Source organism: Myotis yumanensis, unplaced genomic scaffold (assembly GCF_028538775.1).
Source record: "Myotis yumanensis isolate MYYU_CA2020_CCGP unplaced genomic scaffold, mMyoYum1.0.hap1 SCAF_2, whole genome shotgun sequence".
NCBI lineage: Eukaryota > Metazoa > Chordata > Mammalia > Chiroptera > Vespertilionidae > Myotis > Myotis yumanensis.
This window is the reverse complement of record NW_027223753.1, coordinates 111,517,458-111,579,010: the sequence shown is the minus strand read 5'-3', so window position 1 is coordinate 111,579,010 and position 61,553 is coordinate 111,517,458. Positions and strand designations below refer to the sequence as shown.

The 61,553-nt window shown below is 39.8% G+C and overlaps 1 protein-coding gene across 1 annotated transcript; it reads right to left on the bottom strand.

The window, feature by feature from the left end:
• Positions 1–2,859: 2,859 nt before the first annotated feature.
• On the bottom strand, positions 2,860–49,204 carry CPB1 (carboxypeptidase B1). The gene is made up of 11 exons (XM_070405935.1): positions 49,134–49,204; positions 48,944–49,019; positions 42,215–42,339; positions 23,462–23,561; positions 23,274–23,375; positions 22,312–22,413; positions 17,963–18,073; positions 17,784–17,874; positions 16,927–17,129; positions 4,911–4,995; positions 2,860–3,217 (listed from the first exon to the last, which is right to left on the bottom strand). The coding sequence occupies exons 1-11, from the start codon at positions 49,202–49,204 to the stop codon at positions 3,030–3,032; spliced, it is 1,254 nt and encodes a 417-aa protein (XP_070262036.1). The 3' UTR covers positions 2,860–3,029.
• Between the last annotated feature and the right edge of the window lie 12,349 nt (positions 49,205–61,553).

Below are 61,553 nucleotides of genomic sequence, written 5' to 3'. Positions count from 1 at the left end.
CATAATTTCTATTTTAAAACACTCAATTAGAGATTTTGGAGGGTTCTTTATAGTTTACTCACATGATTTCTGAACTTTGGGCTATGGCATCCCACAGAGGCAGGGTAAGGGAGCATCTTGGGGAACTATCTGTGATTCAATGACATACCTCCAGCAAGAACACTCCACTCAGGTAACTGAGGTTGAGTTAGCTTTCCAATTCACAACATGGATACGACTTAAATATAGAATGGGGAAAGATAATTTAGCTAATTACATGTGTTTTTAAATTACCATCAGTATTGTTTACTAATTTATGAGAATTTCTTTCTTTTTTTTTGCCCTTAAAAATGTCTCTCTCCCTCTCTCTCTTTCTTTAATCCTCACCAGAGATATGTTTGTGTGTGTGTATGTGTGTGTGTGTGTGTGTGTGTGTGTGTGTGTGTGTGTGTTTTTATTAAATTGACTAGAGGCTTGGTGTATGAAATTGTGCACAGGGGGTTGAGGGTCCCTCAGCCTGGCCTGCACCCTCTCACAATCCGGGACCTCTGGCTCCTAACCGCTGTCCTACCTGCCTGCCTGATCGCCCCTAACCACTCGCCTGCCCGCCTGCTTGCTCCTAACCACCTCTGCCTTGGCCCCACCACTGCGGCTTCATCCGGAATGACATCTGGAAGGTTGTTCAGCTGTCCGGTCTAATTAGCATATTATGCTTTTATTATTATAGACTAGAGGCCCAGTGCACAAAAATTTGTGCACTGGGGCGGGAGGGGGGTGGGGAGGGTTTCCTCAGCCAGGCCTGCCCCCTCTCATAGTCTGGGAGCCCTCAAGTGATGTCCTACTGATGGGGAGCGGGCCTAAGCCACAGTCTGGCCTCACCCTTCGGGAGGCAACTGGGCTGATCAGGGGAAAGCGCCATCCCCATCACCCCACTGCTGCTGCCACTGCTGGCCGTGGCTGCTGCGAGGCCTGAGCCTCAGCCTCGCAGCTGCTGCGTCTCATGGCTGCCTGAGCCCCGGGCCTCACAGCTGCTGTGGCTTTGTCCAGATGGATGTCCGCCCTAATTAGCATATTACCCTTTTATTAGTATAGATTCTTAGAGAGAGAGGAAGGGAGAGAAAGAGAGAGAAACATCAATGTGAGGGAAACATTGATTAGTTGCCTCCTGTATGCTCCTTGACCCAGGACTGAAACCTGCAACCTTTTGGTGCACGGGACAAGGTTCCAACCAACTGAACCACCCAGGGAAAGGATGTCTTTTTTTACCTTCTTCTTATTTTTGTAAAAAATATATTTGTATTGATTTCAGAGCAGAAGGGAGAGGGAGAGAGAGATAGAAACATCAATGATGAGAGCGAATCATTGATTGGCTGCCTCCTGCATGCCCCCTACTGGGGATCGAGTCCACACCCTGAGCATACGCCTTGACCGGAATTGAACCATGATCTCCAGGTTCATAGGTTGATGCTCAACCACTGAGCAATGCTGGCCAGGATATTTTTATCTTCTTATTTAAATAATGTATTACTAAATTATTTTGATGATTGTTTGAGAAATTGTAGCAACTTCACTGCTACCATCTAGTGGACAATGAATGCAATTAATCTTTCTTCAGCTTGACAACTTCTAAAACTGTGACTTCAAAAGATTCTTTTTGTTTTGTTTTCTGTCATATACTATCATTTTTTAAAATTAATTTTTCTATTGAGGTAACATTGGTAAATAACATTATATAAGTTTCAGGTGTACAACATTGTCAATATCTGTATACTCTGTTGTGTGCTCTTGGTGGTGAGCACAAAATAGAATTCTTTTTTTTTGAAAAGTACACTGTCATAGATATTTCAACATATGCTGGATGTGGAATCCTGTTTTCCTTAAATCCACAAAGAAAACAATGAACTAATATTTTGTTCTATGGTTTTAAAATAAGAGATGTTCCCAAACTATTAATAAATACACATTATTTTAAAATTTGTACTTTGCACAATATACTCCACCATTAGCATGTCCAGTTCTAATTCTGGAAAACTTCAAGTCCTAGAGTGATTTTTTGTGCAGCCAGGGTTCCCAGTACCTCTTGTTTTACTTCCAGTCTGCATTCTACAACTTAGCCTGGTGGGTGTTTTAAAAACTGATCACGCCATTTACAACTTAATGCCTTTCATTGCTTTCCATTGTTCCTAGACCAATGTTCCAAATCCTTAAGATGACCTGCCTAATATGGTCCCTACTCCTTCCTCAGCCCATACACAGGCCTTTCTTTCCTCAACTCTCTTAAGTTTCACCCTCTCTGGCTTCTTCTCTCAGGTTCTGAATAGTCACAGTGCCTGGAAGGGGTGTTCTTTTCATCAGCTAATTGTGACTTAATTCTTCAGGTTTCAGTACTTCCTGAGAGAGCCTTCTCCCCACATCAGGTAGGTAGACCTTTTAAGTTTTTTTAATGCAGCTTGTCCACTACTTACTTGCTTAATGTAAATTAATGGATTATTACATAACAAGTTAAATAACTATTTCACGTCTGTCTTTCCACATGGTCTATACAACCATTGAGGGCAGAAATGTTATCTTTCTTTTTCATTGCTCTGTTCTCAATTGCTTAGCAAAGGGCTTGGCACATAGCACACAGCTCATAAAATAACTTGAATGAGTTGAGTGAGATGAAAACTAAATCAAGATAGGGTCTTTTCACCTATACTATCGTTTATGACCCTTGAAAGTCCCCTTCATAACCTGCGCATCTCTGTGCTCTGCCAGTTTTGGCCAACACCCCGAGGGCTTTAACTCCCATGTGCAGTGGACCCACTTCATTACTGTGCACAGATTACTTAGTCATTTGTTCACTTCATTTCCCCCCAAAGAAGTAGGCAATCTGTCAACTTTTCCGATCATAGTGATTCACTTTTATTATTACTTTTTCCAACTAATTTAATAGACCCAAAAGCTTAAAAGAAGAATTGGGATCTGGAAATATCCAAGCAAGCAGAAATGAGAATTCAGGATAGAAAAGAAACAGTGAGCATTTTGGACTAAGGCTCTCAGATGCTCGACTAGTATGGATGCTCCAGGACGTAGTTGGCAATGTGCTTGATCGCCAGCATTGTCTCTTCGCAGGTTGGCCGAATCTTGGATTCAGGAAGGGCAAAGCCGTATCTGCCTTTATCCCGAAGTTCAAAGGTGAAGGAATATTTGATTCCTTGGTCATAAGCCCAGTCGTCAGAGCCTCCAGCAGCAGGATCTGAAATGTGCAAACAGCAGAAAACAAATCTTTACATCTAGGAAGGAAATTTTTAAACATGCCAGCTTTCTTTTATAATTAAAAATGTTTCCTGTGCAAAATAATATAGGCTGCTTGCCTAGTAAATTGGATCATAAAAATATAAAGGCTATTTTAAAAAATTAGACCATTGTTGCCACTAAGCCTCCTTTGTGGGAATGATGTGTTTACTACCCTAGGAAGTATGTAATTATAATGTATAAACTACTCAGTGTGCTTGTATGCTGTGGTAAACTATGCCATATAGTATGGAATTTGTTTACAAAATATATATAATTTCTTGGAAAAGAATATGTATCTTCCAGGAAAATAAGAAAAGCTGCATGGTGACTGGTAAGAGAGGACTCTCAGCCCTGGGGCCACTGTGCTGAGGGATAGAACTGGAGCAGCCAGAGGGCAGGGCTATGCCTTCATTTTTGTTTCCTCAGGGCCTGGCCTATGTCCTGGCATGGATTAAGCAGTCATCCAGTCATTCATTCAATAACAGTTATGGTGTCACTGCCACATGGATTATGAATTCATTTATTGATTCACTTGTTCTTTTGTTAGTTCATTCATTCATTCATTCATTCATTCACTTATTTATTTAATTCAGTCAACGATGTACAGCCCCCACTGAGCAGCAAGCCATGGGCTCAACTCTGGTGATATCAGGACAAAGAAAAGCCATGGCCTCTTCCCTCCAAGACCTTAGAGTAGAATCACAAACCTCACTGGACTAGGCTGAATAAAATATACAAGAAGTTCTCAGTATATGAATAGGTGGGTTATTTCTGCTAGAACCCCTTAAGATAATAGTATATGTTGTCCGACTCAGAGCAGTTTTAAAAAGGACAAGAATACAGAGAACTGTATTCTACATAAAGCTTTTTTTCTTTTTAAAAAATTTTAAAGCCTTAGGATTGGAGCATCTCCCACTGCACGGGGGGCCCCTTGATGATAGGACCTAGTCTTTTTTCTTGTATTTCCAGTCCTTTCAGACCTGGGGCAAAAGAAATTAGCAAAGGCAGAGAAAAATATTGGTAGATTTTGAAAACAGAGCCTGCAGAATGTGCCTTCCTAGTGACTCCAGGGCTCTGGGGTCCAGCCCCCACCTCATTCTCCTGTTGCATGCATGTCTCTTGGAACTCGTTTGCACACCCGAGTGCCTGGCTTGAGCCTGAAGTAGGCCTCCCTCCTATGCTTTCCTCCAGCAACTGTTCTGTACCATCACCTGGGCAGTTACTCTTGACACGAGGCTGGGCTGGTTACTCCTTGGGGTGCTCTCCTTGTGCTCCCTCTGGTCAGCTCTTAGCTCACCCCTGTCCACAGTTCTTCCTTTCCTGCTGTGGGTACTTTGAAGACTGACTGGTCCCTTCCTTCCCTTTCTTCTCTCTTTCCTACTCTCCACCCTTCCTTTCTTCTCCAGCACCCAGTAAGGTCTGGCACATGGTAGATGCTCAATAGGTGTTTATAGAGAGTGAATGTTTACGTGTGTTGAAAGCGATATACTTTTTTCTCTTTTTCTGAACAGAAACTGATGACATATTTTATAAAAAATTCACCCTGAGGCAAAACCACATGGTTTAAATGATCAGAAAGAAAAGGCTCTGGGAGCCATTATCGCTTTCTTAGGCACAGGCTCTCCCTGCACAGTTCAGAAGCTGATACTCACAGATCGTGGTGGCTCCTGGGCCATAAGTGTACTTGGTGCCGTGCAGCGTGGCCAGCTCCTTCACAGTGGCTTTAGCCAGGGCATTCTGCAAAAGAACAAGGAGCGAGGGAGTAAGAAACCAGCGTACACACTGACAGACCAAAACAAACACCCACACATTGTTTTGAGAACAGTCACAGTTCCATTAACATTTTATACTCCTTTAGCACCCATTCCAGTTTTCCAGCAAACTTGGTCATGAGACCCCAATGACTGCCTTGACAGGATGTCTTTCCCCAATGCCCCCAAAAGTCACTCAGTTTCCCTCTGTCCTACAGAGTGGTCATACTCTGTCAACACTATTTGCTGGCCTTTAAGTCCTCTGTGACTTTTTCTGTCTTTAACTCAGTGTCCCCAGGGTCTAGTCCAGGGTTTGTCACTTAGAGGTTGTTCAGTAACTATTTGTTGGAACTCTGAGGATGGTCAGCACTCTTCTTACCCAATTATTTGGAATTAGGTCCTTTATTTATTTTAAATCACTGATACAATAAAGCATGAGTTCTAGGAATAACTTCTGTTTTAAGAAAATCTTTTGCTTAATTTTTTTTTCTGGAATTCTTATTTAGACTTGTTTAAGAAATTTTTAAAAACCTTACTTTAGGCTAGACAAATGAGGCTTATAGAGATCTGTAACTGTCCCAGATATTACATTTATTGACATTATAAAATGTCATTGTGAAGTAAAAATTAGGTCCTCTCTAAGGATTAGTTTGAAAAATTTATCTTATCTTTGGAGCTTGAAAGAGAAAGGAGGCAATAAGGTTTTTATGGCTATTACACACAAACAAACAAAAGTCAAATGCACAGAAAATAACTCCAAACCAAAAACACAAACCACCTGGCAACATAGCAGGTTATAAAGCCAAGATAAAGTCATGACAGGACTGTGGGAGGTGGGGCAGGAGCATCAGAAACTACTCATGTGAATGACTGAGGGTCAATGCTGCGCTCAGTGCCAGCACAGAGATGCTTAGGCATTGGCAGTTCCAAGGATGTGGGGCAGTTCTGGCTTGGAAGAGTTTTAGATTGAGAAATTAGAGAACATTTATTCTATTTCAAAATGCAGAACATTTGAATTCCAGAATAAAAAATTAGGAAATATTAACTTAAGTGTATTCTTTTTTTTTTTAGAAATAGCATCACCCTCTCAAAAGACCTATTGCCCTCCTGCCCCTGCACTCAGTTCCCCAGGGAGAAGGGCTCTGTTTCCAGCTCCTCCCTGCACTATAGAGGCCCTAGCATCCACTAATTCACTGCCTATTTGAATGAATCACTTGGAAAACAAGGCCTACTTAGGCTGTCTGGAGAATACAGGTTTGAAAATCTGACTGTTTACTATAAGAGAATAAGCCACAATTCACTCTGGTTGTGAAACTGGCTATTATTTCACACGTTGGCATCATTATCATGACTTGTACAAATGCTTGGAAAACTGTGCAGTTGATGATGAAATCAGAACAATTCTATTTACAAAGTAGCAACTTTCCTTAGTTCTTTTTCTATTAAAACCAGTTTAATAGAGTCTGATGTAAAACTGCTGAGAGCACGTCCTATAAGACTTCAAGGATTCCAGTTCCCAAAGAGTTAATGCTTCATTAACCAAGTGGTACATTAGAAAATTTAAAAAGAAGTATAAAATTTAAATCATGATTTTCTGGTCTGGTTGACTGAATTGATGCAATCAGCTTTTTGGAATTAACATATTATTCTCAGACTTTTGGACACTAAGTTGAAAATTTCTTTTTTTCCTAAACTGCTAAACTGATATATGCTTTCTCTTACTGCCTGGCCTCGTTACTGATGTGATCTGTCTAGTTCCTGTTCAATCTTATTCTGACCCACACTGGAGTCAGGTCTTCTTACCACCTATTGCCCAATAGAATCGGAATAGTCTACAGACATTGCATCACGTTCCGGATAGATTTCAAACCATCTTTTAGAGATGTGAAACATGGCGAGGTACTCATTCTTTTGGTAGGTAAACAATACGTTTTTTACTGTTCTACAATTTCTCTAACTTGCCATTACCCAAAGACATCTCTAGGTATTTTTTTTGTAAGGCAGAATCTCTGATTCTAAAAACCTTTTATTTCTTCCCTAGTTACCTTTTTCAGGCTTTTCATCTGTTCTATTTTTCTTTCCATAAGCCTTGAATTACTACTTTTATTTAGTAGGAATATGACTCTAAAAAGTTCCAGTGATCTAAGGTACAACAACATGACTATAGTTAGCAATACTGTATTGAACATTTGAAGGTTGCTATGAGAGGAAAGCTTTAATGTTCTGTCCATAACAATAACTGCAACATCGTTCTGTGAGGTAAAGGATGTGTTGTCTAATGTGGTAAATGTTTCACAATATGTACATGTATCAAATCATCATATTGTACACCTTACACTTACACAGTGTTATATGTCGGTTATGTCTCAATAAAGCTGGGAAAAACCCCCCAGATATGACTCTTCAGGGTTAGTTCCAAATGTGAAAAGCTATGAAGACTAGAGAAGATTTAAGACAAGAAGATCATTGTCATCATCTACTGAACTCTTGTGTATTGGTTGACCTTCAAGTCTCTCAATATATTTATTGGTATAACAATATTTGAATTATCCAACAAAACCTAAGGGGCCTACTCGTGATCTGTTACTTCTTTTGACTTAATTAACTTATCAATTTATCCATAACTATTGTTAGAGTCACACAAAAGTTCAGTTTGCCTTTTCTGAAACAGTTGCTGTGCCTTTGATACTGAAGCACTATCTAAGATTGATGTTATCTTAAAACTGCAGTTATTTTGCTCTGTCACTCTGCACATTGCAGGAACATTTAGTTTGGGCCTCAGCATTGGCTCGCCTAGTCTGCATTGCTCTATCATCTGGACATCTACCGCATCATCACATCTGTCAGTGGCTCTCACTTTCCTCCTTTCTGGGTTTAAGAGTTTGGGCTAGTCCCTCCCTTTTCTCTCAGGTTGCATCACTGACTGCCTACCCCTGTCCCTCACTAGCTAGGTTCCCTGAATTCATCCCTGCGCACCCTTCCCTGCCTCTCCTTACCTCCTTGACCTTGGGTATCCTTCTTCCTTTGTTGGACTCTCCTTCCCCTCCTTATTCACATGGTTCACATGCTATTGTTCTTCAAGTTTCATTTTTAGTGTCACCTTCAAAGTTGCCAAAACTCTCTTAGGAAGCACTGAGCCCCCCTCTCTTGTGAGGGCTCATCCTCTATTAGAGTTCCTATCACTCTGTGGATGAAAGGGGCCACATGCTAACCTGACGAGCTCAGGGAAGGCCTGCATGACAATCTTGCAAACTCAAAGATCTAAAGTAACTACAAAGGATGGTCTGAAATTAAACTTTATCTAAAAGCAGTTATGGTGGATAGTCACATCTTAGGCTGTTATCTTCACTGACAAAGTCAACCTTTACCTTAACTAAGCCTATCTGTCTTTTTGCATCTATGATAACATATCCTTGAAATGTCTGGGTAACTTGTAACTTCCCTTTTTCCGGACCCCTTGGGGCACAACCTAATGTGCCTGGGCACCAGGAGAGATACACAAATTCATTCATTGTTATTGTTATCATGTTAATTGTTGACTGTTAACTATCCTGCACCCACCTAAGTATGTGTCTATCATTTTGCTTTTCATCCAATCCCAGAGGTTTCTCTGCTTTGCTTTCTCCCGCCTCTCTAGTCTATTACCAATGGATTTCATGTAACCCACCTAGGTTCCCCTCCTTTGATTGCAATGTATAAAAATAGATGAAAAACCGCCATTCTGTGGACCATTAGCCAAATCCATTGAGATACTGCTTCCCGGCAATTGTCGACAGTTTGGCTCAAATAAACTCACAAAAGTTCTTTACAGGTTTGAATGTTTTTACATTAACAACTCTGCTGTAGTAACTTCTTTTTGGCATTTAATCTCCTTGTGAGGAGGGATTCTTGGCTTTTCATTTTGTATCTTCAGTAGGTTGCATAGCACCTTCCACATGGTTGGTTGATTGAGTCTAATTCTGGGACTTGGGGCATTACAGATGGGCCTGATTTGGAAGGGGCTTAGAGTGCTGAGCTCCGAAAAAAGGCTGAACTGTGACTTCTTAGTGTCAAAGCTAAATATAAACCAGCCTCCTGAGTGGAGATTGGGATGCTTGTGGGGAGGGTGTCAGGCAGTACCAGGTACTGATGGCATTGACCTCTGCTATGGACTTTATTTATTTTTATTAATTTTAAAAAATGAAATCTGTGGACCCTAGCCCCTCAATACCAAGAGACAAAAAAGTTGGAACTGACATTAGTCAACCAAAATATCATCTTTTAAATTCCAATGATCATAACAAAAATCTTTGGAATCAGTGTGGGTCTTTTCTTTTAAAGAGTTCAAATACTTTCACAAATGTTAGTCATTTATCTTCCTAACATTATCTGTCCACATTTCATCGACATGGAATTTTCTAGCAGAATAGAATGCCATGGGGGGCAGTGTGCTTGGTGGGGATGTTTCAACTAAGCTAGTGACTGACCCCTTCCAGGAGTGGGAGTGTGTGTGTGTGGGGGGGGTCCCTGAATTTGCTAAAATGTTAGAGTGGTAACTCCTTTTCCTGTCTGGCTCTGTATAAAGGGATGAGGAAAGCTAATGAAAGACCCACAGAAGCAATAGCTCATCAGAGTGTGGTCTACATCTTGAAAAACTCCAATTAATGACACTTTCTATACAATCTGTTCTTTGAGGGACATGTTACATCTTTGCTCAATAGGTTCAAAATGAGAACTAACATTTACATAAACCTTAGACTCTACAAAGAACTCTTGCTAAGAGGTAGGTATTTTTATCCCCATTTTTCAGACAAAAGAACTGAAACTCAGAGAGGATAAAAGAACTTGCCCAAGGGCATGCATTCCTGGTAAGTGGCTGACTTGAGCTAGGTTCTTCTTGCTTCAAATCTGTGCTCTTTTTCACTTCTCCTTGTGGCTTTCGAATACTTTAAAAGAAGTGTTGCTGGAGCTGGTTTTACCAATTGTAAAGAACAGAAGAAAGCTAAATATAAATCAGCCTCAGAGAGAACTTTGCTTTCAGTCAAGGCCAAACATGGCCAGCCTTTATTAATCCTTATATGAGTTTCCTATCACATCTTATGCATGTTCTCTTTTGTCACCTATTTTCTTAGAAAGAGGCCTTGGTCATACAGCAAAAGACAGTGACAGTCCTGAGTGTCACATCTAACTCAAAGCCCAAGAGACAAAAGACCAATTAGTATAATGGTTCCCCAGGTTCTGAGCTCCAGGGTGAGATGAATAGAGTGAGGGTGTTTCTTCCCACTGACCTGTGTCCCCAGGTGACATGTGATCAGGGACCCCCTGACTTAGGACTGTGCTTGTGGTCCTCATTGCAGCCTCCATGCACGCAGCCAGTGTCATGAAGGGAAGCTGCCTTCTAATCTTCCTCTGGTCCTTTGTTCTGGTACTAGAAAACAGAGGCCCCAAACTGACAAGGGCTTTAAACCAATTCAAAGGACATTTTCTTCAGAACCTTGTTTCTCACTTGAATTTAACCATCCCTCTGGGGGAAGACATGCGATAATGGAAGCATCAAAATGATCTTTAACGGCAGTTTCCTTCCTTCTGTCCTGTGATAATGGGGAACTCACACCAAGGGACCAATGAGGAATTTAACTTTTGTAATTTTGGTGCAAAAGGAGAAAGGAGAAGCCAGTGCTGAGGAGAAGGCCTTTGGGATTTTAAAAAACAAATGTGTTTCTGGGAAAAACGAAGAGGGTAAACAAGCATAGGCTCTGGTTGCAAAGCCCTGAGATTCAAAAAAGGCAAGGAGTTAGGGATAGCTTGGCTTAGGAGAGAGGACCTGTCTATCTCAGCAGAGCCCACGGGGAGTGTGGGAATGTTTTCACTGATGTAAACCAAATTTTTTCTTTGGCTGATCTACAGACATATTTTTAAGCTCTTTAAAATTCAAGGAAAATGTGAAGCATGAGTCAGCTGAAGTTTCAAAGTCCAGAAATTTTTTTTTTGTGTGTGTGTGGAAGTGGTGCTTCTTTTAAATAAATATTAAGAAACAAATGCTACAGAATGAGGATGTACATGGCCTCCTGCACTTCAGATTTGCAGAACACTGTAAACTACGCATGAGAAGGGTGGGAGATGCTGTGAAAGCCAGGAACCTTTGGCTAGAAATGTGACTCCATTCTTATCTCTGTTTAAAGCAGGGTTTCTCAACCTCAGCACTCTGGACACCTGGGCTGGATAACTCTTTGCTGTGGGGTTGTCCTGTGCATTGTGGGATGTTTACCAGCACCCCGGCCTCTACCCACTCTATGCCAAGCACTCCCACAGTTATGACAACCCAAAATGTCCCCCCCTCCCCAACATTACCAAATGTCCCTTCAGGACAGGGAAGGGGGCAAAACTAGTTTACAAGGAAAGTCAAATAAAGGACATGATTATGGCAAAGAGTATATTTTATAGAAAAAAATTAAAAAGGAAGATAACTGGTTTTAATGGTGCTCTGAATCCTTTTTTCCTGTTGACAATGGTATGTGTCTCTTAACTACCACTGCTAGGTCAGTCCTGCTAAAATATCACATTACTAGTAGGGTTGCCAGATTTAGCAAAAAATATGGGATACCTGGATTTTGGGGTATCCAAAATATAAAATTCAGGTAAACAAGTAATTTTCAGTATAAGTCTGTCACATGCAATATTTGGAACATACTTAAATACTAAAAATGATCTGTTGTTTTTCTGAAACTCAGGTGTCACGGAGTCCTGTACTTGACCAGGCGATCCTATGTCTCAGGTGCCAACTCCAGGGCCTGGCTCCCACCCAGCAGTTATCTGACATTTAAGAGCCTCTGCAGCCTGTTTGCCTCCTACCCACTCTTCTCTGGCAGGAACACACAGCACAGGAGAGCCTCCTCTCCCCCATCACCCTCACTACCCATTGCACTGTGGTGCATTCGCTGGCTCTTCTCTCTGCCTCAAGTGCTCCTTTCCTCTGCCACCCCAATTCTGCCCTTCCTTCAAGGCTCAGAACAAATTGTGTTTCCTTTCTGTAACCTGCATTGAATAACTTCATCACATATTGCTATTTCCCCGCCCTGAATGCCTACTATTGTGCCTGGTTGGAAACTGCCATTCTGTCCTCCTCACCATGTCAGTAAGATCTTACACTCTCTATCGCAGGAGCCATGCTCTATGCTGAGCACTCAATAGGGGCTCAATAAAATTTCTGGTCGTTGCCTGATAAGCCATGTACTGACTGGGAATTTTAATAAGCCAAGCAGTCACTGAAAATGTATAGAGGTAAGTTAGCAACTAGTTTTTCTAATCAAAGAAGTTCTGCAGTTGTTATTTGAAAATTTTTTGTCTTTTAAGTGAGATTGCAAATTCTGTGAAAATTCCCGAAGCAGATGTTTTGTGCCTCAAGTCCTGTCTGCCTTAGCTGCTGGTAGCCTGCCTAACAGTGGGGCTATGGCCTCATTGCTCTTGTTACTAGGCAGAGACGTGGTGACAACTGTGATTGGGTATGCTCATGACCCTGCAGCTGTCCACCTCCTAATCACAATATTTATTTCCTTTGATTTTTATGTTTATCTCTAATCAGAGCCTTGTGCTGTGCTCACATGCTTGGATGGAACACTGGATTTCTATCTTGGTGGCTCATTAACTGAAACTTTAATTAAGAAGTAGTGAGGTGCCACAAGACTGGAAGGTATTAGACTTTAGAAAAATATTTCTATCTTTTTGTTTAAGTTTAATAATTTTTCAGTAAGACTGTCATTTTTCTCCAGTTTAATCATAAAGACTGGGCTCTGTGAAGTGAGGCATCTCAGCTGACCAGTGTAAATCCTTAGCAAAGTTAGGGGCAGAGGCATGAAAGACTATTTAATGAATAATAGCTATAGGGGGTACCAACCTAGAACATGGCCACACCAATGTGTGTGTGTGTTTGGAAATTAGGGCAGCCTAAGAAGTTCTTTAGGATCTAATAGTTCCAGGCCCTAGGCTGCCTCTACTACTGCTGTTGACTTTGCCAAGCCTTTATTGTCTCAGCTGGAAAACAAGAAGATCAGAGATATTCCAAGATTTCCAGCTGTAGAATTCTGTGTTTCTAATGCAGAAATGTGGTGTGAGATGCCTGCCCCTTCGTGTACTTTTGTGGAGTGCACATCAGCTTTCCATTTGCTCAAGATACTTAGTTGACCTGTTGTGATGCTGGGTTCCTACTTTTGAACTTAGAAGTGGTGTAATAATAATTACTATTATTAACAGTGCCATGTAGTCCTCTTTGGGAGGAAGGTGTACGAAAGATTGGGAGCTTCTCCATACTCAATAAATGCAAAGATATGAATAAGTTTGGGAGCCTTTTCAATTATGTCTGCCAGTTTTTATTTCCTGTGACAATAAAGAGGTCATACAATTCACTATTTCATTATCCTTTAGAATTTTGAAAATGTAAGTATATTCTTTATCTGGGCCTTAAACCTTCCTTTGAAGATAGTGATAGCTTTATAGCGAGGAAGTCAACACCAAGGAACCAGACAGTTTATTAAACCATTGGAAACTTACAGTGCACTTCCTATGAAAGTGATTTGCAAACTGGGAAGCAATGCATGTAAGATACTTTTATGATTCCTCACACTTTTTTTACTGATCTGTTGAAGATATATTTTTGTAGCCTTCCTTGTCATCCATGCTGTTACTTATGTTCTTCTACCTCATTGGTCTTTTGCATTCCTATCTCTGCCTTTCTTCACTCTGAAAGTTGTCTCATGATATGGGCAACTGTCAGGCAATCTGCATCTAAGATCTTTCAGAAATGAAGCCACATCAATTTTCATCATGACTCAGACATCAAAGGATTGCTACTTATAATATGTCCTAGATTTGGGCTAAGAATGCTAATATAAGTAGAGAATAATTTTCTTCAGCCTGGAGTCTTATTCTCTTTGAATATTTTTTCCCAACAAGTATAATCTTATAAACTTTATAAGTATATAGAGAAATTAGAATTACACACACTCACGCCAAATTTTGTGTAAGACAAAATCTGCTTTGCATTACTTTAAGAAAATTCTGACTTATCTATAATGTGGTATGCCCATAATTTATCTTATTAATTTTTTCTACGTTTTATTTCCTACTATGGTCACATTTTTCTAACTGAGAATTAATCTGGAGGCACTAGAGTTGGATGGAACATTCATCTTTCTAGATCAAGACTTACTTTTTCCTTGATATCCATATTACAAATAAAAACCACAGAAAAGCTAATGTTATTCTTTTTGAGAGACTCAAATTGTCTTTCGGGTACAAATATATCTATAATAACTCTATAGTTATGACCTGTCCTAGCAAAATGTGCCTAGGAAATAAGTAAGTTGAATTTACACAAAATAAGAAAAAAGTTGAAAGTATCTTTATTTATTCAAAAGACTTAAAGTTGCTTTGGAATGCCAACCAAAATCCAGATCCCAAAAGAATCAGATAATCAAATAACATCCACCTCGGATTTCACTAGTGGCATTTAAAAATTTCTTTTAAGATATGAAGCAAAAGTTTAATTATAGAAAACAATTTTAAGAAAATAAAGTAACTTTTAAATGAATGAGTGTGATATAAGTACAATTATATTTTGCATTTTAGTTACCTATCTGATTATGCTCTGAAAAATATAAGAAGTCACATGTACTGTTCCTTGAATTTATTAGTTTTGTGAATGTAAAAATAAACATCCAATGTAAGATTATTTTGTGGTTTGTGCTTTTTTTGAGAATAGACTGTGAATATTTTAGTTTGTTATAATTCTGTTTATTACACTCCTTTGCTAATTAGAATTTAAAAACAATTTTGGAGGGCAGGATTTCTAATATCTTTTTGTACATTACCTCTCTTTTCTTGATTTTAAATGAAGGAGTGATTGTTAGAGAGGAGCATTAGTGGCTCGCTTTCTAGGGATCGGCTTCACACTGCTGGGGGCATGCATGAACTGGCCCACCAAACCCACTAACTCGAGCCTTGAGTCTGTTTCTGGGTGAAACTACCATAGGAAGGAGCAAAAATTATTCAGGAGATTCTATAAGTAGAACTTTATTTTTTTAAAAGGATAATCTGTAGCAGTGGTTCTCAACCTTCTGGCCCTTTAAATACAGTTCCTCATGTTGTGACCCAACCATAAAATTATTTTCGTTGCTACTTCATAACTGTAATGTTACTACTGTTACGAATCGTAATGTAAATATCTGATATGCAGGATGGTCTTAGGCAACCCCTGTGAAAGGGTCGTTCGACCGCAAAAGGGGTCGCGACCCACAGGTTGAGAACTGCTGCTAGACTTTTAGAGTAGCCCAGATAGTATGTTATTACTATATGGAGTGACAAAGTTTTCATCTAAAAGGGTTTACATTTATTCTCAAAATAAGAAAAAGCATTGAAACTTTGTGAAGCAGTTCAATTCAAAAGAATACTTTGTCTTAGTCTTTTAGAATTTATGTTTAAAACTAGTTGCTATTAAGCAAACTGGATATCCTGGTTATTGTTACACTTAATATGGTTTATAATTTTAGTTTTACTATTTTACTTACCAACTTATCAATGCTTAGTTATTATGGCTTTGTCTTTTTTATTTTGATGTGGTACAATTTAAACTTATTCACATTAATTAAGCAAACAATACATGCCACCACCTCTCCACTGGTGACCAGAAATCTAGGACTGAAGTGAAGAGCTGACCACACCCATCTCTGGGACAGAGGGCCTTGAGCACCCACTGGGAACACTGAGTATAATTGGAACAGTGAAATATTTAATGGTTCCAACTAATGATGTTTTCTTTGTTTTTTGGCAACAGATAGGGAAAATGGGAAGCTTTTTGAGAAATAGCATTTTTTTAAAAAGAGCAACCTTGTCAGCTATTAGCTATCATTTTTTTTTCTAAGAGTCTGAGTTATTTTTCTGTTTTGCTCTTCACAAAACATTTACAGCATTACATGTTTTATTTGGTCTTTGAAAGACTGAATCTGAAAGTACAAAGCAATATTTTTCACTTGTTAAAGTTACCGGGTCTTCAAATTTATGTATGTAGGTAAGCCAAATATCTATGTCATTGTCTAAGTAAAATACTTTTTTGGGGGGGGGGGGGGGCATAACTCAAATGCTTTATTTTTTAATTTTTTTTCACATGCTTTAAATCTTTTCTTTTAGATCACTGGTCCCAACTTCTGGCAGCCAGATGTTTCACAAATTTAAAAAAATATATTGTTTGAAGAATTCAAACCTCCTTATTTAAAAATAATATGTATTGATGTGTGATATTTGTTAATTATGTAATTTAGCTTTTCATGTAGGTATATCTTGATTCTCCAACAAGATTGCTAGTTTTTTTTGAGTCAGGGATATTAATTATTTCCTATATCAAATAAGGACCCATTCACATCATTTTTTCATTGACTGATTTACTTTTGTGTCTGACCTCATCAAACAGTGAAATAAGCAATTTTAGGATCTCATCACAATCCAATGTCAACCAAATGTACCACATTCCTAATGACATCTGCCACACTCAGCCTATGTGAAATCCAGCTCAAAGCAACTTTACAAAATTGACTTTCTGATTAAGATTATACATGACATGAGGGAACTTTGTGGATTATCCCAGATGCCTCTGAAATCGTCATGTGAGTGAATACTGTGGTGAAGCAGGAGGAGGTGGAACTATTGTCATTTTGAAGATGAGTGAATAAACCACATGTTGGGACCATTCCCTGAATCAAAACCATATTTCTTTTAGCTAATTTATTTAGCCACTTCTAGATTCTCTGTAAATTTTTTGTAAGTCTTTTGCTTCTATTACCAAAAATTATTAATGGAACTTCTAGAAATTGTTCTTATAATTTTTTCCAATAATAGAATTTAAAAAATTTAACAGTGAAATACCATGTCTACTGTCAAGACTACTTACCAACTCAACATTGTCCTTTGTGAGTTTGTAATCATAGGAGTAAGGGTAAAGCATCATCTGGGAGTATGAGTGGATTGTCAGATATGCTTTGATGGAAGACAGGTTGTTGCGGATGAAATTAGCCAGGGCCTTGGTCTCTTTTTCAGACTCTGCAGCAGGCCCACAGTAAGTTTCATCACAGGGGTTTCGAGATGCTCCAAGTTCTAGAAAACATATATTGTTAATGGTAAAGATCATCTACTAAAGTTCTCACAAGGCATATTTCAAACTTTCAAATCAGAGAGTTAAAGACAAGTGGTTTCCATAGGAGTACAAATAATCATCATCATGTATGTACACATTATAAACTATGTACACATTTAGTCACAAGATTAGGGTAGTGTGTTTTTAAGCTGACAGCATGTGAAACCAGCAATGTTTCCCTGTGTAGTATTATACAGTGAGATCAATATAGTGTATGAAAATTAAAAAGTATGGAGCAAACTAATATCTATGAGAAATTTTCATATTATTGCAATCATTTACTGAGAATTGAATCACGAAATTATAATTCTATCACAATTTTGTTTAGCTATTTAATGATGGTCTCCTCTCGATTATACATTCCATAAGTAGTAGGATTATGTCGGGTTTGTTCAGTCTTATGTTCCAGCATCTAGCACAGCTGGGAACACAATAGAGCACATAACACATTTTTATGGACTGAATCAACTCTATTGTCTATGCTTTCAGAAATTAGAACTCTAAACTATAAAATTTTATATTTTTTCTTGTTTTAGATACTATTATGTTTCCTATCTTATTTTTCCTCCTATGCTTCTCAACAGATACATGCAAATGGTCAGCCAGATACTTACTGCACCAACCAGCATCAAAATTTCTGTTGGGGTCTGTACCAATGCATGTAGTTCCATCATGGGTGGAGCGAGTCTTTCTCCACATTCGGTTCTAAAAGTGGATTATATGGTTAGAACAAGTATAATAGAAAGTGGTTGGTTTTAATTTAATCAGTGTCTCTAAATACTAGTTCATATACCTTGGTCCATGTGTAGACATAGCCATCAATATTGACCACAGGCAAGACATAGAAGTCTAACTTTTCGAGAAATTCTGTCATGTGGATCTCACGTCCATAGGTGCGAACAGCCTGTGATGAATTACAAAGCAGAATTTCATGAAAAAATGGAATGCATGGTGCTGCTAAAATTTACATTGACTAGATGATATTGGCTTTGGTTAGATATTAATGTTTAAAAATCAATTAGCAAAATACTGCTGATAGTTTTGTTTAAAACACTTGTTTCTAATTTTTCTCTGTTTCCAGGATACTCTATTTCATCCCTATGTATTCCACATAATTATTATTTTTATTTTAATTTTTTACTTTAAAGTTTAACAAAGATTTAACAAAACTAAAGACTTTTAAATAACATACATACTCACTTCCTTTGCAATAATAACTGTGATAACTTTTTTCAAAGCTAGTAAGATATGAGGGTAAGACCCATTCTAGTAAGCAAGGAATGTCTATGGGTGGCTATGCCTGTTTCTCACAATATCATCTAGAAATTTATTTAATTTCTATGAAACCTCCCGTAGATGGTCTATCCAGTGTCTATTATAGAAAAAGAATGAGAACTTCTTCCATTATAAATTGAGTTTGCACTAATGGACTTTGGGGAGCATCTCACTGAGGCTCCAAGCTGTACAATGATGGAAGTCTTCTTTGTATGATTGTTTCTTAAGAAGGGACCTCTGTTAAGGGACTGGACTAGTTCTCCATGTTAAGAACACTTATCTGTGAATAAGGACCTCATGCCCATTTATTATGTTCTCTTAGTCACAGTCCCTCAGGCCCAGAATTATTTTAAACTTAAATTTAACTCTCTCCTAAGTTTGCTTGAATAGACTTTATGGCATTTGAGGCTTTTATGTATTAACTAGAGGCCTGGTGCACAAAAATTTGTGCACTCGCGGGGGCGGGGGGGGTCCCTCAGCCCAGCCTGTTCCCTCTCGCAGTCTGGGACCCCTTGGGAGATAACGACTTGCTGGCTTAGGCCTGCTCCCGGGTGGCAGAGGGCAGGCCCAATCCCTAGGTGCAGCCCCTGGTCAGGCTCAGAGCAGGGCCAATTGGGGAGTTGGGGCGCCGCCCCCTGTCATGCACAGAGCAGGGCGGATTGGGAGGTTGTGATGCCACCCCTAGTCATGCTCAGGGTAGGGTTGATTGGGGGGGTTGGGGCACTGCCCCCTGTCACACTCAAGGCAGGGTCGATGGGAGGTTGTGGCGCCACCCCTAGTCATGCTCAGGGTAGGGTCGATTGGGGGGTTGGGGCACTGCCCCCTGTCACACTCAAGGCAGGGTCAATGGGAGGTTGTGGCACCACCCCCTGTCACGCACAGAGCAGGGCCAATCAGGGGGTTGGGGCTCCGTACTCTGTCACACACAGAGCAGGGCTGATCAGGGGGTTGAGGAGCTCCCCACTGTCACTCACAGAGTAGGGCCGATAGGGGAGTTGGGGCACCGCCCCCTGTCACACACAGAGCAGGGCGGATCAGGGGGTTGGGGCGCCGCACCCTGTCACATTAAGGGCAGGACCTATAGGGAGGTTATGGCTCTACCCCGTCACACACAGAGCAGGGCCCGTGGGGGGGGTTGGGGTGCCACACCCTGTCACACACAGAGCAGGGCCGATCAGGGGGTTGGGGAGCTCCTCCCTATCAGGCACAGAGCAGGGCTGATCAGGGGGTTGGGGCACCTTCCCCTGTCAGGAAGAGAGCAGGGCGGATAGGGAGGTTGTGGTCCCACCCCCTGTCACACACAGAGCCGCAGGGCAATCAGGGGGTTTGGGAGCTGCCCCCTGTCACACTGATCCTGGTGCCGGGAGGCCTCGCGGCTCCGCTGATCCTGGTGCTGGGAGGCATATCACCCTTTTACTATATAGGATAGAGGCCTGGTGCACGGGTGGTGGCCGGCTGGTTTGCCCTGAAGGGTGTCCTGGATCAGGGTGGGGGTCCCGCTTGGGTGCCTGGCCAGCCTGGGTGAGGGAGGGGCTGATGGCTGTTTGCAGCTGGTCACACCCCCTTCAGGGTGGGGGTCCCCACTGGGGTGCCTGGCCAGTCTGGGTGAGGGGCTGAGGGCCGTTTTCAGGCTGGCGGGTGACTGAAGCTCCCAACCGCTCCTTTTTTTCTTTTTTTTAAAAATTCTGGGCCAGCTTTAGCTCTGAGGCTTGGCTCCAGCTCTGAGGCCTCGGCTGCTGAAAGCAGGTATCTGGTTTGTTTGGCTTCTATAATCGAAACACTGTTTCAACTCCAGCTCTGAGATCCCGGCTGGCTGAAAGCAGGTTTCTGGGGTTTTGTTTAGCTCCTATATTTGTAACAATGTTTCAAATGCAAGCTCAGAGGCCGGCAGCAGCAGGCAGGGAACGTTGGCTTCCTCCATCACTGAAGCAAGCTAGCCTCATGTTTGCTTCAAGCTGCCTGGCTGCCGGCCGCCATCTTGGTTGGCAGTTAATTTGCATATCGCCCTGATTAGCCAATGGGAAGGGTAGCAGAGGTACGGCTAATTACCATGTTTCTCTTTTATTAGATAGGATAGTTTTTATATACTCTTTGTGACTCTATGCATGTATGTTCATTACAATAACATGATAAAACATGGGCTTTTGAGGTTAGAGAAGCTATAGAACCATGTTTTTTCAATGTTCTACAATTGGAGATAATCACAGTAATGATAAAAGTTCTTTCCCTAGAGGACAGATGGGGAAACATTCACTAAAGTTAAATGGTGGCAATTGGATACATAATATGTCTAGAAACCAAAACCATACAAATAGACACAAAAGTGCTTCACAGAAAAGAAATTATATTGCATATAATAATATTTTATATATTTAAAAACACTTTAATATTTTAAACCTTTAATCTATCTATATAATACCCTAATATGCAAATCGACTGACCAGTGGAATGACCAGGGGAATGACCAGTTGCTATGACCATCAGGGGCAGATGCTCAACACAGGAGCTGCCCCCAGCCTGCAAGCCCCGACCCAGCAGTGGTGGTGGGGGGCGGGGCCAGTGAGTGATCACCCCACCGGTCACCCCACAGATCGGCCCTGATCCCTGGCCAGGCCTAGGGACCCTACTCATGCACGAATTTCGTGCACCAGTCCTCTAGTTTTGTAATAATTTTAGAAGAGTTACAAGTACAGAGAGTTCCCATGTACCCTCCACTCAAGCTTTTCCTAATGTTACCATTTACATAACTATGTTACAGGCATCAAAGTGATACACTTTGGTACAAAAGTTTTACTCATATTTCACCAGCTTTTCTACTAATGTCCTTTTTCTGTTCTAGGACCCCCACACTGCATTTGGCTGTCATGTCTCCATAATCTCCTCTTATCTGAGACACTTCCTCACTCTATCTTTGTCTTTTGTGATTTGGCACTTCTATTGAAGAGTGCTGTCTGGTTATTTTGCAGAAGGTCCCTCAGTTGGGCTTCTCTGATATTTTTAATAATTAGAGAAAGATTATGCATTTTGGGGAAGAATACCACAAAAACCATTACCTTTTCAGTGCATAACATTAGAGAGCACATTGTATTGATTATGTCTCATACTGATGATGTTAACCTTGATCATTGTTAAGGTAGTTCCTGCTAGGCTTCTCCACTGTAAATTTTATAATCTGGTACATATTTTTCAGTAGGTACTTTTAGGATGGCAAATATTTTATTTCTCTTTAAATTTTACCCCCTAATTTTTGTGCATATCCATTGATTTTCCTGAAATTATTATTACTGTAGTGTTCTAATGGTAATTTTCTATTTTGCTCATTATTTGTACATCTGTTAGTTGTAATTCTGTAAGAAAGACTTGTTCCTTCTTTCCTTTTTATTAACTTATTAATAATCTTTATCAATATGGGCTCATGGATATTTAAGTATTTTAGTTTTTAAAGGGCTTTCACATATATCTTATAATTAGAATTATAAGGGTTGAAAACAGTACCATTTATGGTAGGGAGCTATATGTACTATTTTCTTTTATTATAAGGCATGCAGTGATTAGTATCCAGGAGGTAAAGATCAAGTTAGTGTTTATCTACAATCATGAACTTTCATCCACTATACTACCTATTAGCCTTTCCACCAAAGGTGGGTGTGAAATTCAAGTAAATACAATTTGCTAACTGTTTTTATTTTAAAACTTGCTTTATGAAGGTCTTTTGGTGAGAGTTGCAACTAACACCCAAAAATAAGAACTTGAAATTATGATTTTTCTGTTATTATTCTCTTCTATTATAGGTAGGTATTAAGGAATTGATTGAAGTAAAATAATACTTTCTACTTCTCTCTTCCCTAAATCATTTTACATACTGACCTCTCTCACAAACCACTGGCAGAATGCTGGGGAAATCCACTCTCTGGCATGGAAACCGCAGTCCATGAAAATAGCAGGCTTATTGGGTCCAGGTTTACCAACCTATTGCAAGCAAAAGGAAAACTATTATTCATTAAATTTGGAGCTTACCAGTCAATACCCTTCTGAGCCTTAGATTTAACAGGTGAAACTTGACAACAGCAAGAAATATATTCCATGATTAAATTAAAACATCATACTAGCACAGTATGTTCTTGCCACTATAACCCAGTGTTTGAGCTGAAGGCTTATTGAGCCCTATCTGTGGTCTTACATGGTTGTGTATTACTTCTATTAAGCTTGATAAGCACATATTTTCAGAAGGTGCTTAATTACCCTGCTTAATTGTCCTCATGTGAAGCTTATTTTCAGCTGCTATTATTAGGTGACAGGTCCAAGACAACTGGAAGAATAATTAGAAATAATAGTGATTGTTGCTAATCTTGTAAGAATTTTTTCTTCTCTCCCACTTATTCCTTGTCTTTTTATATTATTAGAATTATATGACCTAAATGGTTTTAGAAGATGACAGAAACAAATTGTTGATACGCTTTGTAATGTTGTCTGATAGACATGAAGTTTATGAAACTCTTTAGCAAATGGATTTGCAAACTTCTGGGGGAAAAGAATTTCATCAAGGTAGATGATCATTTACATTGCTTAGACTCGGAGGAAAGTGGTTAAATTTATAGGACATCCATTTTATTGCATTTTTTCTTTTGAATAAAAGTCAACATAATGATTTAAAAATCCATGTATGATAAAAGAAGCTGGGAAATCTGTTTGATTCCCTGGGGGATATAGGCAGTGAAAGAATTTTAAGAATGTTTGGGATGAGTATATCTGGGAATAGATGTTAATGTGTTAGAATTCATCGATTTAAAGCCCTCAGATATGGCAAGGTCATGGTTAAAAACAATTACCTTGAGAAGGTACATAGTGCGTCCTTCAAATGTGGTGCCGATTGCACTGCGAGAGATGAGGTCTGGATTCTCACTGGCAACTTGCTGAGTCCAAGCTTCTATCTACCAAATGGAACCATATGGATTAATGTGGCATTTTTGGTTCAATCCCCAAAGTAATGTCTTACTAAATGATGTGAAAGTCCTACCGTTTCCCAGTTGTTGTACTTCTCATAACTGTGTCCAGTCGCACGGACCTGGCTGTCAAACTGAGCCTCCAGAATAGATCTCAGGTTGCTTATTAATACCCTGCAATGAACCAAAATGTGTGCTTCTGTGAACATAAGTACATTTCTCAGTGAACACAGGAGAAAACCAAGAGCCACTGCATAAATAGACGGTACAATGCGTTCACCATGGAGTCACATTTGTTCTCTGATAGTTCCTAACATCTTTCACATTGAGCTGATTATCCCAAATGGTGAGCAAATCACTGAGAAGGATACTGTAGAGTGTGAGCAAGACTGGCTCTTCCTGGGCCCAAACTTCACATTTTGGGGTGTTTTGGACTCTAAACTTGAAAAATGGTTTACTCTGGTATCTGGAGTATTCTAAGCCAGGGCCTTGGCTGTGCATAAAAGTGTGCACTTGAGCCCTGTCTGCGGTCTCTCTTCCTCAGGACATTCCTGGTATTAGCACTAAAAGTCCCATGTCCCAGGAGCCTAGTCAGTCCCAGGTAAACTGGGACACGTGGTCACTGGAGGTCTTTCTTCATGTTTTTGAGAAAAATATCTTGGGTGGAACTTCAGAAATATTAAGACTAAAGATTTAGTAGACAAAAGAATATTGGGTTTAAAGACCTAGTTTCTGCCTGCCTGTCTTTCGAGTGTTCAAAGAAGTCTAAGAATGATTCTGTAGCAAGGTAATATGAAAATTGGCGATAGAGTATCTGAGGCTTATTTCTATAAATGATTGTTCAGGTGAAAATTCCTGCTGTCAAAGGCAGGCCTGAGGGTGTGTGTATGTATGACTTCATTTCTCTTTGCTGCTTTTGAGTGGAAAGTGTGTTCTGAAGGGACAAAATTTTATGAACATCAATGTCCTTAATCACAGCACTGTGAATGCTATGGACAGAAGCCAGCTTGCAAAACTTCTATTAACCACAGTCAAGCCTTGAAATGTTTTTATCTAACACACTGAAAATTGCAGCCCCACATCAAAAGTCTGCCTCTCCTCCGGCTGCCCCAAGGGCACTCTGATGAGGAAAGGCAGCAACATCCTCTGAACTCCCCCTTGTTGCTCCTTCATTTGGTTAACTTGGGCATGAACTTGTGTCTATTTATGGAAAATGCAATAAATTAATACAAAATGATATTGCTTCCTAGCAAAAGGCAAATACTGTCTTAAGGCAGATATTTTTTTAAAGGAAAAGGAGCAGGTTTTAAAATGTATTCTGTGGAAAAAGAATTTTCTGCCATCAGGACTCTGTCAGTGCATTGGTTTCTATGGCTGCCTTGAATTACCACAAACAACATGGATTTATTATTTTACACTTATGTGGGTCAGAAGTCCTACACAGGTCTCTGGGCTAAAATCAGGAAGTCAGCAGAGCTCAGTTCCTTCTGGAGGCTGAGGAGAGAATCTGATTCCTTGCCCTTACTGGCTGCAAGAGGCACATTCCTTGGCTCTTTGCTGTGCTCCCCCACTTGGAAACCAACAGCTGAGGCTCAAGTCCGTCTCACATCGCAGCATCTGATCTCCTCTTCTGCCTCACTCTTCCGACTTTAAGGATTCTTGCGATTACAGTGGACCTATTTGGACAATTCAGTATAACGTACCTACTTTAAGGCCAGCTGCTTAGCAACCCTAATTCCATCTACACCACTAACTCCTCTTTGTCAGTTAACATAACATGTTCAAATGCTCTTGGGTTAAGATGTAGACCTTTTGGAGGGACTGTCATTCTGCCTGCTGTGGTTAGGTGCTATAATTATATTCAACATCCACATTGAATTGTTAGGGAAGAGGGGAGAAGTAGAAAAATCCTAAATTAGAAATCAAGATCAGAATCATAGTTTTGCCTAACTCATAATTTTATAATTTTTGGAATGGGAGCATTTGATTATCTGGTATTTAATGTTCTTTTCAGTTCTAAGATGCAATGACTTGACTCAAATCTATGGACCTTGGTCATTTACATAGATGTCTTCCAAGGTTTATGAAGAAAGAATTAAACTATGGTAAAATTGCTAGTTACCATTTTCATAAAATTCAGGAAAACACAGAGAAAGCTAATGTCTAGAATAGAAATAGTTTAAGAAAATGATTTTCAAATATAACTAAAAACAAAACAAAACCCTGAAAACTTAAAAAGAAAATAAAAAGCAGAAAATTTAAAGAAAACAACTACATTCTAAAATCATCAAATTGAAAAAGAACAAATCCTACTAAATAAGGATGAACTTGTCTGACCAAATGACAAAACTAAAAATCCAAGGGGAAACTGTAAATGATATCTATTTTCACTTTAACAGATTTCCCATGGTGAGCGAGCAGGTACTATAGCATATGGGTTATAAAGCTTCTTCGTGGGGTGCCCAATGAAAAGAAGTAATCAGTTAATTGCTTCCAGGCATTCCACACCTTCAGGACTTCCATTAGACATTTGTATCTAAGACCATAACCATGGCGATGATCACTCATCTATGGGGAACCGGCTCTGATAAAGAGGCCATAGAGCTCCCACAGCACATCCTGACCTTTTTCCTGTACCTGATCATCAAATTCAAATTATTTAGGAGAATCAGTGGCTGTGTAGGGGTTGGTGTTTTGTTCAGTACTAAGACAAGACATTCTGTTAGCATTGTTACTGTGTTAAATATTAAACATTTTAATCAATAACCAGAAGCATAAAAATAAGTTACATTTAAGATGACCCCTAAAAGTAAAAGTATCCTTGGGTAACTTGCAAAACAGAATGAGGTTGAAATATGGTGCTGAGTTTTGCTTGAAGTCTGGGGATTGACCTCAAATGATCTTTCCAGCCCTATGATTATTTAATTTTATTAGATATAGGACAAAGCACTCTTTGCTATATTACAAAATATTATTACTAAATAATGAGCCTCTATATTAGGAAATTAAAACAATGCCTCTTAATGTAATAGAGAGCATATTACGGCTCCAAATACAGAAGCATGTACACTATTTTATACTTTCATATGTTCCTTGTATAGTGCTATCCAACTTCTTTTTTAAAAATATGCAGGCAAATTAGGTAATAGGGACTCCCAACAAAGCAAGGAGTACAGTGGTAAAAGGAGAGATGTGACTCCATTCTCTCCATCTTTCAGGTCCCTGGAAAAGGAGTATTTGCTTAGTCTGGATAGCATACCTACCACTGTGGAAGAACACTATGATGTACTCACTGCTCTCTGAGGACACGTCCCTGAACGAATCTGAATACATAGAAAAATGTTAGCAACAATCAGTCTTCCCTGGAGTGGAGACTGACATCATCCAATTCCTAGTCTCTCTATATCTAATAACTATTTAAAAATAGTTATTTTTCTGGGTACACACATTGTGATTTTTTCCCATGGTAATTCAGAATCTGATTAAAGTTGTCAAATGATACAAGTCTTGGTGAAGAGGATTGGAACCACTGAAACATCTGAAAAGCTATTTTTCTGGGTCCTCAAACTTTTTAAACAGGGGGCCAGTTCACTGTCCCTCACACCGTTGGAGGGCCGGACTATAGTTTAAAAACAAACAAGCTATGAACAAATTCCTATGCACACTGCACATATCTTATTTTGAAGTAAAAACAAAAAACAAAATGGGAACAAATACAATATTTGTATTTACATGTAGCCCGTGGGCCGTAGTTTGAGGACCCCTGCTGTAGAGTATACAAACAACTGCAAATTCTTGTGGCAGGAAATAGTCTAAAGTCTAAACACAACTTGGTTACCATATGAGGTCGTAATGGGACGCACAGGGACTGCTTGCAGCCCTGGCAAGGATATTGCTGGTGTGCTTCTCCAGGGTTTCTAGGGACTTATTATTATTTAACTAGAGGCCTGGTACATGAATTCGTGCACATTGAAAGGAAATTAATTAGAAGAAATACTTTAGCCCACAGCCAACATCATACTAAATGGATAAAAACTAACACCATGTCCCCTAAGAACAGGAACAAGACAGGGATGCCCACTCTCACCACTCCTGTTCAACATATTCCTGGAAGTATTAGCCATTGCGATTAGACAAGAAGAAGAAATAAAAGGCATCCAAATTGGAAAAGAGGAAGTAAAACTGTCCTTATTTGCAGATGACATGATATTATACATACAAAACTCTAGAGACTCCATCAAAAAACTACTAGACTTAATACATGAATTTGGCAATGTAGCAGGATACAAATTTAACCCCAAGAAATCTGAGGCATTTCTATACACCAATAGTGAACTTTCAGAAAGAGAGATTATAAAAACAATCCCATTTACCATCGCACCAAAAAAATTAATATACCTAGGAATAAACTTAACTAAAGAGGTAAAAGACCTCTACTCAGAAAACTACAGGACTTTGGAAAAAGAGATAGAGGAAGACATAAAGAGATGGAAGAACATACCATGTTCTTGGATTGGTAGAATCAACATCATTAAAATGTCCATACTACCCAAAGCAATCTATAAATTCTACGCACTTCCCATTAAAATACCAATGGCCTTCCTCAAAGATCTAGAATGAACTCTCCAAAAATTCATCTGGAATAAAAAGAGACCCCGAATAGCTGCAGCGATCCTGAGAAAGAACAAAGTAGGTGGGATCTCAATGCCAGATATCAAGCTGTATTACAAAGCCACTGTTCTCAAAACTGCCTGGTACTGGCACAAGAACAGACATAAAGATCAGTGGAATAGAATAGAGAGTCCAGAAATTAGCCCAACTCAATATGCTCAATTAATATTTGACAAAGGAGGCAAGAACATACAATGGAGTCAAGATAGTCTCTTCAATAAATGGTGTTGGGAAAATTGGACAGATACATGCAAGAAAATGAAACTAGACCACCAACTTACACCATACACAAGAATAAACTCAAAATGGATAAAGGACTTACATGTAAGACAGGAAACCATAAAAATTCTAGAAGAATCCAAAGGCAACAAAATCTCAGACATATGCCAAAGCAATTTCTTCACTGATACAGCTCTTAGGGCACTTGAAACTAAAGAGAAAATGAACAAATGGGACTACATCAAAATAAAAAGCTTCTGCACAGCAAAAGAAACCATCAACAAAACAACAAGAAAACCCACTGCGTGGGAAAACATATTTGCCAGTGTCATATCTGATAAGGGCCTAATCTCCAAAATTTATAGGGAACTCATACAACTTAACAAAAAGAAGATAAACAATCCAATCAAAAAATGGGCAAAGGACCTAAATAGACACCTTTCAAAAGAGGACATTCAGAAAGCCAAGAGACATATGAAAACATGCTCAAAGTCACTAATCATCTGAGAGATGCAAATCAAAACAACAATGAGGTACCATCTCAGACCTGTCAGAATGGCTATCATCAACAAATCAACAAATGACAAGTGCTGGAGAGGATGTGGAGAAAAAGGAACACTTGTGCACTGCTGGTGGGAATGCAGACTGGTTCAGCCACTATGGAAGACAGTATGGAGTTTCCTCAAAAAGCTGGAAATGGAACTCCCATTTGACCCTGTGAGACCACTTCTAGGAATATATCCCAAGAAACCAGAAACACCAATCAGAAAGGATATATGCACCCATATGTTCATAGCAGCATAATTCACCATAGCTAAGATCTGGAAACAACCTAAGTGCCCATCAGTAGATGAATGGATTAGAAAACTGTGGTATATCTACAAGATGGAATACTATGCTGCTGTTAAAAAGAAGGAACTCTTACCATTTGCAACAGCATGGATGGAACTGGAGAGCATTATGCTAAGTGAAATAAGCCAGTCAATGAAGGAAAAATACCACATGATCTCACTCATTCATGGATAATAAAGACCATTACAAACTTTTGAACAATAATAGATACAGAGGCAGAGCTGCCTCAAACTGATTGTCAAACTGCAGTGGGAAGGCCAGAGAGGGTTGGGGGGCAGAAGGGAGGGGAGTAAGAGATCAACCGAAGGACTTGTATGCATGCATATAAGCATAACTAATGGACATAAGACACTGGGGGTAAGGGAGGGCAGGGGATTGTCAAGGGTGGGGGTGGGGGAAGGACACATATGTAATACCCTTTGTAATACTTATTATAATATTTTTTAAAAAAGAATAAAAAAAAAAAAGAAATACTTTAGAGGCCATGGAGGGACCGTGGGAGGTTGGCTCCAGGGCACAGGAGGTTGGCTCCAGGGTGTGTCTGGCCTGCCTCTCCCGATAGGCAGAACCTCAGCAGCAAGCTAACCTACCAGTTGGAGTGTCTGCCCCCTGGTGGTCAGTGTGTGTCATAGCGACTGGTCAAGCAGTTGAGTATATATATATATATATATATATATATATATATATAGCCTATTAGGCTTTTATGTATATAGATATTTAGAAAATTATATGCTACAAATGTGTGCCATAGTGAATAGAGAAGCAAAAAATAACAAGATCTTATCCCTTAGGGAACCTCCTGTGTTCTAGATAAGAGTGTTCAGGAGAACCAAGATTGCGGCATAGGTTAACGCCGGAGTTTGCTGCCTCGAACAACCACTTCAAAAATACAACTAAAAGACGGAACGGACATCATCCAGAACCACAGAAAGGCTGGCTGAATGGAAGTTCTACAACTAGGAGGAACCGAGAATCAGAGGAGGAGCAGTGCTGAAGTAAAATACTAAGGTGCGGAGTGCGCGCAGCGCGGGCTGGTGGCTGAGGGCGCGGTTGTCTGTTTCAATCTGGAGGGAGCCTCAGACTCAGAGCTCCAGATCTGGGCGAGTCTCTAGGGACCCAGACTCAAACGGGAGAAGCAGGACTGTCTGGCTACGGTCCCTCCGAGGTTTGCAGCTGTTGCTGAGACAGAGAGGCAGAGCCCCTGGGGACGGACTGAGAGCAGCCATAACTGCTCCCTCCTCCACCCTGTTGATCCCGTGGGACCCGCCCCGCCCAAGCCCTGCACAGAGGCATTTGCCGGATGGCCTCAGGCAAAGGCTAGATTAGCACCTCCCTAGAGGACACAAGTTCTTCCACTGCAAACACAGCTGATTATCACAGCCAGTCGGCCTGGAGGTCAAATCCCTCTAGTATTAACTATAACAATCAAGGCTTAACTACAACAAGACTGCTCACAAAGACCACTAGGGGGTGTACCAAGAAAGCGTAAAAAATGCGGAGACAAAGAAACAGGACAAAACTATCAAGGGAGGATATTGAGTTCAGAACCACACTTTTGAGGTCTCTCAAGAGGCTTCTAGAGTCTGTCGATAAACTTGATGAGATGTACAGGAAATCTAATGAGACCCTCGATGGTGTGATAAAGGACCATCTAGAAAGTAAGCATACACTGACTGAAATAAAGAATATTATACAGACTCCCAACAGCAAACCAGAGGAGCGCAAGAATCAAGTCAAAGATTTGAAATGCGAAGAAGCGAGAAACGCCCAACCGGAGAAGCAAAATGAAAAAAGAACCCAAAAATACGAAGATAATGTAAGGAGCCTCTGGGACAGCTTCAAACGTACCAACATCAGAATTATAGGGGTACCAGAAGATGAGAGAGAGCAAGATATTGAAAACATATTTGAAGAAATAATGACAGAAAACTTCCCCCACCTGGTGAAAGAAATGGACTTCCAAGTCCAGGAAGCGCAGAGAACCCGAAACAAAAGGAATCCAAAGAGGACCACACCAAGACACATCATAATTAAAATGCCAAGAGCAAAAGACAAAGAGAGAATCTTAAAAGCAGCAAGAGGAAGAAAGTCAACTACCTACAAGGGAATACCCATACGACTGTCAGCAGATTTCTCAACAGAAACTTTGCAGGCCAGAAGGGAGTGGCAAGAAATATTCAAAGTGATGAATGCCAAGAACCTACAACCAAGATTACTTTATCCAGCAAAGCTATCATTCAGAATTGAAGGTCAGATAAAGAGCTTCTCAGATAAGGAAAAGCTAAAGGAGTTCATCACTACCAAACCAGTATTATATGAAATGCTGAAAGGTATCCTTTAAGAAGAGGAAGAAGAAGAAAAAGGTAAAGATACAAACTATGAACAACAAATATGCATCTATCAACAAATGAATCTAAGAATCAAGTGAATAAATAACCTGATGTACAGAATGAACTGGTGATTATAATAGAATCAGGGACATAGAAAGGGAATGGACTGACTATTCTTGGGGGGGGGAAAGGGGTGTGGGAGATGCGGGAAGAGACTGGACAAAAATCGTGCACCTATGGATGAACATAGTGGGTGGGGAGTGAGGGGGGAGGGTGGGGTGGGAGCTGGAAGGAGGGGAGTTATGGGGGGAAAAAAGAGGAACAAATGTAATAATCTGAACAATAAAGATTTAATTAAAAAAAAAAAAAAGAGCGTTCACACAGAGTTCCCAAAAAGTTTACCCACTAAATAAATACATGGATTTTCCACCCAATATGAAGAGATTGATGTGTGATTAGAAGTCATTTTACTAGTTTGTGAGATGGGTAGAGTTAGGACATCATTCAGGTGGTTAGGCCTAGCCTATCCTTTTTTCTTAAAGAATTATGAAGACACTGTCATCTTTTTGAATGTTAATGAAGCTCCTACAAACTAAGAATTTAGAAGCCTTTCCTAGTCCTATATAATTAAGATATAATATGCAAATTAACCATCATGCCCTCACACAAGATGGCTGCCCCCATGTGGTCAAAGATGGCCACCCCCATGTGGTCACAAGATGGCCACCACAAATGGCTGGCAGGGGATAGCAGTTGGGGGTGACCAAACCTGCTGGGGAGGGCAGTTAGGTCTAACCAGGCCAGCAGGGGAGGGCAGTTGGGGGCAATCGAGCCGGCAGGGGAGCAGTTAGGCATGGATCAGGCTGGCAGGGGAGTGGTTAAGGGGTGATCAGGCTGGCAGGCAGAAGCGGTTAGGGGCAATCAGGCAGCAGGCAGGCAAGCGGTTGGGAGCCAACAGTCCCGGATTGTAAGAGGGATGTCTGACTGCCAGTTTAGGCCTGAGGGGTCCCAGATTGGAGAGGGTGCAGACTAGGCTGAGGGACAACCCTCCCCCAGTGCACGAATTTCATGCACCAGGCCTCTAGTGTAATAATAAAAGCAAAATGTCATAAACATGAATCTAAATCACATTTTGAAACTTACTGTGTTATATCTTCATTTAAAAAAGACAGTCAATTCTTTTTTTAAAAAAATTTCTTTATTGGTTAAGGTATAACAAATGTGTCCTCATCCCCCCATTAACCCCCAACCTCCCCCCCTCCACTCATGTTCTCATCCCCCTGTTGTCCATGTCCATTGGTTTGGCTTATATGCATGCATACAAGTCCTTTGGTTGATCTCTTCCCCTTACCCCCACCCTCCCCTACTTTCCCTCTGGGGATTGATAGTCTGATTGCTGTTTCTCTGTCTTTGGATCTGTCCCTGTTCATCAGTCTATGTAGTTCTGTATATTTCACAAATGAGTGAGATCATGTGGTATTTATCTTTCTCTGACTGGCTAATTTCACTTAGCATACAGTCAATTCTTAAGGTCAAATTCATATTCACAGGCAGAAGCATATAGCTAAGCTATGAGAAGCATGATAATGGGATTAAACATAATACTTTCTGTTGACCTTTAGAAAATGTACAATCTCCCTCTTTGTATAATATTAAACCATAGCAGCATTCTTAGCAATAGAAATATTAGATGCAATATATTTACATATTGTTTTGTTTTATCTTCACAACTGCCCTTTGAGAAAGGCATCATATTCTCATTTTATACAGAAGGAAATTGAAGCTCAGAAAGGTTAAGCAAATTGTCCAAGCTCACACAGCCACGAGGTTGCAGAGCCAGGATTTGAATCTGATTTGCTTTTTTTCAAAGCATTTACTTGTTGCATTATGCTGCACACTTCTGAAACAGGTACAGATTTTACTAATGAAAACACTGACATGTTCAGTAGCATAGATACTATACTATATATTTAAGATGTGAAAAACAAGAAATTTTCTGATAAAATGGTGTAGGTCACATTTTCTCGAAATATAATGAAGAGTTGAGCTTGTGATAGGGAATTGTTGGATAAACGTTTGGATGTTCAGGACTGGAGCCTGAGACTGCTCCTTTGCTCCATGCTGACCCACTCCCTGGATGAACTCCGCTTAGGACTAAAGCCTCATTTTCTCCTTCCCTGTAGAATAAATGCCTTTAAGTCAACATGGTCTCTCCAGTTTTAAGCCTTAGCATTTAGTCTGTTCTCTGCATAGTATGATTTTTTCTTATCTTTGTCAGGCTAATTACTACTTATCTTTCAGTTCTCAGCTGAAGCCTCATTTATTAGGGTACCCCTTTCTTTTATTCATTTATTAATTTTTATTGAATGTCTTAGGGTGACATTAGTTAATAAAACTATAAAGGTTTCAGATGTACACATCTATAATACATCATCTGTATTTTGTATTATGTGTTCACCATTCCAAGTCAAGTCTCCTTCCATTACCATTTATCCCCCCTTTATCCTCTTCTACCTCTTCCCAATCCCTTTTCCCACAACTGTTTTCTATGTCTATGAGTTCTTTTTAAAATTTGCTTAATCACTTTACCTTTTTCACTCAGCCCTCCAACCCTCCTCCTCTCTGACAGCTGTCAGTCTATTCTCCATATCTATGATCTGATTCTATTTGTTAATTTATTTTGTTTATTAGATTCCACCTATAAGTGAAATTATATGGTACTTGTGTTTCTCTGACTGGCTTATTATTTTACTTAGCATAATGCTCTCCAGGTCCATCCATGCTATCTTAAAAGGTAAGGTTTCTTTCTTTTTTTTTATGGCCGAATTTTATCCCATTGTGTAAATGTACCACAGCTTTTTTTTATCCATTCATCTATGATCGGCACTTGGGCTGCTTCCAAATCTTGGCTATTGTAAATAATGCTGCAATGGACATAGGGATGTATGTTTCCTTTTGAATTAGTGTTTTGAATTTCTTTGGATATAGCCCAGAAGTGGAATTGCTGGGTCATAAGACAGCTCCAGTTTTAGTTTTTTGAGGTAACTCCATATTGCTTTTCACAGTGGCTGCAACAGTCTGAATTCTTTTTTCTGCACATCCTCCTCAGCACTTGTTGGTTATTGATTTACTGATGACTGCCATTCTGACAGGTGAGAGGTGATATTTCATTGTGGTTTTGATTTGCTTTTCTCTGATGATTAATGATATTGGGCATCTTTTCACATGTGAGTCTTCTTTGGAGAAGTATCTATTCAGGTCCTTTGCCCATTTTTAAATTAGGTTATTTATTTTTTTGGCATTGAGTTGTATAAGTTCTTTATAAATTTTGGATATTAACCCCTTATTGGATGTGTCATTGGTAAATGGGTTCTTCCATTCAGTAGGTTGTCTTTTCATTTTGATGATGGTTTCTTCTGCTGTGCAAAACTCTTTAGTTTAATGTAATCCATTTTGTTTATTTTTTTCTTCTTTGTTTTCCTTGCCCAAAGCAATATATCAGAAAAAATATTGCTACAAGAAATGTTGGAGATTTTACTGCCTATATTATCTTCTAGGATTTTTATGGTTTCTAGTCTAGCATTTAAGTCTTTAATCCATTTTGAGTTTATTTTTGTGTATGTTGTAAGAAGGTGGTCTAGTTTCATTTTTTTTGCATGTGTCTGTCCAATTTTCTCAACACCATTTATTGAATAGACTGTTTTTATCCAATTGTATGTTTTTTGCCTCTTTTGTCAAATATTAATTGGCCATAAAAGCATGAGTTTATTTCTGGGATCTCTATTCTGTTCCATTAATCTCTATGACTGTTTTTATGCCAGTACCACACTGTTTTGATTACTATGGACCTGTAGTATTGTTGATATCAGGCAGCATGATTCCTCCAATTTGATTCTTCTTTCTCAAGATTGCTGTGGCTATTTGGAGGTCTTTTGTGATTCCATATAAATTTTTTGAATATTTGTTGTAGTTCTATGAAATGCACTATTGGTGTCTTGATAGGAATTGTGATGAATCTATAGATTGCTTTGGGTAGTATAGACATTTTAATGATGTTAATTCTTATCCATGAACATGATATATGCTTCCACTTATATGTATGTTTTTCAATTTCTTTCTTCAGTGTCTTATAATTTTCCAAGTACAGGTTTTTTTACAACCTTGGTTAAATTTATTCCTAGTTATTTTTTTGTGATGCAATTATAAATGGGATTGTTTTCTTAGTCTTCCTTTCTTGTGTTTTTATATATTGTTATTGATTTTAGAGAGGAAGGGAGAGGGAGATAGAAACTTCAATGATGAGAGTGAATCATTGATTGGCTGTCTCCTGTATGCCCCCTATTGGGGATTGAGCCCACAACCCAGGCATGTGCCCTGACTGGGAATCAAACTGTAATGTCCTGGTTCATAGGTCGATGCTCAACCACTGAGCCACACTGGCTGGTCCTTAGTTTTCCTTTTTTATAGTCATTACTAGAGGCCTGGTGCATGAAATTCATGCACTGGGAAGCGGGTGTCCCTCAGCCCAGCCTGCATCCTTTCCAATCTGGGACCCCTAGGGGGATGTCCGACTGCCGGTTTAGGCCCAAGAATCAAATTGGAGGAATCATGCTGCCTGATATCAACAATACTACAAGTCCATAGTAATCAAAACAGTGTGGTACTGGCATAAAAACAGTCATAGAGATTAATGGAACAGAATAGAGATCCCAGAAATAAACTCATGCTTTTATGGCCAATTAATATTTGACAAAAGAGGCAAAAAACATACATCTCTTTCACAATCGGGGACTGCTGGCTCCCAACCACTTGCCTGTCTGCCAGCCTGATCACCCCCTAACCATTCCCCTGCCAGCCTGATCAATGCCTAACTGCTCTCCTGCTGGCCCGATCACCCCCAACTGCCCTCCCCTGCAGGCCTGGTTGCCCACAACTGCTCTCCCCTGCTGGCCCGGTCACTCCTAACTGCCCTCCCCTGCCAGCCATCTTGTGGCAGCCATCTTTGACCACATGGGGGAGGCCATCTTGTGGAAGGGTGTGATGGTCAATTTGCACATTACCTCTTTATTATATAGGATTGGTGTATAAAAATGCAAATGATTTCTGGATATTTATTTTGTATTCTGCTACTTTACTGAATTCATTTATCAGTTCTAATAGTTTTTTGGTGGAATTTTTAGGGTTCTCTCTCTATTGCTTTATATATATATATATATATATATATATATATATATATATATATATATATGACTGCTTTACTTCTTCCTTTCCAATTTGGGTGTGTTTTATTTATTCTTCTTGTCTGATTGCTGTGGATAGAACTGAGTAAAAGTATGGTGAAAGTGGACATTCCTGTCTTGTTCTGATCATAAGGGAAATGATGCTAGTTTTTGCCCATTGAGTATGATGTTGGCTATGGGTTTGTCATATATGGTCTTCATTATGCTGAAGTATGTTCCCTCTATTCCCACTATGCTGAGAGTTTTTATTATAAATGGGTGTTGGATTATATCAAATGCTTTTTCTGCATCTATTGATATGATCATGTGATTTTGGTTCTTCATTTTGTTTATGTGATGTATCATATTTATTGATTTGTGGATATTGTACCAACCTTGCATCCCCAGAATAAATCCCACTTGATCATGGTGTTTGTTTTTTTTAAGGTATCGCTGGACTTGGTATTCTTATATTTTGTTGAATATTTTTCCATCTATGTTCATCAGAGATATTGGCCTATAATTCTATTTCTTTCTAGTGTCTTTATCTGGTTTTGGAGTTAGGATAATTCTGGCCTCATAAAATGAGCTTTAGTCTTCCTTCTCCTTAATTTTTTATAATAGTTTGAGAAGGATAGGTGTTAGTTCTTTAAATGTTTGGCAAAATTTACCTGTAAAACTATCCAGTTCAGGACTGTTGTTTGTTGGGAATTTTTTGATTACTGCTTTAATTTCTTTAGTTGTTATCGCTTCATTCAGATTTTCTTATTCTTCCTGATTCAGTTTTGTAAGATTGTATGTTTCTAGGAATTTATCCATTTCTTCCAGATGGTGCCATTAGTTGTTTGTAATATTTTCTTACAATCTTTTGTATTTCTTTGGTGTCAGTTGTTACTTCTCTTCTTTTATTTATGATTTCATTTATTTTCTGCTTTTAAGATTCTTTCTTTGCCCTTAACCTTTGCCATTTTAATTATAATGTGTCTTGGTGCGGGTCTCTTTTGGTTCATCTTGTTTGGGACTCTTTGCCCTTCCTGTACTTGTGTATCTTTTTCTTTCACCAGGTTAGAAAATTTTCAATTATTATTACTTCAAATATTTTCTTAATCCCTTGCTCTCTTTTTTCTCTTTCTGGTACACCTATGATGTGGATGTTGTTACACTTTATGTTGTTCCAAGGATCCCTTAAACTATCCTTACTCTTTAAAAATTCTTTTTCTTTTGCTGCTACCTTGTCTTCCAAATCATTGATTAAGTCTTCTGCTTCATCCAACCTATAGTTTATTTCTTATAGTGTACTAGAGGCCTGGTGCACAAAAATTTGTGCACTCAGCGGGGGCGGGGCAGGGGGGGGTCCCTCAGCCTGGTCTGTGCCCTCTCGCAGTCTGGGACCCCTCGGGGGATGACAACTTGCTGGCTTAGGCCTGCTCCCCGAGGGATTGGGCCTAAGATGGCAATCAGACATCCCTCTGGCAGCCCGGCAGTCCTCGGGGATGTCCACTTGCCAGCGGGGAGCAGACCTAAGCTGCAGTCAGACATCCTTAGCGCTGCTGAGGAGGCAGGAGAGGCTCCCACCACCACCGCTGTACTGGCAGCCATCAGCCTGGTTTGTGGCTGAGCAGAACTCCCCCATGTGGGAGTGCACTGACCACCAGAGGGCAGCTCCTGCATTGAGCGTCTGCCCCCTGGTGGTCAGTGTGTGTCATAGTGACCAGTCATTCCCAGTGGTTCTGCTGTTAGGGTCAATTTGCATATTACCCTTTTACTATATAAGATAGAGGCCTGGTGCACGGGTGGGGGCTGGCTGGTTTGCCCTGAAGGGTGTCCCGGATCAGGGTGGGGGTCCCACTTTGGTGCCTGGCTAGCCTGGGTGAGGGGCTGATGGCTATTTGCAGCTGGTCACACCCCCTTCAGGGAGGGGGGTCCCCACTGGGGTGCCTGGCCAGTCTGGGTGAGGGGCTGAGGGCCATTTTCAGGCTGGCCGGCGACTGAAGCTCCCAGCCTCTCCTTTTTCTCTTTTTCTTTTTTTTTAATTCTGGGATTTATTTACCTTCTATAATTGAAACTTTGTTGCTGTCACTGGAGCTGAGAGCCGGCTCCAGCTCTGAGGCCACGGCCTGCTGAAAGCAGGTATCTGGGGTTTGTTTAGCTTCTATAATTGAAACTTTGTTGCTTTCGGAGCTTAGAGCCTGGCCGGGGCAGGCCGGGGAACCTTGGCTTCCTCATCACTGGAGCAAGCAAGCCTCCTGCTCACTTCAGCTGCGTGGCTGCCAGCCGCCATCTTGGTTGGTGGTTAATTTGCATATCACCCTGATTAGCCAATGGGAAGCGTAGCGAAGGTATGGTCAATTACCCTTTTTGTCTTTTATTAGATAGGATTCTTCATTTCAGATATTGTATTCTTCAGTTCTGACTGGTTCTTTTTATGGTTTCTATGTTTTTTTTTTAATGCTTGTTTTCTCTTTGTTTAAGTTCTCACTAAGTTCCTTGAGCACCATTATAACCATTTTTTTGAACTCTATATCTGGTAAATTGCCTGCATTTATTTCATTTAGCTCTTTTTCTGGAGATTTTTTGTTGTTGTTCTTTCATTTGTGGCATATTTCTTTGTCTCCTCCTTTTGGCTGCCTCTTTGTGTTTATTTCTATGTATTAGGTAGATTTGTTATGAGTTCCAGGATAGGTTAAGTGGCCCTATGTAGTAGGTGTCCTGTGGGACCCAGTGGTGCTATCTCCTTGATCATCTGAGCTGGGTCCTCCAGGAATGTTTTTTATGTGGGTTATGTGGGCCCTCCTGTTGTAATTGAGTCTTGATTTCTATTGGTCTGTTTGTGTGTAGGGCTGAACCTCAGGCTGGCTGATTGTGAGGACCAATGTGTTTCTCAGTGTCCTAGCTGCTGTGCAGGTACGAACCACATAAAGCAGATTTCACCTCAGCAAGGTCTGGAGTCTGACATCTCCTTTTGGATATGCCATTTGTGAAGCTAATTGGATCCTTCTTTGAAATTATCTGAAGCTGGCCACTGGTTATGTTGGTTCTAGGGCCTTTTGGGAGGGACCCTGGTGCAGGCCAATGTCAGATGCTGTCTGTGACTGGCCCTGGCAACCTGTTTGAAGCTACAAAGTGAACCACAGTTTGTTGCTGCCTCTGCTGGCCCTGGGTGTGTGCTGAAAGGACCATGCTACATATCAAGGCCAGATTTTACCACCTCCAGGCCCAAGGGTAGGTCAGCAAAAGGCCCAAGGGACCCTGAGATTGGCCTCCGCCTGCTTCCACTAGTTGGCTGCCTGTTAGTTTCAGTCACTGCAAGAGCCTCTGGTGGTACTCAAGTTGCATGAGGCGGGTTCTCAGTGGGTCACCAGATAGGAGTGAGTGGTATTCACCAGATTTATACAGGTTCAATTTATACAGGCCAATGCTGGGTCTGAGGCCACTCAGCAATGTCCCAAGATATACCCAATCTAGCTGCCACTGCTGGGTGCTTGCACACCTTCATGGTGGTGCGGGGTCTCAGTGAGTTGTCAGGGTGTGGCCAACAGAGTTTATCAGGCCCAAACTGACTAAGATTTGTCTGTGTGAAGGGAGGGCTCTGTACTACTTGAGCATATAAGGAAAAAATGGCCCCTGTCTCAGAGCCACACAACTTAGTTTGTTCCAGGTTCTGCCAAGAGCCCAGTCTCTATAGAGGAGGGCTGCCTGGAGTTGGGAGGATTCATCTAACGCAGGGTAGGGAACCTTTTTTCTGCCAAGGGCCATTTGGTATTTATAACATCATCGTGGGCCATACAAAATTATCAACTTAAAAATTAGCCTGCTATATTTGGTCAAACATTTAATTAACTCACCTCTAATGCCTTGGCAGGGCCAGACCAAATGATTTTGCTGGCCTTACATGGCCCGTGGGATGGATGAATCTCCCAGGAGAGGGAGGTGCTAGTCAGGCTTGGGGGAAAGTGGGGCAAGTGGCTCCCACTGCAGAGCCACACAGCTCAGTCATGACATATTTGAGTCTGCCTATATCTCTATATACTGGCCCAGGCATCTGACACCTCAGCAGGGTGCAAGCTCCTCAGGGTGAGGGATGCAGGGAGTCCAAAGGCTATAGCTATTGCTTTCCTCCAGGCTGATGCTATATGAAGGGAAGTGCTCCACCCAAGGAAGATGGCATGTACTGTGTGGGAGAATGACTCACCACAGGTATCCTGGTGACTATCTCTCTCCCCAGGGCCACAAATCCTAGTATTTCCTCACCTGATTCTACTCCACTCTGCTCTTCCATTGCTGGAGCACAGGGTGAGTGGTTATGAACAAAATTTATGCATTTGCCCTTTAAGAGGGCACCTGTGTCTCTAGTCTCTCCTTGATGGGCAGAATCCCTGCTGATGCTCTGGTGCTCTGGGCTGGGGAGCCCCACATGGGCTTGAGGCCCTATCTTCTCAGAAGGAAATTTTGCAGCTGAGATATCCCTCCAGAATATTAGCTGCCACCCATGGGAATGGGGCCTGCCCTTTTTGCATCTTTGACCTTCCTCCCAATTTCAATGTGGCTTCTGTAAATCCTTAGTTATAAGATTTATCTTCAGCTAGTATTCAGTTGGTTATTCAGGTTTATTGTTCTATATTTTAGTTGTAATTCCAGTTTGGTTCCAGGAGGAGGTAAATGTAACATCCACCTACTTCATCGCCATCTTGGATCTTAAAAAATCAGGTGGCCTTTTCTAGCCCTTAGACTTGATCTATTTCCCTGCATTTTGAGTTCTTTACTTTTCTTGATGTCTGTTACACATTATTGAAGTTTAGTTTATAATCTGGTTTCCTCAGAAATGGGTTAGGTTATATTTTTCCTTTTTGGTACTTGGCATATGTAGGCACTCACTATTTGTTGGATGAACAACCGCCTCTACTTAGGTGAACATTCTCATCTTAAAAGATTTACATGGACCAGTGTGCTATTTGGGGAAAGGAGGCATGGTGTGATCAGCTTAGTCAACTCTACTCCAGGCCTTTAGAGAATGACTTTTTAAAAATTTATTCCTTCTATCCATGCCTCTCTTACCATTAGAGATAGTCATGGGGCCTTTGGGGACAAGGGACAGAAGGACCACTCAGCCTGACTCTAGTCTGGTCCTATTATGAGATATAAATAGCCCTCATGTCTCATAAAAGTCTGGCTGCTCACCTAGAAAGGCAGTGATTCGACTTGTGACTAAAACTGTGTATAGCTGATGATAGACCATCAGTTGGTTTGGCCTGTAGACTATCTATCACTTATAAACCAGTAGCAGGTCAGATTTCTGACTGAAGGTTTGGGGTTCAAGAATCAAAACCATTTTTATTGGAGCAACAGCTAAACAGAAAATTGACCAGGTCTGAAGTCTTAAGATTTGGAATTCAGGTCTAGCTCTGTTATGACCTATTTGTGTGGACCTGGGGAAGCCATGGTCTTGGTCTTATTTTTACCTTCCCAGAGTTATTCAGAGGCTTGGATGACAGCATACATGGGAGAACATTTTAATAGTTATAAAACATAAACTTACTCATATTGTAGCTCATTCTGCTCTAGAAAGTCTTCCACAGTGGAAATATCTTCTGCTTCAACACGGAAGTCAACTGTACTGTGAGGTTTGATTTGTGTGACAGAATCTGGTTTCCAGAAGTCGATCTGAATAAGGAATAAGATATGTTATTTTGAACACCTCTAATCTAATGGATGGATTATTATTGGCAACAATACTATTGCTCTACTCCATTGAGTTATTTTCAAACTCAAATTATTTATGAAATCTCTTAGAGATATATTCTTTGAGTGAATAAGAGTTGAGATCAAGCAGTTGCTAATAAAAATGTTTACATATTTTCATAGCCCTAATTGATTATCAACAAGCATGAAAAACATGTAATTATTTCCCAGAGTGCTAGTCAATTGCAGTACCCTGTAACTACTCTTTTCTATTTATTGATTTCCAGGAACAGTTACTTATTGGAATAGCAATGTTTGTGGTAATGGATAAAAGTGCTGAATGAGTGATGAGAATTTATCTAGAGTAGCGGTTCTCAACCTGTGGGTCGCGACCCCTTTGGCGGTTGAACGACCCTTTCACAGGGGTCGCCTAAGACCATCCTGCATATAAGATATTTACATTATGATTCATAACAGTAGCAACATTACAGTTATGAAGTAGCAACAAAAATAATTTTATGGTTGGGTCACAACATGAAGAACTGTATTTAAAGGGCCAGAAGATTGAGAACCACTGATGTAGAGCCACAAAATTTAATAGAAAGAAATTGAGCTTTCCTTTTTAATTTTTAGTGGACTTTTTTTTTTAATGAGGAACTCAGCGCTGTACATGTCAAAGTAATATGTGGGCCTGGGGGCATTTCTGACCTGCGGAGGATACATAAGGAAAGAAAAATGTACCCTTCCATAGTGGTCATCTAGGTACCATGACAACAAACAAAATACTCTTCAGGATCAAGTAATGTGCTGACATTTTCATTTGTTCAGTTATTCATAAACTATTATTGAGGACCTACTATGTGTTAGGCTCTGTGCCTGAGACTATTGTGAGCAAATATAATACTGAGCAAATCAAATATGGCTTCTGTCCTCATGAGAGATATTTTAGAGAAAACTGTGCACAAAAATAACAGGATGTGTAGTTTTAAATCTCCTTTTTCCATGGAAAAATAATAACCAAGGACATGCTGTCTCCTGTAGGTGTCTATTTTCCTGTTCCGTTCTTTGGCTGAGTAAAGGCCTAGAAGCCTGATGTGAGCCGGACAGTGGGTCTTTCTCTACCTCTCTGTCTTGCACAATTCCTGTTTAGATGTTGCAAGCAAGTCTCAGGCAGGAGATGTGACAGGTGGAGGTATTTAGACCATTGCTTGGGAACTTGGAAGGAAGTTTGGGCAGACTTAATAGGAACTGGTGAGGTAAAAATATTAAGATGACTCAATTTTAGATATACCTGTGGGTAATCCAATAGCCTATATCCTGTCCTGGTAATCTTCAAACAGCTGAAGATGTCTACTGGGTGCTGAGTTATGAGTTAGAGTCATAGGGAATGTCAGTGCAATGGGGATACAGGGACACATGGATTACATCAAGAGGGATTCCAGAAGAAAAAGTATGAGTGTGGTTGTCACTAAGGTATTGAAAGGAGGGAGTATTGATGATTCGATAAGGACTGGCTACACCGTGTGACTTAGTGAATCAACAATGGGAGGATAAAGATGAGATGTCAAAAGGTAGTGGAGGAAGTATAAAAGTATGTTGTGATAAGGATATAGAAAATAAAGGACTAGTAATGAATTCTAGTTAGCCAACATTGTAAAGAGAAGCACAATGAAGACAAGCACATTATAAGAAAAAACATACTTTAAAAAGTTAACCCTGAATTTGTGTTTCTAATAAATACTTGGCATTCTAAGGTGGGATGAGAGAGGGTGGTGTATTTTCATAGACACAGAAGTTTAGAATTGGCAAAGCACATAAAATCTTCCAAGTATCTGTAGCAAGTTGGCAGTGCCCCACCAGTACATAATTCTGGGACTCCCCACTACCAAACTCTGCATCTCTGTTGTTGAAAGCTATTTCCCTGAGAATTGGAAAAAGTCAAGCTAACAGTTCAAAGCATGCATGACATGCCAAAGCAAACAAACAAAGAAACAAACAAAAACAAAAAACAAACAAATAAAACCTCTCTTTAGAGAAGCGCTCAACCATGACCCTAGAAGTGGATGTCTAAATACTTCAACTCCGGCACTTCTCAGGTGAGATAATTCTGAGGCGTCTGATTTGTACCCTTTCCTAGAGTTTCACTGTAGCATTAAGCTTTAGTCATCATCTGTGGTACCTGACTTAAGGACCCCTTTGTTGGCTTCTCTGTAATCCTTCCCACTTCTCTATCAGTTCTTCCTGCACTTCCCAAATGAAATTTTTGCCTGCACATCTTTGTCTAAGGGACTGCTCTGGAAGAACCTATATTAAGATGTAGCTTCCCACTCAGAGCAATGAATGTTTGCACAATATCCTTTGTGATGGTTCTAATATAATCTTGAGTACATCTAGTACCACTTCAGAACAGCCTAATTGTCTTACAGATAGTTTTATTTTTCTTAGTAAGTTGAAATTTGCCTTCCCTGATCTCCCAATCCCTTGCCCATTCATCTTGGTTCTGCCAAATTTTGCAGGGAATGAGGGGAGAAATATATATGATTCTGCAGTAAGAATTATGGATTCTTTAAAATAAGGTGGAGGAATCTCATAAATATGTTTGACAGAAGACATGCATACCTAACCTGAGGTTCCTTATCAATTTCATCTTGGAGAAATCTTTTAGCAAACACTGACATCCAATACTATGGAGCCCTGTAAGTATGGCACAGACTTATTATACTGAAGTTACTCCCCAGTGCTTAGGAGAAATGGAGCCAAAAATCAAGAGCAACACTATAGGCACATAGATGTCTACTAATGTATCAAGTATGGATACAAATAATAGACTCAAATTATTAGCACAAGGAAATAAATATAAATTTCAGTAATTACCAAGACCTTGTGAGTGAGATTATGTCTGAAGTATGGAAATGGAGTAAAATATATAATATGAGATATGGAAAATTAAATTCTAAGTTAAGAAGTTATACAACTGAGGTCATAAAATTATAATACAGAAAACTGAGTGACAAAGAACCATAAAGAATAATTGTTGGAAGATAAAAGAATATCTTTAGATGATAGCACAGTGGGAATATCAACTTAATTAACCAGCTGGTTAATAACTTAAGAGCCCTTCCTAAAACATATCACAAAGCTACTGCAATAACAGGATAAAGTAGTATGTCCATTACTTTATGTTAAGTACATTTTTTATCTTAAATTCTATTAGGAATAAAATGGGTGTATAAAACAATATTGATGTTGAGGATCTTTGGTTCTTATACAAATTTGTTTCTTCACATTGCATTTGACCAGAAATTTAGCATCTTATAGAATCTTCATTTATCTTGATGAATTTTCCTTTCTTTTTGGAAGTAAAAGTGACTTCTATTCTAGACCTGATTCTTCCTGATTCCATGGAGGAACTTACTAATATAGTGGGAGTAACGAGAACATTGAAAACCTGTAACCAGGTTACTCTGGGCTCAGATAAACATGTACCTTAAACTAGAGAAACAGAAATTTAAAAGTACAGAGAAAACAGTAGGTTTTATGGTGACTGTCACCAATAAAGGAACAAATAGAACTCTGATTGCAAGGAGATAAAGTATTTACTATATAATTACAGATGAAAAGGGGGAGGTGCCTAGAGTCCAGTGTGGTCACAGATCTCTCCAATGCATTTAACTTTCAAAAGGACATGTTCAAAAGCTGGGAGGAAGGACACATGGCCAAGGATGAATACAAAGACTAGATGCCCTTGTAATGATCTTATCAGGAAGGCTACAGTTCAGAATATGCTGTACTTGCCGGATTGCTAAGGAGAATAAAAATATCTTTCAAACATGTAGGAAATAAATGAATAAAGAATAAACATGCAGTTCCACTGCATGGAGCTATAGCCTGGTGTTTTTGCAGCTAGAAGAAAGTAGCCCTATGTAACTCATGTTTAGCTTTGTTTTTTTCCAAGGAGTTAACACTATCTCTTCCTCTTATACAGAGAGATGAAATTAACATGAATAAAGAATTTGTCATGTTAAATTTTAGCAGAAATAACTTTCTTTGGAAAGAGAACATTGAGGCCCACAGTAGATGAGGAGAGAGGGGATTTACACTGGCTGTGTAAATTGCCTTTCAAATTCCAGATGTAACAAACACTTATATAGTTCTTATTATATATGTTCTTTCTAAGTGCTCTACTTATATTAATTCTTTTAAATCTCACAACAATCCTATAAGGTAAATACTATTATTCTCCTAATTTTATTAACAAAAAAGTTGAGACCCAGAGAGGTGACCAAGATCCAGCTAGCAAGTGATAGCGCCCAGTCTGAGTCCAGATTATCTTCTCTTGACCACCATAAAATGCTGAATTTTAAGTAACTAAAAAATACTGCAGATGTAATTGCAGAACTTTATCAGCAGTTTTGGAGTAATTAGAGTTTGAAGGGATCACTGAGGAATGGATGGGGCAAGTTTTGGATTTCATAAAGAGAAAAACAGTTGAATCTCAGTAACAGGAGCATCTGGGCCAGGCATGAATTCTGGCAAAGCTGTAGGGTATACTGGAAGCAGATGGATTGTGAATGCTCAGAAAAGGAAGTTGTGATCCCTGGGAGCCAGCATTGTTTAAAATAAGAATAAGTTAGGCCCAATTATTTCATCTTATTATTGGAAGAGACCTCAGGCCTGCATGTTGAATTTGAATCTCAGCAAAGCAATTGACCAAGTGTTTTCATTTATATTCCTCTTTACAAGTTGGAAAGCACAGTGTTATCTATAGGTTACACCACAGTAACATGGGTAGTTGAGCGAACTTATCCAAGAAGAGTTGGTTAATGAATCACTTTCAGTACTTAACACTATGTCTGGCACATTGGAGAGTGAAAATAAATACATATTGAATGAATAGACCATGAATGAGGCCACTCGTTCTGTGCTGACCCCTGACTCCTTAATCTTTTTCTTTATAAGTGACAAAGATAAAAGTTGAGAAGGAATACTTATCAAACTTGCTGGTGATGCAGTTAGGGAGAAGAATTATGATCCTGGATGACAATTTATTTTTAAAATGATCTCAACATGCTGAAAACAGGCTATCAAGATAAATTTTCTTAGGGGTAAATCTAAAATCTTGCATTTAGTTTAAAAAATTGCAGTCACATTAGGAAGAATATCTTACTTGAGGATGACTCATGTGAGAAAATATTACCTAATGGTTTTAATTGGACACAGGTTTACTATGAGCTAAGAGTATTCAATAACTGTTCAAGATGCTAAAAAGAATTGCAGACCCCATTAATAATAATGTCTGCTTTACAAATGAAGGTAGACAGTGGTCTGTGTCATGTATTAATCATAGCACACCTGGAGGCCCACTGTCAATTCTGAGAACTACATTTTAAAAAAGAAATACAGACAGAAAGCTTAGCAATATTCAGAGGTGACCAGGATGATCAAGTGCCTGTAAACCAGTGCTAAGATAAATGATGGAAGGTCTGGAAAAAATAAATCATAGAAATAAGACAATATTTATCTCAGTTAGGTCCAAGTTAGAGAAGGTACCTTTCAGCTTCACATAGCAATTAGAATGCTGTTTAAGGCAAATGGGCTACTCTGAAAAGCAGTATTCTTACTGTCCCTAGAAGTACTCAAACAGGTTTTATTAAGGCTAGCAACCAGATGCTATTTCTATGGAGGAAATTCTAGATTTGAGTGGAAGGCTGGAATAGATGACTTTATATCATCTTTTAATTCTAAACTTCTGAATCTGTTCATGTTATGACACTGTCTACCTTTTTTTGCCTCTATACCTTAAAAGGTAAAAACAAACAAAAAAAATCTGTAGAAAGAAAAGATAGCTGGATAGAGAGATGGATAGATGTTTAGGAGCTAGTAGATTATTTTAGATTATATATTCATGAAGAAAGAGTTTTGGCCTAATTGAACTATTTGTGATCAGCAATAGCTTACTGCCACATGACATGCATAATAAAAAATATCAGTTTTTACTCCATGGTCAGTGAATTTTTTAAAGTAGCATAGACATTTTGGTTTCTTGAAAATAAAAAGAAAGTATGGAAATCACCCATATCTTTTTACCTTCTCCCCCCTCTCCCCATGTCATATCATTAAGAGGGCCTGAATCAAGGTCATGAAAACTCAAACTGTTTGATTTGGAATGAAAGAAAATCAAAGAGAACAGATGATACATGGGATGTGGAAATGAATTTCAAGTTGAACAAAAGCCCAGTTTTTCAGTAATATTGAAGTCGATTATTTTTCTTTTTTGCTTAAGAAGGAAAGTGACTGTACATTAGATTTTCTATGACATTTGTGACAGGCCAGCTCATCCAGTTGTCATGCTCTACCAGCTTTTAAAAAAGTTACCTTGGATTTATAACACTATAGGATTTATGGCAATCTAATTTAGGCAGAATAAAAAGATATGAGGCACTAAATGTTTTTCAAGTTTTTACTTCTTGCTACAAAAATGCTATAGCTAATATTTCACATAATTCTTCCTTTGATGGAAGAACAGTGCACTCTAAGATTTTAAAGTAAGTATGAACCAAACCTATAGTACAGAATTGCAATTTACCTGGTTGGTGCTGGCCAAGGCATGGAGCAAGTTGATGTGATTTTCATCTTCAACAAAGACACGGAACACCTTCTCACTGAATGGTGAGAGAGCAGAAGAAGAAGAGAAAATTTTAAATTGGGTAATACATTCAAACTTTTTGAGCTACCAAGAAAGAAGGACTGACTTATTTAAGGAGTTGTTTACTTACCCTTCAAAGTGCTCACCAGAATGGTGAGCAGATGCTAGGGCCAAAGTCACGAGAACCAAGAGTGCCAACATTGTGCCTGACTAGGTCTTTTGGGTGTGTTTCACCTGCTTTTATAATCCAGGGTGTTTGTTTTTTTCTTCTGATTGCAAATAGGCACTATCAAATCATGATTAATTATTTTCCTGGCATTGCTACTTTGGTAGCTGTGTAAAGTCTGAGAAGATATCTCTCTCCACACCTGTGGAAACAGGACAAATAACCTCAACTTCAACTTACCTAATTGGATGTCAGACCTTGAACAGTTTGAAGGTCAATTATTTTTACATAAAATCTATTTTACAGTCTGTTTTTTTCTCTCATTTTGAATTGAGGATTACTTAAAATAAATTCTATAGATTTAAGTGTAAATTTTGATGAGTTTGACAAATGTTTACACACATGTAATAATCATCTCTATCACGGTATACATTTCATCACCCTAAGAAGTTCTTTTGAGTATATTTTAGTTTGTTTCTCCTTCAGGCAACCACTATTTAGATTTCTAGCTTCATACATTAGTTTTGACTATACTAAAACTTCATGCAATTGAGGTCACACCATATATATTCCTTTGTGTCCAGCTTCTTTCATTCAAGATAATGGTTTTGAGATTTATTAATATTAAATTAATAAATTTGTTTGTATTATTGGTTTGTTCACTTGTATGAATATACCACAGTTTACCTATTTTTCCTGTTGATGGATATTTGTGTTGTTTTTAATTTTATGTTATTATGAATAAAGCCTCCAAATCTTTTTATTGACATATTTTAATTTTGGAAGGAAGTAAATAAGAGTGGAATTGCTAAATAATGTAGTTGTATTCTAACATCATAAGATTTTACCATTTTTGTACAGTGGTTGTACCATTTTAAGCTTTCACCAGTATCCAGTTGCTTTGCATTCCAAACATTTTTGTATTATTAGTCTTTAGTTTTGGTAACTCTAGTGAGTGTGCAGTGGTATCTATTTGTGGTTTTAATTTGTGTTTTTCTGAAACTAATGATGCTGAACATCTTTTCATCTATTTATTGACCATTTGCAAAATTCTGTTTAGTGAAGCATCACTTGAAGTCTTTTGTTTTTTTAAAGAAATTTATTGTTTGCCTTTTAAAATAGTTTTATAGCAGGTCCTTATACATTCCATATACAAGTCCTCTATTTAAACTATATCTTGCAAATATTTTCTTCCAGTATGTAGCTTTCATTTTCATTTTCTCAATATTATCATTTGATTAGCAAAAGTTTCAAGTTTCAGTTTATCAATGCTTTTCTTTTATAATTCATGCCTTTTACATTCTTTTCAAAAATCTTTTACTATTCCAAAGTCTCAAACATATTTGCCTATGTTTTCTTATAGGAGCTTTGTACTGTAGGTCTTTATGTATGGAGTGAAGTATGGATCAAATAATTTTTAATCTGGATATTCGATAGACCCAATACTATTTTTTGAGAATTATTTTCTTTCCCTATTGAATTACATTGGTACATTGGTTTTTCTGTAAAATTCATTTGGCCATATATGTGTAGGGGAATTTCTGGACTTTTTATTGTGTTTCATTGGGCTATTTGTCTAATTTTATACAATTATCACAATATCTTGGTTGTTATACTATATAGTAAGTCTTAAGGTAATATAGTATATAAATCCTTCAACTTTGTTCTTTTCCAAGATTGTTTTGACTATTCTAAGTACTTTGCATTTCAATATATATATTTTAGTAACAATTTGTCAGTTTCTATGAAAAATCTTGCTGGGATTTTGATTGGGATTGCACTGAATCTATAGAGCAATTTTGGGAGAACTGATATAATTATGATATTGAGTCTTTCTTCTCATACATATTATCTTTGTATATTAATAATTATTATTATATTATTATGTATATTAATCTGGGTCTTTGTTAAAAAGTGTGAAGGGTCTGATATTTTATTATACCTTCAAGGTAAATAGTTACCTTGCCAGAGTTTCATAGATGCTGGCAGAAGACTCCTGGGTCAGAATCAAAGGACTTTATTATTGTTGACACAGTGGGCAGCATAAGCTTTATATTTGTATCAGTCCTTTTACACCCCAGTCTCATGGGCTCAGGTGGATGTTTGGTATGCAGGTTTATGTCGTGATTGAGGTATACTAAGTTTAAAAAATTTCCAATTTTATGAGGGTGCTGCTAGCAAATCTGCCCAACCTTTGTTACAGAGGAGACATTAGCTATGTTATCCTGGAGTGCAAATAGGACTTTCCTTTGCCCAACAGGCAGACACTGTTTCTATCTTCCAAGCTGTTTTCTATATAAATATCTTTGAAAAGATAGTTTAGAATAAAAGTTGTCCCAAGTCATGCAGAAACAGAGGCTCCATGGATAATTGTCTCTCAATAATACCTACCCCTCTCTATATACTCTTGACTTCTGGTGAATTTTCCCAAGAGTATGCTACTTTCTTGGTCACTCTGATAATTCTGACAGGACCAAATCCATTCAATTTACCTAATGTGGCATTTCATTAAGATGAATATCAGCAGGACTCCAAGCAGCATGAGGTTAATCTATAACATTGATCTCTGCCATGCTTTCCCAGGGTACTAGACCCAACCAGCTGAACAAATTCCATAAACCATCAGTGTCTGCTTTAGAAAGCCAGGCAGCTTTCCTCTTAAATTTCAATATTGACTATTCCCCTTCACCTGAGGCAATAATACAGGTACAATAGGATTTATTAGCTATTGCACAAACTTCACATGGACTACAAAGAAGGAATCTAGGGCAATTCTGTCATGGAAAACAATCCTGGTCTCAACTCTCTAAATAAAATAGAGAACTCATTTATGAAACTGTAAGTTCAGCAATAGTACTGGCTTCACAGACTCAGTTGATGATGTTTGTTAATCCTGGGTCTCTGTTTTCGGTAAATTCTGCCATGTGATAATAGAATGGCCACTATTGGTCCAGTTTTTGCATCCTACTGAGTTGGCAATCTTATTGGAAAGCTAGTTTCTTCTTCCCCAAAATTCTATCCCAAATTTTCAGATTGAATCTCAGTGGACTGAGTTGGCACATGTGCCTCCCTGTCTTTCAAGCAATTCTGTGGTCAGGATGATGAGATGTATGTATGTCCAGGTATAAGTCATATGACCAACCCTAGACCCTTGGCATAAGCCCCACACAAAATATCTAATAGAGCTATTACTGCTGCTCTTGCCACCTTCCTCAGTGTGGATCTTGAACAGTCCTCACTTGTGTTTATCATGGGCTCCTAGTCAAAGTCATGGTCATAAGTCAGTGTCCTAACTACAAGAGAGGCTGGGAAAGTGGGAGTCTGACTTTTAACTTAGAGAGTGGAAAGGGTCTTTGCCTATTATGGCTCTTAAATTAGAGCATTTTGAAGTCTTAGAGAAGGTGTTAAGATCTGGATGATAAAAAGAATGACAAATACACTGAAGGAGGACATAATCATTTGAGGGTGACTTGTGGTGTTATACTTGGAACTGTAAATATGCTAGCGGGTTTATTTCAATGGATACTGTTTGAATCCAAGTGGAGAACAATTGGGAATTCCAATTAGTAAGTAAAATTTGTTTTTGTTAGTTGCAATAATTTTTCATAGATATTTAAATTTCTGCTTCCCATCTCATATTTATATATTTAATTTCTTCTTTTTATGTACAACTTTGGCTATTAATAAGCCAAGAGGCAGCTTTGTGTCTGTTTGTGGTTAACGTAACAGTGTGAGATTTTGAAGAGTCTGTAAACTGCTCCATGATGTTATGATTCATCCTATGTGATGTCTCAGTTTCTGGTAAAGCATTTCTTAAACATATCCTATGGTGTTAAATAGGAAAGAGTGCTGAGGTCAAATGTCTTTGCTTTAAACTAAAACAGATAAGCTCTTATAGTGCAGGGCTTTTTAGAGTCTTTAATGTATATTGTAAATCTTCAAAAAGGGACTGTGATACAGCATATCCTAAATATACCCCACAGTAGAGTGCCATGTTAGTTATGTCCAGCTAAATCTAGAGGACCTAGGACCATTGCTACACTCCAGTGTGTTTGGCTGTGGAACATTTTCTTCAAAAGCATCACTTAGGCCCACTGATTTTGGGAACACATTTTGGAAAACTGGACTGAGTTCACAAATGGAATCACATTAAATTAAAAGCTTGTCCCTTTGGATTCTTGGTGTGTTTTGTTCAAGGCCAGAGAGTTTGTTTTGTTTTAGAGTATGGGTTTAACAATTAGGTCAATCGATGATTTTGGGTAAACCATTCCCTCAACCTAAATGCAACCTCAAACTGATAAGAGAGAAATAGTAAATGCAAGAGAGAAATAGAGAGCTCTTTTTCACTATAGGAACAGATGATACAAGGGGAGAGAGATAAATCAGGGAATGTGTAATTTCTCTTAAATCAGAGAAAATAGTTCTAATGACTTGGAGGAGTTAAAGTGTTTTGTACATATATTTGTGTCTATTGCATATGGAATAGAAAAGATTTATATAAAAATGATACTCTCAAAAATCCTGTGTAGTCATCTCCATCATTGTCTTATCCTATTATCAACTGGTAGATCATTTATTATTGACCTAGTGATCTCATTTCTGGGAATATATCTTAAAACCCCCAAACCCCAATCAGAAAAGATGTATGCATTCTTATGTTCATAGCAGAGTTATTTGCAATAGCTAAGATTTGGAAACAGCTCAAGTGTCCATTAGTAGATGAATGAATAAAAAAGCTGTGGGACATTTACACTATGCAATACTATGCAGCTATAAAAAAGAAGGATCTCTTACCCTTTGGGACAGCGTGGATGGACCTGGAAAATATTATGCTAAGTGAAATAAGCCAAACTGAGAAAGACAAATATCACATGACCTCACTTATTTGTGAAAGTAATGAACAAAATGAATTGACCAACAAAGTAAGATCTGAAGCAGGGAGGCATGGAACAGACTGACATACCTCAATGTGGGGTTGGGGGGACAAGAAGAGATAAACCAAAGAACTTATATACTTACTAGAGGCCCGGTGCACGAAATTCGTGCACCGATGGAGGGGGTGTCCCTCAGACCAGCCTGCACCTTCTCCAATCTGGGACCCCTTGGGGGATGTTTGACTGTCAGTTTAGGCCCAGGATCGGGCCTAAACTGGCAGTCAGATATCCCTCTCATAATCTGGGACTGCTGGCTCCCAACTGCTCGCCTGCCTGCCTGCCTGATTGCCCTTAACCGCTTCTGCCTGCCAGCCTGATCACCCCCTAACTGCTCCCCTTCCAGCCCGATCGCCCCCAACTGCCATCCCCTGCCAGCCTGATCTCGCTCCCAATTGCCATCCTGTGCTGGCCAATTTGGTTCTGATTGGTCTGTTTCTATGCCAGTTAGCATCAAAAGCTCTGCCTCCTAGGCAGCCATTGGCTCCTCACAGTTCACCCAGATTTGGTTCTGATTGGTCAGTTTCTATGCCAGTCAGTGTCAAAAGCTCTGCCTCCTAGGCAACCATTGGCTCCTTGCACTTCACTCAGATTTGGTTCTGACTGATTGGTTTTTATGCCAGTCAGCATCTCTGGGCCTGTCAATGGGGCCTGATCAGAAAGGCAGGGCTGATCAGCAGCCCTGGTGGAGGCCTGGAGAAAAATGCTGGCCAGACCAGGAGAGAAATAGAGAGGCAAGTGCTGATCAAGAGCTGCCACAGAGGCTACAGATCAGATCCTGCATCTCTCTTCAGGCCTCTCTCTGGGCCTGATTCGCAGCCCCTTAAGCAGTCAGTGCTGAGTCACCATGCCTGCTGCCATAGCAGTCAGTGCTGGGTCGCCCCAGCAACCCAGTGCTGACTGCAGGACTGACTTCCGGTTGGTCGAGCCTCCAGTCGTGATGAACCCAGGGTTTTTATATATTAGGACTAGGGGCCCGGTGCACGAAATTCATGCACTGGGTGGGTGGGGGGGAGTGTCCTTCAGCCCAGCCTGCCCCTTCTCACATACTGGGAGCCCTCAGGCGTTGACCCCCATCACCCTCCAATCTCAGGATCGGCCCCTTGCCCAGGCCTGACGCCTCTGCCAGAGGTGTCAGGCCTGGGCAGGGGACCCCCAGACCCCTCCGATCACTGGCTCTGCCCTTGCCCAGGCCTGATGCCTCAGCCAGAGGCGTCGACCCTCATCACCCTCCGATTGCCTAATAGACCCCTTGCCCCGGCCTGATGCCTCCACCAGAGGTGTCAGGCTTGGACAGGGGACCCCCATCTCCCCCCGATCACTGGCTCTGACCCCCACCCAGGCCTGATGCCTCTGGTCCAGGAATCATGCCTGGGAAGGGGACCCCCATCTCCCTCTGATCGCTTGCTCCACCCCCCGCCCGGGCAGTGGGGACTCGCAGCGGCAGCAGCGCCGCAATCGTGGGCTCCGCTTTAGGCCCAGGCAAGGGACCCCTAGCTCCCGGGACTGCCAGCTTCGCCTCTGCCCAGCTCCCATCACTGGCTCCACCCCTACTTCCTGCTATCATTGGCCAGGGTGGCAAAGGCGCCCGATTCTCTGATCATGGATGGGGGGCAGGGCAAAGGCGGCCCCCAGGGCCGCCTTTGCCCTGCCCCCCAGCTCTTAGCTCCCCCCTGGGTTTCCGATCACTGTCAGTGGCAGGGGGCTTCTTCCTGCTTTCCCTTTCTCCTCCCTGCATTGTGCCTACATATGCAAATTAACTGCCATCTTAGTTGGCAGTTAATTTTCATATTGCCCTGATTAACCAATGAAAAGGGTAGCGGTTGTATGCTAATTACCATGTTTCCCTTTTATTAGTGTAGACTAGAGGCCCGGTGCACAAAAATTTGTGCACTCGGGGCGGGAGGGGGGGTCCCTCAGCCCAACCTGTGCCCTCTTGCAGTCTGGGACCCCTCAGGAGATAACGACCTGCTGGCTTAGGCCCGCTCCCAGGTGGCAGAGGGCAGGCCCAATCCCTAGGTGCAGCACCTAGTCGGGCTCAGAGCAGGGCCGATTGGGGAGTTGGGGCGCTGCCCCTTTGTCATGCACAGAGCAGGGCCAATCAGGGGGATTGGGGCTCCATACCTTGTCACGCACAGAGCAGGGTCGATCAGCGGGTTGAGGCCCACAGAGTAGGGCCGTTAGGGGGGTTGGGGCACCGCCCCCTGTCATACTCAGAGCAGGGCGGATCAGGGGGTTGGGGGGCCGCACCCTGTCACACTCAGGGCAGGGCCGATGGGGAGGTTATGGCTCTACCCCGTCACACACAGAGCAGGGCCCGCGGGGGGGTGAGGGGGAGGGTTGGGGCGCTGCACCCTGTCACACACAGAGCCTCAGGGGAATCAGGGGGTTTGGGCGCTGCCCCCTGTTCCGCTGATCCTGGTGCTGAGAGGCATATTACCCTTTTACTATATAGGATAGAAGCCTGGTGCACGGGTGGGGGCTGGCTGGTTTGCCCTGAAGGGTGTCCTGGATCAGGGTGGGGGTCCCCACTGGGGTGCCTGGCCAGCCTGGGTGAGGGGATGATGGCTGTTTGCAGCTGGTCACACCCCCTTCAGGGTGGGGGTCCCCACTGGGGTGCCTGGCCAGTCTGGGTGAGGGGCTGAGGGCTGTTTTCAGGCTGCGGGTGACTGAAGCTCCCAACCACTCCTTTTTTAATTTTTTTAATTTTTTATTCTGGGCCAGCTTTACCTCTGAGGTTTGGCTCCAGCTCTTAGGTCTTGGCTGCTGAAAGCAGGTATCTGGTTTGTTTGGGTTCTATAATCGAAACACTGTTTCAACTCCAGCTCTGAGATCCCGGCTGGCTGAAAACAGGTTTCTGGGGTTTTGTTTAGCTTCTATATTTGTAACAATGTTTCAAACTGCAAGCTCAGAGGCCGGCAGCGGCAGGCGGGGAACGTTGGCTTCCTCCGTCACTGAAGCAAGCAAGCCTCATGATCGCTTCAAGCTGCCTGGCTGCCGGCCGCCATCTTGGCTGGCAGTTAATTTGCATATCTCCCTGATTAGCCAATGGGAAGGGTAGCAGAGTGACACCAATTTGCATGTTTCTCTTTTATTAGTGTAGATATGCATAGCCCATGGACATGGGCAATTTGGTAGTGAAGACCTTGGTGGGGGGAAGGTAAGGGCTGGGAAGAAAAGGGGAAATATCTGTAATACTATCAACAATAAAAACATACATTTAAAAATGAAAAAAATAAAAATAAAAGAAGAAAGAACACTGTTGCTTCAATTCTAATGTTAAAATGCAAAGGTTTTAGAGATAGAAGAAGGAAGCTCCTAAATGGAAAGTTATTTCTGAAAAGAGTTAGCTTTTGTTTTTGTTTGCATCCACTCAAATAAACTAATTTGTTCAGTCAATTCAGTGAAAATACTGCTCAAACCTTTATCTTAACTGAACTGTCCCAATGTTTATGAGGCAGCTAGTTTCCCTATAACTTGATGGGTGTAAGTGATTGATGACCCAATCTATTGGTATTCCTCCAAAAAAGGGCAAAAACAACCTGAAAATGTTATCCAGATGCACCAGTGGCCTATTAGCTTTGTGTAATTATATTTAGTATTGTAATAAAGTACTTTTTTATGAATATGAAGAGGGGGGCTAGTAAATATTTTCTTGGCTGGATTTTCTCTCTTGCATTTACATATATATATATATATATATATATATATATGTGTATATATATATATATAATCATTAATGGGCATAGTCTGGTGGGAATATTTGTTAAGAACTGCAGACCAGTAGTTTTGAAAGCTGGGAGATAAATTGGACAATTTCATCCCATAAATCTTACCACCTGACTCATCAATTTGAGGTTCCTTATTGAAACAAGGAAAACAACTTTAATCATGCAAATATTTGGAGACTGCAAGCATATCTCTATTTGGAATTTGAGAGATAATTAAAATGGACAAGTTATGATTGATTAACTCATGAAGAATGGGTTAGTTAAAAGGCAGTTGGTTCTCTTTCCAGCCTGTATCAATACTCCATCAACAGGAATTAAGAAAACAGCATAAATAGGCTCCAGCTCCTTGCTGAGGGCAATTAATCAAAACAGAGGCAGGGGGAGGTAAGTTGGAATGGTGACAAATAAATCAACCTATTTTTGTACCTACATTTATCTTTGTTAATTCTTAAATGCCATCTTAATATTTTGATCTTTGATTTGTGTATGAGATGATGGATATTAGGAAAAAATTCCCACGTATTTTGATTTATTATATGAATAAATTATGTTATACTTCCATATTAATATCTTTACTTTATGAGAAATATTTATTTCACTCTAATTTGTAAAGTAATGGGGAACTATTTTTATTCTTAAAATGCTGTAACAGAACCTTAAAGCTCCTTAAAACTTTTTGAAGAAAAGGCAGGGTTGTCATAAATAAATGTTAATAATATAAAATGTCATATGGGTAGAAAAATAAAAGCATAGAATCAATTTAACAAAGGAAATGTCAATGTTTTCTGACAACCTGTTTACTCTTTACCTGATAAGAATCTTAATAAGGTCTTAATAGCTCCAGTTCAATTTCAATTTATTCTTAAAATTAGTTTGGAAAGGAAACCTCCAGGCACACAGGTAATGCAGCTGATGCTGTCTCTTGGCAATCTGGTTCTAACCAGAGGTGGGTTTTTCTGTTCTAAGTCACTGGGATGCTTGTGTTTCTCTCTTTTCTGTTAGTATAAAGAATGTTATAGGCTAATCCTATGATAACTACTCTGGTTGACACTGGAGAGTAACAGGTAGAGAACCTGGAGTCTTTAGAAAAAGTTGACATTTGAGTGCTGGGAAAGATGATCAGTATGTTCAATTTTTACCTGTTAGGAGTGATACATTTTAATGTTGGAATGCTGTACAGTCCCTTTGGAGGACTAGGTATTATATCTTGATTTTTAAATAATGAAATTCATCCAAAGAACTCTGAGGATTAAATAGCTAAACTGATGCCTTGATTGAAATTTAAAAGAAGATTCCAAAATCTTTGTTTAGTTTCCTTTTACCTCAGAATTTTGGTCTCCAAATGCAAGGAGGGTTGAACTTGCTTCACAATTAATGATCTAATTTTGCAGCACTGCATGCTGCTCCCAAGATTGATCTGACTCGGAGGCAAGTCTGTTAAACATGATGTCAGCAGGAATTATTTTCACAACTGCCAGAAGCAGTAACATCAGACTCAAGAAATTTTCATTTCAGGATGTGGTGGTCTAGTATATTGGACTGATGTTTACATGCTAATGGACAATCAAATACGGTGTTCAAGAGAAGAACCTATAAGGAAAAGTGATCACACTATCAATCGAACAAAACACCAGTTTTCTCAAGGAACATTGGGAGGTAAGGCTGAAACACACAAAAATCCCCTCTAATTTCAAATTAGATCAGCAGAATCAAAGGCACATTCTTCCTCTTGATGGTCTCTGGTATTACTTTACTGTCATGAGTAGTGATTCCAAACTACATGAAATGCCATCCCTGATACACAAGGCATTGATTGTTGATGTGTCCCTCTTAATCTGAGGAAAGTGCCTCTTGATGAACTACAATTTTCATTCTCAGGATTAATGAACCAACATCAGAGTATGGTCTTGTGTTTTTAACAGTGGCAGATAAACATTCAGTATCTACATTTCAGAGTGGTAACTCAAGGATAAATCAAATAGCAAATTAAATTTAGGTATGCCATCTGCTGCCTCAATTTTATGAATTCCAGCCCATAGGACATTGACTGGGCGTGGATGTATAAATCATTGTTTTTTTGTTATTGGACTTACAGCAAACACTGGACAAATGTTTACCCATGCTGCTCGTCTTCTTGGAAATAGTAAATTTCAGCAAAAGTGAATATTTTTGGTTATTGTTAAGTTTTTGTTTTAATAAAAATAAACCTCAACAGAAGAAAAAACAGCATGTACGCGTTTCTCTGAATGCAACATCTCAGCAGGCTGTAGAAACCCATTCACAAGGGGTAAATAATTTAATGTGTAATTATAAGCAGCATTGTAAAAATATATATTAGGTCTCCATGATTTTACTCTCTTCTTCTGGTAAAAGATCATTACTTTTCCCTGGGCCCCTAATGGTTAAGTCTTTTAAAATGTTTCCATTTCCAAGAAAGTTCTTGATTTCTTATGATGGTGTGTCTTTGTTTCACAGTTGTCTTTTTTTTGTTGTTGTTTGTTTGTTTTTATTAATATGTTTTCCCAATGTTTCTAAGGACATTTTCTTATTCTTTTTCTTAAACAAATTTTTAAAAGTCTCTGATTTCAAAGGGTCTATTTTCTTTGAGCAGTTTAATGTAAAGTATGAAATTACATTTTGGTGCTATCATTTGCAGGCATTTTTATTTCTCAATGTCTGTTGCCAACCTGGGTCTTTACAGCATTTGCTCAGATGCAGGGTTATCAGGACTGGTAAGAGCTGATTTTCAAGGACTCTGTAGATTTTTAGCTAACAACATAAAATGAGTTCTCTATTTCTGAGGATAATAAAAATCTTAATGATATGTGCATCCAACAGATGGGACAGAGGGCTGTTTTGGCAGTGGGCAGTTGAAATCTGCCCTCAGTTGTTTGTATAAGGCTCTCACTAAAGTCAATAAAAGGTAATTTTCACACACAATTTAGTTCAGTATAAAATGTGGGGAAGAGTAGCTGGTTTAAGTCCAATGGGCATAAGGGTGGCAGTTGGTAGAAGTTTTTTTAGATGGCAAATTATAACTGGCAGACTGACAAGATGATCAAGAGAAATACAGGACCAAGTTACAAATTGTGGATGATGGCAGAGCTTCCTTCAGAGTCATAGCAAAGGACACAGCTGAAGCCATGATCCTAACTTCTTTGGCATAAGCCTTGATGATAAAAAAAAAAAAAAAGAAACAAAAAACCAGAACTCTCTTTTTGTTTCCAGTCTTCTGCCTTTTTTTAGTCTCTCACTCATACACATGTTTGAAACCACTCATTTGCTTATGTTTCTACTTAGCATTTTGTCCAATGAACAAAATGTTTACATATATCAATACTGCATTGTAGGAACATCATAATGCGCATCAGTCACATCCAGAACCTACACTGCAGCCATACGGGGTCAGGTATGTGGTGCAGATCTCCCGAGGGAAAGAGAGATCTGCACCAAATACATTCTTCCTGGTTATGGTGAGGGAATACCATGTTTAATGCAGATAAGGCTTTAATGAGGCTGAGAAACAATGTGGAAAACAGGTTCATAAGTAAAAATTATGTATAGAAACCATTAGTGACTTTGCTCTTTCATGCACTAATTAAATGATTTGTTAAGATTTATACAGATCGATAGCTTACATGTATTTTGGGAATTTAAAAAAGTGAACAATGGTTTTGACATGCATTATTTTATCTGATGCTGGTGATTTCTAAATATGGAAA

Bases quoted from the DNA above. Each gene is read 5' to 3' on its own strand.
- CPB1 (XM_070405935.1), bottom strand. From the start codon at position 49,204: ATGTTGGCACTCTTGGTTCTCGTGACTTTGGCCCTAGCATCTGCTCAC. The intron at 23,376-23,461 runs GTAGGACTTTCA...TCCATTTGGTAG, and splicing joins AGTACAACAACTGGGAAACG to ATAGAAGCTTGGACTCAGCA. The intron at 3,218-4,910 runs GTGAGTATCAGC...TGCACATTTCAG, and splicing joins CCCAGGAGCCACCACGATCT to ATCCTGCTGCTGGAGGCTCT.